General features: G+C 35.4%; 1 long non-coding RNA gene across 1 annotated transcript; it reads right to left on the reverse strand.

Annotated features, from left to right (window-relative positions):
- Positions 1 to 12,554: 12,554 nt before the first annotated feature.
- Positions 12,555 to 37,086, reverse strand: LOC128627297 (uncharacterized). The gene is made up of 3 exons (XR_008391467.1): positions 36,941 to 37,086; positions 33,326 to 33,372; positions 12,555 to 12,615 (listed from the first exon to the last, which is right to left on the reverse strand). It is a non-coding gene; the product is annotated as an uncharacterized LOC128627297 (long non-coding RNA).
- Between the last annotated feature and the right edge of the window lie 35,003 nt (positions 37,087 to 72,089).

Genomic DNA, 72,089 nt, shown 5'->3' on the forward strand with positions numbered 1-72,089 from the left:
GTGCAACTTACACATGCAGCGCCCTGAAGACTCAATGGTGGACAAAGTCAATGGGGTTTCAGCCTCAGAGAACTCGACATGAACACAGAAGAGAACAGCATCTTAAACCTTTGTTGTTTTGCCTGTTGTAATAGCTACAATTAAAGTAAAGAGGCGGGAAAGACCATGTCACTTTTCTTTCTCCTTTATTTTTTTATGACTAGGTCTAAACTACTTGCCAAATATCTTCAAAGAATGATTGAGGAGAATCTGAGTTTTCCTTAGCTACATTTAAATCCAAAGAGCCCTTCCTGTGTCAGTAACAAGTTTGATTTGTTCAAAATAGTGTTTCGGCTTGGGAGGCAAACTAAATGTTCTTAGAAGCTTGCTGCACTGGAAGTCCTTAAGTGTAAAAATCTATGGCAAAACTCTCAAGGTTACAGTTAAGGCAATGCACAGTCCTGGACTTTCAGGAAGAAGACAGTTCACAGAGGATTTTAAGATGAGCACATTGTGCCAACCAAAGCAGAAGTCCTCGGTATTGCTTTCCTCATAATCTCAAATAATTGTATACTTTTGAGTAAGCAACCTGTGAACTTGGGGGGAAAATGTATCAGTCATTGCTTCCATCACTCTTACTGTGACTGTATGAAATCTTCACAGGTATGAGGGTCTTCTGTCAAATTATTTTCCCACAAACTCTCTGAAACCACTTATTTCATTTTTAAAGGCAAAATAACAAGGAACTTATCACTTCATATTTATACTGTCACTTGCAGCTTCTTTGATAAAACCACCACAAAAGGAGAAAGTACTACCACAAATGTATCAGTGGTTTCAGAGGCATCTTGTAAGACTTAATGTTTCATGATATGAACTGATTTTTCTAGTTGGTCTTAACCCAAATACCATTTATCTACTTTAGTGCTAAGTACATTCTTACTAAGTGCCAGGCAAGAATAAGCACACCATCTCTGTTTAGCCTCACAGTGAGTATGAGGCAGGTATTATCATTACCTTCCTACAGATGAGAAAACAAAACCTTAGCAGGATGACCTCAGCTACGAGGATACATAGTTATCAAATGGGAGAACAAGGATTTGAGCCTAGAAAGTCCTGGGTCCACAGGTAACCAAACATGGTACCAACCACATATGAAAGTACTTACACAGGTCTGTCTGCATCCAAAAATGAAACATGTTGCCTACTGTATGTGTATACAGAAAAAAAAATCTCTCATAGAATCTTACATGTAGAAGTTCTTCTGAGAGTAGAAGTTTATTGCTACTTACACATCCCAATTAAATAAAAGTGGAATTTTAAACACAAAGTTACTTTAATTTTGCCTGATGTTCATCAATGAGAAGAACAGAGAAGGGAATTGAAAACCTCTGCATTCTAAACGCATGTGCACCAATAGCTACTTTCTGACCTTGGGCCTCAGTACCTGCGTGTGTAAAATGAGGTGGTGGGCAGGAAATCTGGTTGTAAAGCCTAAATATAAAATTTTAAATTAGGGTTATATTAATCTCATACAACTGTCTTTTAGTCCTATTTCTAAATAGCAGTAATTAATACTGTATGGGATTAAGTTGTATCCAGTCCATACATTTCATGAATGAGTGTATGAACCCATATGAAAGAGCAAGATTACTACACATATCAGAGATGGCTTCTATAAACAAGTAGACTCAAACTGGTAGACGTTGCCTCTATTACGAAGAGTGAGAAACGAAGAAACAACGTATGATTCCTTTTCTTTTAGCTTACTGATTTTTAGGTTTGTTTACTATGTGCCAAACAAAACTTAAAATTAAAGTACTAATTTAAAAAGTTATTGCTTTAAAGCAAAGGAAGAAAGGGGTCTCTGCAGGGAAGTGTGTCTCCCTTGAGTCCTCCTAATACTGATTAACACTAGTTTTTGAAATGTTAATTAGTTTTGAGCTTAACAGCTAGTCATTGTCTAAAAGGGCATGGAGTAAAACTTCTTCAAAGTTTGGGCTAAGGAGTATTTAACTCCTTAATGCCAAAGACTGGCCATTTACTCCATTGCTGGCCACTGAACCATGAGCATGCCAGGACTGATTAGCTGTGGTGATTAGCAGGCTGACATTGGAGCTAGAACCACTTGTCACTTGCTTGCATTGACAATACCTAGAGAAATGTTTAACTTCCATCAGCACAATGCATTTCATCTAGTGGTGTTATGGCATGCATATTTTTTAAACTTTCATAGACTATGAATAGGTTTAATGCAATGTATACAGTTTTTGAAATGAGGTCTAAAATTGCTATGGTATATTTCAGTGATATTTTTTTGTCATTTAACTGGTATAATTGTAGAAAATAGAGCTTTTCAATTCTTATATCTTAGACACCATATTTATTACTGTTCTTAAATCTATGCAGTCTAAATTTCACATACTCCTATACTCACATACTCAGTAGAGTAAAACACTCTTAAAAGAACATTACTAAAATGTCATGAAAGGGAATTCTTATGGGAAAATGTGGTTTTATAGAAAACAGATACTCTAAATAAGACAAGGAAATTGGAAAAGTAGTAAGTAGTAAGAAATATTTGCTTTACTCAGAAATGTTTATTAAGCAAAAATGTCCATATGTCTAAGTGATCGAATGTATGGTTCAGCATTATTTACTCTATTTTACTACCCAGGAACAAAAATTTAAGAAATTTGCCTAAAGCCTTTGAACTGACAGAGTTTGTATTTGAAAAATGCTCCTTCTACTACTATAATCATTATTTCATATGTTTTTATCATTACTTAAGCATACTAGGTCTGTCCAGAAAAAAGTCCAACCATTGTGAATATGGTTTTGTGTTCAATGAGAATGCTTTGTGTAATATCCATGTAACCTGGCAGCCAAGGAGAGTGGACTGGAATGCACATATGTGAATAATGATGACTTCACTGTTCTAGTCAGTGGGGGTGGTAGGTGCTGTTGAGTGAGAATATGTACTGTGTGGCTGTCGCATTCAAAATGACCGAGTGAGTAGAGCAACGAATCTGCCTCAAACTTTGCATTAAACGTCACTATCCCTCCATGGAAACTATTCAGATGACTCAGAAGGCTGCGGCTATGGGTAACTGGTGATAGGCAGCTTCATCACAACAATGCACCCACTCATGCATCACGTCCCATGCAGAGTTTTTTGGTGAAACATCAACTCACCCAGGTGACTCAGTCCCCCTGCAGCCCAGATTCAGCACCCTGAGCTTCTGCCTTTTCCCAAAACTAAAATCAACTTTGAAAGGGAAGAGACTTCAGACCATTGATGAAATTCAGAAAAATAGAACAGGGCAGCTGATGGGAATTGGGAGAACTGAGTGAGGTCCCAAGGTGCCTACTTTAAAAGGGACTGAGGCATCATTATCCTATGTACAAAGTTTCTTGTATCTTGTATCTTCTTCAGTAAATGTCTCCATTTATCATAATACATGGCTGGGTACTTTCTGGACAGAACTTGTACATTACTAGTTTCTTTTTTGTTGTGATTTCCTTTAAGATTTACATATAACAATTTGTTCAACCATATTTGAGACAAGAATCTATTATTGTACAAGCTGAAAACTTTAAATGAAATGCAGCATTCTGTTGTAGAATATTCTACTTAGGTATTTTAAGCATTAAACTAAGAAAAGCTAGTGAAATATTTAAAAATATAAATTATACTTATGCAATTATAGTATAAAACTGAAAGACAAATAAACTCAGGTGAAAAAATATTTGAGAAGTATCTTAATACTGGAAAGGTGCAGAGAATAATCTAAGAACACTAGTAGTAGGAAATAAAGGAAAGATCAGAGTAGATACATGATCATGTATGAAAATGATGTGGTAGAAAACCATCCTGTCAGTTCAGAATTTGCTGAAAGAGCCATGACTGGAAGAGAAAGAGGGAAACCAGAAATAGGGCTGTGAAAGGAAAGCAGTAGAGAAATGAAAAGGAAGGAATACATTTTAGAGATGTCATAAGAAAAAAATTCTCATATTTATTTTTAACAGATTTTAACATGAGCAGTCTTAAAATGCTTTTTTCTTTCTTACCAAATCACATGAAGTGACTCTTTAGTTGTTTTTTTAGATCCTTTCCATAAGCCTTTTTCTGCATTATTATTTCATTTTCTCTAGTTCTTCCAGTCTTTTGAATCTATTTGTGCTTCTTTTCTTTTGTAGATATTATGCTACATTGTTTGTTACTATCGAATTCTCTGCTTGCACTTCTGTCTACTTCCATTTATCTCAGCCTTCAATGATATCTGGATAGATCTGTTAATATTCAGTTTTTTATACATATTAATAATAAAGATGGTACAAAAACCAAACCAAGCATGAAACCATGTCCATAGAGCTCAGCAGCACAGATGGCAGCCAAAGATAAAAGAGACTTTCTGAAATTTGCTTAAACTCTGCTTCAGGAACCACTCCAAGCTGAAACGCTTAGAGAAAGAAAAATACAAAATAAGACTCCATAGAGCTACATGAAAGTGTTACTTCAGTTTCCACAATCTTGTCAATGAATTTACACAATACATTACTTACATATATGGTAAGCTGTTACTTGTCACAAGTCTGCTATTAATGCAGAAACTTTTCAGCTGAAGTTGGAATGGAAAAACCATTAGAATGACCAAGTTACCGAATTATATACTAAGCTATAACTTGCATACCACAGTAAATAAATAGCAATAGTCTTAAACACCTTTTAAAATTTACACCAAGCACATCCTTCTTTCACACCAATTAAATATATTAGACCATAGTTTGCTGAGTTTAAAATAATATAAAGAACAAGTAACAATATACTAGCAAATCTGTATAAAGTCATGGATGCACGTGTGTGTATACAAAAGAGACAGTAGTTATGTGCATAATTATTTAAATATTCCTTTGATTTTACAAAGTTCTATTTATAGAGTTCTCATGTTTAAATGTTTAAACTGATTATATTATCCTCAAAGGGACAATTTTCTGATTATCCTTTTATTTACCACTATGAGAACCAAATGTGTGTGTAGTGAGACGTCTTTGCTGTCAGTCAAAGCCTAGTCTGAGTACAGGCTCTGTCACTTATGATTATGTGACCTTGGGCAAGTTACTGTGCTTCTCTGATCACCATCTGTGACATAAAGATAATAGCATGGATTCTAAAAATGCAAATGAGGAAAAAGCTCCACATGCTGAGGTGTAAGGGGATTGTGCACTGTCTGCCTAGAATAAGGCTGCCCACTCTCTCCTAATACAGTGATTTTCATCATCCAGATAGTCACTAATCTGCTGTCCAACCTGCTTTTCTCAACACCTCCAAAGCAGATTAATATCAGAACACACTTTCATTCTCCAAATTCATGAAGCTTTGAAAAAAGCCTCATATGAATTAAGAAATACCAACATAGAATATACTATGTTTAGATTGAACACCAGACAGTGTCCCCTTATAGACAGATTTATGCAATTAACTTCATAAAAATAATATACTAATTTACAATGAAACTAATAGGTATAGATTCTAGGTAGAGGAGTCCAGGATATTCTTTCCCTGTCAGGTACTGGTACAGGTATAGGTAACAATGAAAGAAAACAATTAACTGGAAATTTCTTTGTAATATGGAACCAAAACAAAGGGGGGATTAAGCTGATCAAATATTTTAACATCATCATGTTTAGAAAGTATAATAATGTACCTCATCTCTCAATAGTAATGACTTTAATAATAATAGTAGCTAACACTATGGAACATTTATTATGTGTCAAGCATTATTATAAGCATTTTAGCTCATTTAATACTTATAAAAACCCTTGTAAAAAGTCTTAGTATTATTTCCATTTTGTAATTAAAAATTGCAACAGAGTGGTTAATTAACTTGGTTAGGTTCACAAAGCAAGGAACTGGTAGAGGAAGAATAAGCTTGCCAATGAAAACTAAATTCTCTGTGTCTGTTGGTTAGAATGAGTTTCCCTTCTGGAAAAGTGTTGAGTACTGGTCATTGCAAAATATTGCTCATAATTCTCCTTTTCCATATTCCCATTATATACTCCTTCAGGTTTTTTCAGAAAATGACATTTAAACTCATATCTGAGGCAAAAGAAAGCAACAATCACACAAATATTCCAGAAAAGCATTTTAGAGAGAAAGAATAATAAGTGCAAAGTACAAAAAAAAAAAAGAGCAAAGAAAAGAGATTCCATTTTAGGTGCATTAAACTATTTGACTGATTTGCAGCCAAATGTTGCAGAGTGAGAGACACTCTCTTCTTGGCATAGTTCTGCTTTAATTTCAGTGTTTTATTCTTGGGGAGATCATACTTATTTAATCTGGTTGCAGGTTCAGGGCAGTTTCATACATGAAAAAAAAGCAATGTGGAATAGTTTAAAATATATAGATGTTGGCATCAGATCCAGTTAAAATTTGGGTTCTACCACTTTCTAGCTCTATAAGTTTGGGTTTATTATCAATTTCTTCAAACATAAATTTTTCATTGTAAAATTGAGAAAATATCAACCTCAGAGAATCAGTGTGAAGATTAATTTAAATCTACATAAATCTAACAACAGATTTAACAACAGATACATATTTAGTATTCTCTATGGCACTGACCTAGAAACTCTGTGCGCACGTCATGGCATGCCCTGTGGTGTATACTGATCCCCCGAACTGTGCGAGGGCTGAAATCCCTTCTGCTCCTGCGTTTGTCTGGGTCCCCTGGCCAACCTCGGCCAAAAAATCCTAGGGAACTCGTCTGGGCCCTGAACGCTGTCCCAGGTGCCGTCAGGCACTCGCCCAGATACACTGCATGTAGGACGCTTAGTCCCCCAAACTGTGCACAGGCTGAAATCCCTTCCACTCCTCTTTGCCTGGGCCACTTGGCTAGCCCCAGCCAAAAAATCCCAGGGAGGGAGCTATCCAGGCACTGAATGTTGGCCCAGGCGCCACTGGGCACTCGCCACCGGGCACTATGCACCGGCGGAGATCCCTGCTGTTCCTCTTTGCTCCGTCCCAGAGACTACTGTACCGTTGCTGTCTCCCTACCATCTGATTCCTCCGTGACTGTGAAGGTTTCTGGTCCCTTATTTTCATATATGCTTGGCAACTGCTAGCTTGCTGGCTTCTCCTCCTCCGATCGGACAGGTTTCTCTCCCTTTTGTACTAGGAACTGGTATCTGCTCCATCCTACTCCATCGCCATCTTGAAAGCCCCTCTAAAGGTTTTATTTATTTTATTTTTAGAGGGGAAGAAAAGGAAAGAGAAAGGGAGGGAAACATTAATGTGACTTCTGCCAAGATGGAGGCATAGGTGGAGACACTGTGCTTTCTCACACAACCAAATTTAGAGACAATAAATATTAGCAACAGAAAACACAGCCAGAACACAGAAAAATTGAACTTTTCAGAAGTCCGATAACAACGAATTCTTCAGCCTGACTGGTAAGAGGGGCGAAACCAGCAGCTGGCGGAGCAGGGTTGCACAGGAAAACTCCGTCAGATGGACTCAGGTGCGCGGAACCCAGGCGCAGGGTTGGTCCTAGTGAGCGACACAGCCAGCGACCTCCGTGAAACAGCGAGGGAGCAGGGCTTCGGGTTGACTGTGGTCATGCATTTGTGCGCGGATAGACAAGCAAGGGAGTGGGCGATTAGACGGGACCCAGCAGGCCCCCAGCGGCAGCAGAGAGCGCAGCCATTTCCCCGCTCTGACCCCGCCTCCACATACAGCCTCATAACCCAGCGACTCAGAGTGGCCCGGCCATCCTGAACCACCTAAGGCTCTGCTCCTCACCCAGCAGAGAAACAGCAGAGGGGGCCGCCATTTCCCCACTCTGACCACGCCCCCACATACAGCGTCACAACCCAGCAACCTGGGAGTCCAAGGCTCCACTCCTCACACTTAACAGGCGCAAACGGACCAAAAATGGCTCAAGAAGATCTCAAAGCCCCAGAGCCTATAAATCTAAGCAATGAAGAAATAGCAAAACTCTCAGACGCACAGTTTAAAACACTGGTGACCAGGATCCTCACCGAACTGGATTATAGCCACAAATTAGAGAAACATATGAAGGTGAAACTAATTGAAATTAATGGAATTGCATGGGAAACCAATAGCGATGAAAAGGAAACTGGGACTCAAATCAATGGAGTGGACCAGAAGAAAGCAAATAATGGCCAAACAGAAAAGAGTGAAGAAGCAAGAATTCAAAAAAATGAGGAGAGTCTTAGGAACCTCCAGGACATCTTTAAATGCTCCAACATCCAAATTATAGGGGTACCAGAAGGGGGAAAGGAACAGCCACCAGTGGAAAACTTACTTGAACAAATAATAAAGGAGAATTTCCCCAATCTGGCAAAGGCAATAGACTTCCAGGAAATCCAGGAAATCCAGGAAGCTCAGAGAGTCCCAAAGAAGGGGGACCCAAGAAGAAACACACCAAGGCACATCATAATTATATTAGCCAAGATTAAAATGAAGGAGAGAATCTTAGAAGCAGCAAGAGATAAGGGGACAGTCACCTACAAAGGAGTTCCCATCAGACTGTCAGCAGATTTCTCAGAAGAGACCTTACAGGCAAGAAGGGGCTGGAAAGAGGTATTCCAAGTCATGAAATCCAAAGACCTACAACCAAGATTGCTCTATCCAGCAAAACTATCATTTAAAATGGAAGGACAGATAAAGTGCTTCTCAGATAAGATCAAATTCAAGGAGTTCATCATCACCAAGCCCTTATTACATGAAATGTTAAAGGGACTTATCTAAGAAAAAGAAGTTAAAAAAACATGAACAGTGAAAGGACAGCAAACTCACAGTTATTAATAACCACACCTAAAACAAAAGCAAACTAAAAGGACAACTAGATCAGGAGTGGAAACATAGAAATGAAGATCTCAAGGAGGGTTAGCAACAGGGGAGTGGGAGAAAGAGAAGGGGGAGAAGGTGCAGAAAATAAGTAGCATAGACAGTAGATAGAAAATAGATGTGGGGGCAAGAATAGTATGGGAAATATAGAATCTAAAGAACTTGAGACACATGGTCATAAACTAAAGGGGGTAATGGTGGGGACAGGGGGCTAGGGTGTAGGGGAATGAAGGGGGGGAATAGAACAACTGTAATGGCATAATCAATAAAAAAAAATTTTAAAAAAAGAAACATCAATGTTTTTCACATGACCCCTACAGGGGACTTGGCCCACAACCCAGGCATGTTCCCTCACTTGGAATAGAACCAGAACCCTTTAGTTTGCAGCCTGTGATTAATCCACTGACCTACACCAGCCAGGGTTATATTTTTTATTATAAATCACAATATCACATTCAGAAAAAAATAGAATCAAGCTAGAAACACATGCAAAAAGAAGAGAAGGAATTAAAAATGGTAATTTGTAAACAAACTTTGCTATTAAGATAATACTTGTGAAGCCAAAAAAGGATAAGATTAAAACATCACATAACAATATTATGTAAAATATGTGAATATTAAAATACTCTAATATTCCTATACTGCATCAACAAAGAATATGACTGATTTATTTTACCATTTTAAATTTAAATATGGATGTTACAATTTCTAGAGATAGCATTAAAATAGTAGAAATAAACACATAACTGTCCAAATATTAAGTAAAAATCTACATTTTGTAAAATTAACCAATCCAGTAGACTCCACAAAATAAACAAAAAACCCTAAATAATAATATACCATTTAGGGAAAAAAAACAAGGTGATAAAATATAAACAATTAAAATATAACTAGACTAAGTACTCCAGCAAAAAGGTAAAGTTTGGGTAAAAATCACCTACCACCCTTCCATATACTGATTTAAAAAGATGCACTTAAAACATAAATATATAGAAGATAGGAGTCAAGATGAATAAAAATTATATATACCAAGTAAATATGAACTTAAGGAGAGCTGGCAGAGCTATATTACTGTCAAGCCCAAACATACTTAGAAATAAAAAGCATTATGAGTTTACAATTGCCATTATGCTCTGTCAAATTTTTAACTAGAAAGGTACAATGTTTCTTACACTAGTATGAAACTAAAATGTAGATTCAAAATCCGAAGACTAACAATTCAAACAAGACTCATGGTAAAAAAATTATTAAATCCAACATGGTAGAAAGAGATACTAACTCACCTCTCACTAACAGGTCAAACAGATCTAAAAGTTAGGAACAATGCCATGGAGAGATTAATAAACCTAAACTAAAAACAATGCTGCTTGCAAAAAACAAGAGTTTAAGATACACTTTCCTGTTGACCCTTCCCCCATCTCCACCAGCTCCTCCACCAAGATACAGGGAAGATTTAGAAAACTTGATCATATATGAGGCCATAGCAATTCTAAAGACATTGAAAAGAAAATATCACAAAGACCGCATTCTCTGGCCAATACAAATTAGATTAGAAATTAGTGAGGATTAAAAAAAACACCTTACAATGTTAGAAACTAAACAAAAAACGAGTAACAAAGCAAAAAACTAGTAACAAAGAAGAAATTATAACAAAAATTATAAAATACTCAGAAGTGAAAGTAGTACATAAAATATGTCAAAAACAAGAAAGAAAAAAGTATTTGCTTAAATATTTATATTATAAATATTGAATGTGAAAACAAATTAGGCAAGAAGTTAGAAAAAGAAAAGCAATGAAAAGTAGGAAACTTAATAATAAAGACATTAACAAAAGAGAAATTCAATAATAAAGAGAATTAATAAAGTCAAAGCTACTTCTTTGAAAAGGATATTAAAATACAAAAACTTCTGGAATCAAGGAAAAAATAAGGACACAAATATACAGTGTTTAGGGTGAAAAAGGAAATGCAATTGCGGATGCCACAGAAATTAAAAGGTTAGAAGAATACCTTTAAAGCATTTATGTCAATATGTTTGAAAATGAGGTATGATGGACACATTCTTAGAAAATTAGGAATTACTAAATCTGACCCCCAGGAGAAATAGAAATTATGACTGCTATGATAACAGATTGTGTGATTTAAAACTTCCCCATTTCAGGAGATATGTGCTCTTAGGAGAAACCCCTCAGTAGACACAGAGAGCGAGGAAAGGAAGAGAAAAGGAAGTAAACGGCGAATATGGTCACAAGGAAAGTCTAACCTTCGCTTCATCCAGAGGAGAGACTTGAAAGCAGAGTCACACGGCAACATTTTGAAACAAGAAGGAGCGGCCTTTGTTCTCTAGGATTTATTGGCTAGCCCTGCCAGAGGGCGTCATTTCCAAGCTTTCTCCAGGTGAGATAAAGTGGCTGTGGTCTGTCAGGGCAATTGCTGCAGGCCACAGGTGTAAACCACTGAGTCCAGCACGCCAGCAGCAGGTGGTAACCCAGCCAGTAGAGGGGATATGAGCAGGGAACAAACAATATGTTGGGAGTTTTGCACCACTCGAAGACTTTTCGGAGCACACATGTGCAGATGTGTTCTGCTATCTATTCTCACTGAGGAGCATTAGCTCAAATAATTAGAATGCAATAAGCATGCTGTTTTGTTAATGAAGGGTATGCACAGCATTCATGATGATACAGGAGATGTAGCACAGATTTCTTCAATTGTAAACCACCATAAATACTTGTTAGTTCTGCTAGGATTAAACTCAGTGCTTCAAGAAAGAAAGTTGTGGAAAGAATTCTACCCTGACTTGATCTCAAGGCCTCTCTTTTTCAGAGAAGGGTCTTCACTACCCTTCCTGGCACTTTGCCTATTTGACGTCTTCTCAAGCTTACACAGCACACAGACAAGCATTCCCTACGATTTGTGGAGAAAAATAACTGGGCATCTCAGATTATCCGTGTAAATAGGGACTCTCAAATTTGATCCATTATCATTCCAAGCCAGGGCCTGGACTGGAAGTTCTCAACCACCACGCTCTTCAGCTATGGTTCTGAATTAAATGGTGTGCCTAATTCTCCCTGTTGTGATCTGTTTCTCCAAAGTAAAGTTATTAGGAACAGCCAGGGGGCTCCATTTAAGCACATGGTGACTTGGAAAATGTATCTGTTTCCGTACTGGTTTTCATGAATATTTGAACAAAAAGCAGGCAACAGTAAAGGAATCTATCCTAAGATCGGGCTTAATGTCCAACTTTACATTGCCAGTCTCCAGGTGGCATTTTGGCATAAAACTCAATTTTCTCTTAGAATAATTTGCAATGGGATTATGGGCTAAATGTTCTCAAAGTGTCTAAACTATAATTCTTTATGAGATTGCACTTTGGCATTTAACTACAGCATATGCAAGCCTAACTTACAGGCTCATTCTTTACTTTTGTCCAAATTCTCTACACAATGCCAGCCAACTTTTAATGAAAAGCATTGCTTCATGACATAATTTACTTGCTGTGTGTATTTTTTTTCTTGAGGGATTTTTGCTTTACATTAAATTAAACTGAAATTTTGCTAAAACTTCTGCCATCTATTAAAATCCCTTTTGGAAACCTCCAATCTTCCAAACACCCAATTCTATGCAAAGATAAAACAGGAATAAATCTAAATTGTTTTGTGCCATACTATAATAACTGTGTAGTCAACATAAAATTACCTTCTGTCGTATGAAGCTTGTATTTCAAAGTCCATTGTATTTGTGCCTTTTGTGGTGAACCACACAATACTGAAACAAAGCACAAGACAAGGAGAAAAAGAAAAGAATTGTTGGAAAGAAAAAAAAACAATTAGAGAAAATAAGTGGAGGAAAAGAGAAAATTAAGGTTACTAGAAACTGCACTATCTCTTTATAATGTGGCTATAATACTACATTGGTCAGCAACTATCATGTAAAAGGTAATGTGTAAGAGTTTTATATGCTTTTCAGAACTATAAAGGGAGTGTGAGTGGATTTTAAACATTTTGATTAGCACCACAAAGATTTTAATGCTTTATTTAAACAGTTTGCTATGGGGCAAACACATTTGGTAGACAAGTAAAATGAAAGCATGGGCATCAGTTTCTCTGTTTTCTATTAAGTAATGTTGCGAAGTAAGCAGAAGTTGGATTCAGATATCAGATAATTATCTCCACACTGTGTGTCACAGTAAATAATTTTAATTGGTTTAACTTCAGGGACCATTACTGGCCTAATTAGAAACATGAAAAGGCTACAAGTATTAGGAAATATCCTGAAGGAATGAGAACATTAGCAATTCTGTCAAGCCATTTTAAAAATAAGTACACAGTAGCAACCACATTTCAGTGGAAGGCAGGGTACTTGAAAGGTGCTTTTAGGAAAACAGTGCCTGTGAGTTTGTAATAAGAGATCTGTAATAGGAAGCATAGAAATTGGGTACAGGCTGACATGTATGCTATTTCTGTGTTGAAAACATACTAATCTTGTTCTGATTGCTGTTTTTAAAAGATGCAGGTTAACATTTTCAGAGTAAAGGGATAATAACTGAGGGTGGGTAACTCCTTATTGAGACCATGTTGACTTACTGACAGGGATAAGGCTCTTTGAGTCAAATAGCTTTACCCAAACGCCGTCAGCATGCAGGGCAGTTGCACAGACTGAAGGACAGCCCTGCAGGTTTACAAGATCTTCTCCACTGTGGTGTCCCAGGATTCATAAGAAACAAATGGGTATTATTTTTGAAGCACATGTATATTTTATAGATACTGAAATGTGTGTGACATAGTTCATATGTAGAAAATGGCTTTATTCTGAATGAAAAATGAGATACTGTGTCATTTAGGTCCAAGAGTATGCTAAAAAAACCCTCCACACTTTCAAACGAAGTAAGATGTTTGTTTCGTAAGAGATAACTAAAATGCCATGTATGCGTAAATATGCACACATTATCAAGAAGTTCTAATCAAAGCTATTTAGCACAGTTTTGTTCTTTTTAATTTATAATCTAGATTTTAGCTTTCCATCTTCTGAAATTGCTGATGCTAACATTTGACCAAGTTCAGAATATGAAGATTTTTAAATCCAAGCTTAAATTTATAAATATCAACCATGATTTCAGGTATTTTTGTTTAGTTATTTGTTTTCTGTACAAGAATAGGCATGGTAAAGAAAGGCATGGTAAACTATGTGTCACTTTAACAAAGCATAGATTACTATAGAATAATTAATTTTATAATTTTGTACATTTGATAGTTGGGCCCACCATCGAATACAACATTATTAATAGAAGTGAATATCTTACTTCACCAAAATTTATCAAACAAAAATATGTGCACATGTAAGAACCCACATCCCAGATTCTGACTATACATGTACTCAGGGACCCACGCCACACAGAGACACATTGATTCACACACACACAAAACCCCATTTCTACAGTTTGTGCTTTTACACTGAATGGCCTAAAATGATGCCACCAATTACCATAATTATTCCTTTAATATTTGTGTGTTTTGAAATGTTTGCAAATTTTCATTTGACTCAATTTATTAGAATCAAATTTTCTTTCTTTTTAAAAAGATTTTATTTATTTATTTTTAAATAGAGAGGAAGGGAAGGAGAAAAAGAAGAAGAGAAACATCAGTGTGTGGTTGCCTCTTGTGTGCCCCCTATGGGGGACCTGGCCTGCAACCCAGGCATGTGCCATGACTGGGAATTGAACCTTTGGTTTACAGGCCTATGCTCAATCCCCATAGCTATACCAGCTAGGGCTAGAATCAAATTTTCTTTAACAAGATTATAACAAATTATCTTTGTCTTCACAGAAGACTATATAATGTATGCAAACAAGATGGGGATAATTCATGTGAAATAGTTTTTAGCTACAAAACAGATTAATTGCTTGTAGGTTTTTATGGGAAACACACACACAATTGTTGATCATTATAAAATAATACACACTCTCTGCCCACCACGCACGTGTGCCACATTTCAAATATCTTCCAAATGGAGAAGAGGGCAGGAGGATGAGGGTAAGAATAAAAATGTGGCTGCTGATAGAAATATACATGCTCATATACACACACAAACATACATACATATGCTCATATATTTCAGCTTTGCCCATATGTTCCAAAAATAGCAGCCTGGAAAATTTGTATCCACACATCCTGCTCTCAGAGGAAAGATACACATAAAGACAAATTTTCCTGGTGCCCAAGTGACTCAGGAAGAGAAAATATTTCAAGACATTGTATTCTTTTAGGCCATTGAACTTTACAAAACAATCTTAACATACATATTTACTTCTCCAAATACCAGATTTATCCCTTAAAGTTTGAGATTACCTCCTCTGGTATCTTTTTCCACAAAATATGCTACGTGACCCTACATTCAGGAACCCAGGGAAAGAAATAGTGGTGCAGATTGTAGTATGGGCTTCAGTTTAAGAACTTTTCCTCTAAAATACTGAGAGGATTTTGGGGTAAAGTCAACAATACCTATCATATGTCTCACCTATTCTCTGATCATTTCTCTTTTTGTATATAAGGGCTAATTTTTATTATTAAAAAATGTTAGTGATTCTCCAGACTATGTGCTTGAACTCAGAAAATATGAATTATGAGGTGGAGTAAGGGTGGCTTTAGCTCTGACACACCTTGTATAGACCCATGGCCTTATACTTTACTACCTACGCCATTACAAAATGCCAGGTTTTTAATCTGTCAGTGAAGGTAACAATTGAGTTGCAGGAAAAAGAGTGAGGTGAATATAGAAAAAGCACCTTGCTTATAGCAGTCTAAAGAAAATATTAATATTAATACTATTATTCTGTGTTACTCCTTTAAGATCTGTTTTAATAATTTAGACATTACACTAAATGGTTGTAAAATCCTTACTTGTGGAGCACAGGTCAAACCATTAGATTTCTTCACTTGTCCAGGTAACCAGGTTTTCCTATAAAACATCAAATCTGTGACAGGAACCCCACACAATGATTCCTTCTCTTTGGTCATTGCCGCTCGCACTCAGGAGATCCTGCGATTATGTTCATACAATGCCATCTCAACTCCCATTTTCATCCCTTTCAACCCCATGTATAAGAGGTCTGTCTGGAACAAGTTCAGCCATTGTTAATATAAGGAGAATGGTTGTGCAACATTGATGTAACCTGGTAGCCAAGGAGAGCAGACTAGAATGCGCATGAGTGAATAATGAGGACTTCACTGTTTTAGTCTGTGGGGCGGTATAAGCTATTGAATGAGCATGTGTACAGTGTGACTGTTGCATTCAAAATGACTGAGTAGAGCAATGAATTTGCATCAAATTTTGTGTTAAACTTGAACTTTCCTCTGCGGAAACTATTCAGATGATTCAGAAGGCCTTTGGGAATGAGTGCAATGCAAATGAAAGTGAGGCATAAATGCTTCAAAGATGGTCAAGAATCTGTTGAAAGTGATCCACATTTTGAAAGACCTGCAATAAGCAGAACACCTGGGAATATTGAACGTGTACCAGCTGCAATCAACAAAGATGGGCAACAACTGTGTGAGAGCTAGAAACTGATCTTGGGATTCCAAAACTACTATGTCTAAGACTTTGATACAGGATCTTGACATGAAAGTCGTGGTAAAATTTACTCCACAGCTTCTGCTATCAGAGCAGAAGGAACATCACACTATAGTTGCTAATGACTGGATTCAAACCACTACCAATAAACCAGATTTCCTCAAGTAACTCATAACTTTGAAGGGGACTGAGGTGTCCATGTCTTATACATAATGTTTCATGATCTTGTATCTTCCCCAATAAGTGTCTCTATTTTTCATATTACATGGCTGGTTACCTTCTGGACAAGCCTCATGTGTCCCCCAGGTACAGGTCTGGGAGTGAGCACGAGGTCCAAGAGTAAGAAACCAGAGTTTCTTTCCCAAACTCCCAACACCTGGACACAATTAATTCGCCCATATATGGGAATATCTCATGAAGAAATATGATAGGCCCTGGCTGGTGTAGCTCAGTGGATGGAGCACAGGTCTGTGAAGCAAAGGGTTACACGTTCGATTCCCAGTCAGGGCACATGCCTGGGTTGCAGGCCAGGTTCCCAGTAGGGGACACATGAGAGGCAACCACACACTGATGTTTCTCTCCCACTCTTTCTCCTTCCCTTCCCCTCTCTCTAAAAATAAATAAATAAATAAATAAATAAATAAATAAAATATTTTTAAAACCCCTGGGATTTAAAAAAATATGATAGGACCCAGAGAGAGAGAGAGAGGGGAAAAAAAGCAATCTGTTCCTTTCAAAAGCTGTTAGTGACTAAATTTGCCATTACATCAAGTGGGACAAGCACTTGATGGGGGGAGAAGGTACAGAAAATAAGTAGCATAGACAGTAGGTAGAAAATAGATGGGGGGGCAAGAATAGTAGGGGAAATATAGAATCTAAAGAACTTGAGACACGTGGTCATAAACTAAAGGGGGGAATGGTGGGGGAGGGGCGTGCAGGGTGGAGGGGAGTGAAGGAGGGGAAATGGGATAACTGTAATGGCATAATCGATAAATATATTAAAAAAAGAAAAAAGAAAGTAAAGGGATGGAAAGAAAAATATCATGTAAATGAACATGAAAAAGGAACTGGGGTAGCAATACTTATATCTGACAAAATAGACTTCAAAACAAGAAGTCTAACATAAAAAAAAAGGGGGGACAAGCAAAAGAAGCCCACCTGCAAATGAGGGAATAAATGGTCAGAGAGAAGCAAAAATAGACAGAGAGAGTCCTGGCTTGGGTTGCCTTAACCTTCCAGTGAACTATGTCCCCACGCTTGTCTCTTCATTATAAGCTTTAAACACCACCCCACACTCCCCCTTTTGGGTTTGTTTGGTTCTTGCAAACAAGAAAAAGTCTACTTATATAATTCCATATTACACTTTAGTGTTAATGAAATCTACAAAAGGAAATTAACTTAAAAGTAACTTTGTAGTTCTAGAAGTAATTTCTACTACCTCCCCTCATAGTAGTTTGTTTTGTACTTTGTAGCCAAGTACCTACTGAAAGAGAATTCTTAAGATAAAACAACAGGCCAACTAGATTTTACTGTAATGTGGAGTTATACACCGGCCCCTTCCATCACTTGAGATCTGAAAACTCAGGGATCCTGGCAGGCCCTATAGATTTACATTGCTAATCATCTGTTAAATCTTTGGAGCAGAGGTTAACAGTAGTGAAGTTTACTGCATGAAGCAATGAAGCTTAATTAAAGATTGTACTTGGATAAATATAAATAGTGTGAAGTGGGAGTCTACTAAGTCTTGTGCTTCCATTATCCCCTGGTACAAAATAAAGGCAAGAAGCAATGAGTGTGCTACCCCTTAGAAGCTTGCTTCTTATAAATTCTTTTATTCATAGACATTTTTCTCTAGACTCTCCTAATTTTTTTTAATTCATAATTATTTATTCCACATCTTACAACTAGCCTCTAAGATCCTGATTAAGTTTCCTTTACAAACACATTCCTGGTGTGCTGATTCTCAGACTTGATTGAGGATCATGGGTCACCTGGGAAACTTGTTGAAAGTGTAGAAATCGGGGCCCTACAGTTGCCCATTACCTTTCAATATTTTGAAGGTTCACAACAGACTCTACAAATTTTTAATAAGCACCTAGGTAATGTTGATACAGCAAGTCCAGGAACAACACTGCAAAAATATTTATTTTTTTCTATTTTGCTCATCAGACTTTTAAACTTGGAGAACCTAACATAATATGGTAAACACGAACATTTTAACATTAATTTACTCAAATTACAACTGATCATACTTAAGATTTTAACTATCAAAAAAGAAATTAGGTTAGATGGCATTTTCATCCACACTACATATATTTTTATAAGATACCAATTCATAAACGGAACAAAAATAATCATAAAAGCATGCTTGAAAAAAATAAATTTGAAATTATTGTATTGCAGATAATTATATAAAGGCAATACTTATCAATGTCACTTTCAACTGAGTTCATCACATATTATTTTAATTTTTAAACTAAGATATTTGAATTTGGTCCAAAATTTGAAAGAAAATTGCTAGGTCCATTGTAGGAAGTAGAGAATACTGATGCTACTATTATCATAATTGTGATAAGAATTAACAATTGTATTTGTGTGTACAATTAATGAAATACCAAATAAAATAGTGCTTGCCTTTCTTTATTAATGGATAACTCCTATTCCTAAAGAAATTCATTTCAATCATTTTTGTTAGAGTCTATGTTATTATAATGAATTGAAATGTATTTATCTGGGATATACACAATAAAATACCTTCAATCATGTGATTAAACCTTTAATGGGATTTAATATGAAAGTCATTGGGGTGCATGCACCTGCATTATGTTCTCTAAGGAGAAATATAATTCTAATTGAAGACATTTATATTGTCTTTTGTATAGTAACCTTGTTTTTAGAACTTCATGGATACTCAGCAAACTAAGTATAAGTGCATTAAGTTATTTAATGATTTATAAATATAATGTATGAAAGAATCTTTCTATGTAGGTCAACATTAAAATAAAAGTGACAAAATTTGTTACTTCTTTTTTCTTTCAACAACTGCAACTTCCAAATTGTGGCATGACAAAAAATTGCTTTCCTTGTGGCCATGGTAAAATGGACTTAGTTTTTAAAATTAAACAACTAATTCATGATCACAATCGAATAAATCTAATGTGGAAAGCACCCACTTTTCCTTACACCCTAATATCCACATGTATGTTAATTCATGTAATCCATTCCCTATCACCACATGTTAGGGCACGTCTTGTTTCTGGGCAGTATGAACAGTGTTATAGTGAACATCCTTAGACATCCATTTTGGCAAAATTTACTTGATTATTTCCATATTTTAAAGGTAAAATTAAGTATATCATAAAAACTTTTTTATATTTTTATTTTTTAAAGATTTTATTTATTTATTTTTAGAGAGAGGGAAAGCAAGGGAGAAAGGGCGGGAAACATCAGTGTGTGGTTGCCTCTCACACACACTCTGCTGCGGACCTGAACTACAACCCAGGCATATGCCCTGACTGGGAATTGAACTGGCAATCTTTTGGCTTGCAGGCTGGCACTCAATCCACTGAGCTACACCAGCCTGAGCAATATATTATAAAAAATGTTTATTTAACAGTAAATATAATTGATTCTCATTCTCTAGGAAATGTTTTCAATGAGACCATTGTGTTCCTTCAAAAATTTTTACATCTGTCTTACCTCTTTGCTAAAGTTCTGGGTTCTTTTGTTTGTTTGTTTAAACGACTGATATTTTCTTTTGAAATTGAACTTCATTTTGCCAAGTTTCAGAAACATGGGTGGAGCACTTGAGGATACTGTTTTGTTTATAAATTGGTTTGATTGGATTGTACACAGCACTAAAATTTGTCAGATGGTAAATACAGAAGAGACTGGGAAATATGAAGTCCATATCATCCTGGAATTTGTTCTCGAATAAGTACCCTAATAAACTGAGAGTTACTGCATTATACATGAATTATCATTCTTTGGATGATTATAATTTATGAAAATATGAACAATACTAAAATGGTCTTGAATGCTTTTTGTCTTTGAAGTTTCGGAGTCCCTTTGTGACTTGGTTTAAGTGTCTGTGGATATTAAAAATCATTCCTTCATTTAGGTAGCATTTATTTTAGATCCAACATGTGCTTGAAGCTTTGGGGGATCCAAAGTAGTAAAAAATGCACCATATACACTGAGGAAAATGCAAATAATCACACAGAACACATATATAGTGTCTTATCAATGGAACAGGCCATAAATGTCTCAGAATTAAGAGGAACTAGGTCTGATGTGGCCTGGAAAAGTCATAGAGGGTTATGGAAGGTGTGTAGCCTTTACTGCATATTTCAAAATGTATGAGAATAGGTTATTGAGTGAGGATAGTAAGGAGAAAAGGCATAAAAAGGTATTGTAGAAATGAGCAAGGCATACTTGCAGGACAGTAAGTGGATGGACTAACTGAAAGAAAGCAAATGGGAAATGAATAATGAAGAGTACACTTGAAAAGAGAGCCAAACTATGAAGGGACCAAGTACAGGGTTAAATGCTTTCATTTTACACTCCATGACTTCAAAGATTTCGACTATGGGAGTGAGTTATGACGTTTCAGATAGACGGATCTGACATGCTAAAAGATAGTTTACAATATGGAAGAAAATAAAAGTAGAAGAATTATTTAGACTGCTATTTTTATAATACAGATGGGAGATCACAGGGATCAAAAGTATATTATGGCATTGATAAAAGAAAGTATGGCTACAAGGAGAAGAAAGGTTGTTGATGACATACTGGATTAACAGAGAGAAAGAAAAAAGGTAAAAGAGGTTACAGGAATGATTTACTTGAGAAACTATGAAAATAAAGATTTAACCTTACCAGAAGTGGAGAATACAGAACTGGGGTGAGATGAATTAGCCTTTGACTTGTTGAACCTGAGGTGATAATGTGAGTGTGCAGTGAGAGACCAGACACTGCCCCTGCGCAGAGGAGATCATGTCAATTCTTTGTGAGTCATCATTATAAAAGCAGCTGTAAGACTAAACAAACTCATCAAGAGAAAAAGGAAGAAAACTTGTAAGATTAAACTTGAATCTTGGAGAAATGCATGGGTGGTAAAAGGGAAGAAGGAGCATTGAGTATGCCAATTTTGGCAATTTCTGTCAGGTGGCCCAAAAGCATCTAGGAGATTTTTTTTCCTGTAAGATAAGGTGAGTGAATAGTCACTAGCAAAAATAATTGTCAGAGTTGTATATTAGCTGAAGTTAACTTTGATTGCTTTTATTTCTGATACAAATTTCTTCTACCTTCCAGGAGCCTAATTGATATATACTAGTCCGACTACCCAAATCATTTCTTCAGAATTTCACTAAGTTTTGAGTTTTCCTCATCCTTCAAACTCTATAATTTTACTCTTTTTTTTCTTTCCTTATTCCAGGAAAAAAAAGTTGAAGAGGGAAACAATCTGGTTATCAAATTAAAGTTTAAAAACATTAGAGAAAAATGGTAATTTACAACTGTAATAGAATAAACAATGATAAAATAAAAAATGAAAGAAACACACTGAACATATACATATAAAAATAAAACAAGTCATCGCAAGCAGGTATGGGGCTACTTTCACTATTGTAGGTGGATCCATAATCTGTGAATTCTGTGTGGATCTCTCTTTGAGTTGTAAGTCTCTTCTCCAAAACCGTTACTTATTCAGGCAAAACACTGCCAACACCAGGATAGTTAAGTATCTAATATGCCATCTGTTGTGGATTTGTTACACAGTAATACTTAGTTCAGTCATTTTAAAGTGGACTGTGGAAAGTTCTTGAGTTTTTTTTTTTTTTTTAACTAATTTGGGGACAGGAACAAAGAAAGTAAATGGCAGATAAGAGTTGAGTAAAAGATTAGCCAGTAAAGATTAAGGACACCATGTCAGGCTAGGAGAGGTTAAGAAGCCCAATATTACTAGTCACAGTACTCCAGTGGGTGGCAGAGTGTGAAAAGACTGAATGAGTTGTGCTAATGGAGAGAGGTTGTATGAACAGAGTTCTTCAAGTAAGAAGTGCTGGTCACTGCATATCATGAATGGAGGAGTGTCTGGCAAAAAAGTTGAAGATGGGTAGATTTGGAATTTAAATTCCTGTTTTGAGGCAAATAAATGGAGGATGCAGTTATGCTGTTGAAAAAATATTAAGTAAGAAAAAAGGAGTTAATGGAAAGTGGTGAACAATGAGATGTAGTTGATAGATGGGCAGTTTGAATACATGTGGAAATCGCTGAGGATGTTTGGATTACATAGAATAAAAATAAGACGTGAGTGATATATTTTCTAGAGTTATTTCTTAAGGAGAACATTCAGTGTATAAGACAGAATGATATTTTTAATGTCTATTTCCCAAATTTTATTTTAAATATTCTATGATTGTTAAGATATATGCCTTTAAATATGTTGGAAAATACTGGGTTGACAAAGAAAGCCAAGTTTTTTTTACTGTACTTTCTGCATTTTAAATTAAAATTATGAAAATCCAAGAAGAAAAGGTTATATTATGCATTTTGATTAGCAGAAATAATAACTCCCTTGCCCTCCCCACCCAACCCTGGTCTAAAGACCTTTGAAAAACTGGAAAATGTTGTTTTTGTTGCCCTGGAGAAGTTGACTGCGCCTTTTGCAAGAGAATAGAATTAAACTTCAATGTCTTGGGCCACAGGGAGTTTGACACTGAATCAAGGGATGACATATACATAGGAAAAGGTAGCACGACAAAGGCAGTGTTGGACTAGTGGCATGATGTGTCGCCACCTGGGGAAGAAGAAAGACGTGTGCCTTCCACGTCTTCCCTGTGTGGCAAGAGGGACTGAGTTACACAGAGGCTGAGGCAGGTGACACTGGAAGTGCAGAGGGTGAACATCAGACGTGGACCTTCCCCCGTGGAAGTAAAGGAAGACTGAGAATAAGCTGCACAGGAATCAACATGCAGGACCGAAAATTATTTCATTGAGAGTATGATTGTTTGGATTATACATAAATGAGAAAACTGCAGCAAATAGAAAACTGTAGGAAGTTAACTTCTGGTTATAGAATTAAACAAACTTCCAGATATGACTATTTCTAAATCATCACAAGACCCTGCTGGGAAGAGAACTCAGGAACAGGGTGGCGACATGTTCAGCCACTACTACCATGGATGGACACACATCTCCATCTAACTATGTTGAATAAATGTTTTTCACTTTCATAATTAATTATTTAAATTAAAATGCTAATAAATAATTTTAGTATTTGATTTGTCTACCTGACTCTCCATTTAAAAAGAAGAAAAAAACAAATAAACATTAACTTGTTTTTCACTGCTTCATGTTGTCTCTATAAAATAATTTCCATTTTCATGCAACACTTTTCTAAATGCTCTAGATGTGTGAATTGGGGTTTATATCTGGGGCTATCTCCAAGTTTCTTTATCTGTCCTACACAGCAGGTTTCTTATCTGACAGCCTTGTAATTATGAAAGAAACTGCATATTAATGATTCAGTGCTTACATAAACAACTGGCCTTGGAGAAATCTAATGAAACAACTTTGTAGGATTTGATTTTGCCTAATTAAATGTAAATAAAGTTAAATGTTATATATGCCAGGATTTTTGCAGAACCTTATGCATTTTTTTATGTACACAAAGCATTATGAATGCAGAGTTTTTAACAGTTACCTAATTCAGCTATTAAGATAATGTGGGTTGACATCAGATATGCCCTATGGATGTGAGGTACCAGCACACATGTGCACACTAAGTGTTTATGTATGCAAGGTACACTTCTCAATTGCTGGGGTTTTTTTAATGCTTCTCCTTTGAAGTTGGCAGCTTGTACATTTTTATCTGAAGGTTTGAATCTGCAACATGCTTTGAAGGAACAAATGGCCTCCATGTGGTCTTTGGCTTTCCCTTGCCTGTCTCTATTACCCTGAATCAGTATGAAATTCATTCTGACATAGTTTTTTTTTTCTTAAATATATGCACCTGATCCTTTCAATTGATTCTATGCTAACACATGCCTCCATTTAGGGTTGTGTACAATGATTGGCTTTTAAAACAACAGTGTAATGTTATTTAGAAAAAAATAATTAAACTTGCATATTAGAATAAGATGGTAATTCCATTTTGTGGGGATGGGAGGATAGAAAGATTATTACACTTTTGCATGTTAATTTTGAAAAAAATATATAAACAAAAACGCCTGGTTTCCAAGGTGGTATTCAGCAAGTAGACTTAAAAAGTATTTGGTCAGCTGTGGTGGGGGTGAGGGGTGGTGGGAAAAATGGAGACAACTGTACTTGAACAACAATAAAAAAGAGAGAAAGAAGTATTTGGCCAAAAAAATAGGCTAATGACATCTCTTAGAGATAAGTGGTTTAAGCCATTCTTCAACTCTACTCAATGGGACTTTTTTCCCGGCAGCTGCATGTATTGAAGACATCATTACATAAATGCAGTAAGCCATAAATAAAATAGAAGGAATGTTTTGTGCAAAATAATAATAAATCATACACTTTGCTTTTCATATTACTGAAGTCCCTAAGCAACACATTCACCTTGGTCTTTATGGTCCTATATTGATTTTACCTAAAAAATGAGTCAGTGAAAAATTTAGTCAAGTTAACTAATAAAATCTATTGGCCTTTATTGGGCAACACTTTATTTGTCAAGTGACTGAGTAAAAGAAAAAGAGAAGGAGACAGAGAGGGAGGGATGGAGGGAGAGACAGAGAGAGCAAGAGAGGACAGAAAAAGGAGTAAGAATTGAAAATTAAGTAAAGACAAACTATCTCTAATGATGTAGAGCTTCCTTCACCCAACATTCTGTCCCTGAGAACCTATGTGGTGTAATAAACTTCCCAGGTTTGATCAACCTCATAACTGGCCTAGATATGTACCACGCTTTCTCTATTTTAATAGGTAAGTTATTATTTTTTGTACCAAGGGTCGTTTTCTCCATCAGCAAAGTAGAAACAGCAATATTTGTGATTGAACTTTTGAGTAATTAGGATAATATACATAAGGCAACTGGCATATACATAGTATATACCCTGGGTAGAGTTATTCACTCTGATTGCAAACATCTCCTGGAGCCCACTATTATTATTTTACTATTGCCATTAGACAACTATCAGGACAGATTGTAATACCACTATATTGTCTAATTCCACAAAGACAAGTCATAACTATAGGCCTATAGTCTAGAAAATTAATTATTTTTAGAAAACTTTTAAACTAGGAATCAAAAAATTTTTTAAATGGACTAATACTTTTAAATGAAAAAGCTCATCTTTAAGTATGTTACCCACATAATATACAATGGACATTCTTCGATTTAACAACAATCTGTACATGTTTGTTCTTTTTTGAGTGCTTAGTCTCTGTGAAACACTGTTCTAAGTAACAAAATACAAGCAGTGAACAAAATGGTGAAGTCTGTACTCTCATGGAATTTGCCACTTTGTAGGAGAAACAAAAATAAACAAATGGAGAGATGGTGATCAAGCTCTGAAGAAAGTAATTGTAGTAATAGAATATAGGAAGTGATGGGTAGTTGCGGTGACTGTTTTAGATAGGACGATCAGAGATGACTTCTCAGTGGAGGTGATATTTCTTCTGAAATCTAGATAATGCAATAATAAGCAATGAGCAGATACAGCAGGAGAGTGAGAAAAACAAACACGAAGTGTAAGGCCGTAATAAACTTGATAGCTTGAGAAACAGAGAATAACTCAGCATGGCTGAAGCACATCGAATGAGGACTAGTGTGGAGAGGGATGAGGACTATTTTAAATGGTATGTTTTTTAATTAAAAATTTTTAATTAATAATTGTCGGTATATATAAATACAATTGATTTGGTATGTTATTTCATATTATTCAATCTTGGCAAACTCACTTATTAGTTCTTATAGCTTCTTTTCCTAATTTTCATCGAATGTTCTACTTAGATGCTCCTGTCATCTAAAAATAAAGACAATTTTACTTCTTTTCCAATTTGGATGCCTTATATTTTTCTTGCCTAAACTTACATTATAAAACCCCAGTCTATACTGAGTAGAAATGATGAGCCTGGGTTTCCATGTCTTCTTTTTCTCAGGGGAAAACATAAAACACTATGTTTTGTAAATGCCCTTCATCAAGTTGAAAAAATTCCCTCTGAGTTCTAGTTTGCTTGGTTTTTCTTGTAAACGGGTATTGAATTTTGTCAAGTGCTTTTCCTTCATTTATTGTGATGATATTGTGAATTTTACCTTGTTTGATGCTGGATATTTAGTATTCCTATAAATATCTTTGCTTTTTAAAAATGAGATAAGTTACTTGGAAACATTTTGATTCTTTTAGGTCTTTTATTCTGATTTTTAAAGGGAGATATGGGACAGTCTGAAACTAAGTATTTCCACCGTTGAGGCAAGACCTTCCTAAGACCTCTCTACCTAGTGTGCCATGATTTACAAGTTTTCCTTGCTAGGTAGTGAAAACATATCAATCTGGATGCTTTGTGAGGCTTGGCTCTGTTGCCTTGAATCCTCCCAGATAACTCTTTCTCTGGCCTTGGGTGGTTTCTTCACATGCAGGTCTGACCAAGGCTTCAGCTTCACCACTTCCTGCAGGTCCCTGGGACTCTCTCCATGCAGGTCTCAGACCTCCCTTCCCTGGTACTCGGCCCTGGGACACCTACCTACCTCCATCTCCCCACACTTTCAATTCCGTTTCCTCAGTGCAGGAGGTTTGCTGGTTTCCCCTGTGTTTTCTCCCCCTGTTCCACAACCTGAAATATCTTAAAAATAGTGAACTCTAGCAATAACAGAGCTTATCTAATTGATTTCCCTTATCTCAGGAATCACTGTACTTTGTTCCTTAATTTCCATTTTCCTGAAAACATGTTGTTTGTTTGTTTGTTTGTTTGGTTGGTTATTGTTTTTTATTTTGTTTTGTTATTTGATCCTGAAGGATAAACTTGGTCCCCGTTTTTCATCTTGGCCAGAAGTAGAAGTCATTTGTTTTGTTTTGTTTTTGTCATTGGAATAAAAGCGAGACTATCAGATGAGTATAAGAAGGGGTGGAGGAATTTAAATTGTAACAGAAGAAGCAAAGGCATGAAATAATTCTGACAGAGTTTACTTCTGAAAATATATAAAGATTGCTATGCATTAATAGCTCCAAAGTGAGGGGTCTTATAAAAGCATTAAAATAAGTGTGCAAAATTAAAACATTTAATTTCTCATCTTAAACCTGTCTTCATTTTTAATCTGTAGTCCAGTACTAGGCCTTGAATGTGTAATTCTACTTGCAGTTTAAATGAAGGAAGATATAATGACTTCAGTTCATTGAAAAGGAAATGCTTTCTGATGTCAATACTTAAAGGAAAGGAAAAAGTAGAGTGGGCTGATAGTAACTAATGCTTCATAATAAAAATATAATCTTAGCAATTGGGTTACTAATGTAACGGAAATGTCAAATGAATAATTGGATGCCTTTAACTGCTCTGCTGATTGAAGTAAACTCATGTGCATTGTTTTCTACAGAGGTGATTTGCCTTTCTACAAGCCAGGCTTAATTCCGTAAAAAGCATGTTAGCTCTAGCTGTTGCACATAAGGTTAGTTTTAACCTTTTTCCCCCCCCCAAAGATGTATCTCTTTCTTTACATTTTTACATCTTTTGATAAATCTATTGTGTGATTTCCTTTGGAATGCTTGTTTTTATTTTTTCCAGATACCAAATCCGTAACATAGCACACTGTTAGCTTTTGATTTACATCTTCCTAGCTTTATGTCATTTGTAGTATTTGTAGACTATGCTTTCACTTTGTGTTATTTAGTTTACACTGCTGTTTCAAGTGAAAACAAGTTGATGCTTTTGAATCATGGATGGATTTAATATAAAAACCTGAAAAGGTGTTTGGATTTAGAAGTGTAGCATTTGGTATTTTTTCTTAATAATTTTCACTATATGTAGTTATTATTCACTAATTTTATATAGACACGGATACCTTTATATTTTCCCAAATTTCCCAAATTATTGAATCACTTCATTGGAAATAGTTTTAAACACCTATCAGGTGCACAGCCTGGGACCATAGCAGTGACGGAAGCAGCGACAACTAATACACGACCCCTGCCTTCAGGAGCAACTCATTTTTGCCATTAAAGCAACATTTCTATGAATTAAATAAGAGAAAGAATACAAAAGAATCCAAAAAGCATCTAAGTGCTAGAGTATCCCCATAGCTTACATAATTTTTAGATATTCAGAAGAGAAAGATGAAATCGTGAGATGGACAAGTGGAGCTTTGTTATAGAGAAAACTACTGAGAGAAATGGTGGAATGTGAACATTATTTTGAGCAGTCATAAAGGTGATGGAAGACAACATAGAGAGAGCATCCTAGACACCAAATGGGAGAGACTCCCAGTTGCATAGTGCGGGAGTGGAAGGTAGGGACATTTACCTAGAGGAGAGAGTTTGCACTGGGAAAAGGTGAGAGTAAAGGGGAATTTTAGTAAGATTGTCAAAGGCCTTAAATTCAGGCCTAATACAAATTTCAGTATATATTAAGGGCCTAATTAGCCTGCCAAAGCCTTTTCAACTCTTACTTGGTTAAAAAAAATAAAACACTTAGCCTTCAAAGTAAAGCAAGTCTAATTTATGCTGTTCACGGGCAGCTAAAAGTTTCAGTTTGGTCAGTATTGCCAATTTCTAAGTGTCAGTCTAAGTCCTTCAAGTTCACCCTGTGATATTTACTTCCCTAATTTCTACAAAGTACCCATTAAATATATTCATAGGAACTTTGATTTACTCTTAGAACTAGATGAACCTCAAAGGAAGAGTATTCCTTTCTTTCCAAATGTTCATATCTATTTAAAGCTTTATCTGACCATTTTGCTTATTTTTTAAATGTTCCTTGGGCCTTATTATCCTTACGTTGTGAAATGATCTAAGAGTTATAAATGACCCTGAAGAAGAACAAAGCAACCCAGCCGTTGGGAAGAAAGCTCAGAGTATGCCATAATTTTCTGCTCCGAAGAGATAAACTGATCAATGATATGCTACAGTGATTTTACCAGAAAGCTTGTTTATTATTTTGGCTTTAACACATTAAAACTAGCAATGGTTCAATAAGAAAGGGTCATGTTAAGAATTTTTTTTGCCAACTATAAAGTTCCTTGTTGGTTTCATAAATAGTTTCCCCCCAGGAAATCTCTTCACAAAAGAGAGATTTCTGAACCCTAGAGAGCATGCTTTCATTTGAAAAAGTATGAAGAAGCCACAACACAGTGAATGAAACATCAAGAAAATGTAAACATCTTTATGGTGATGGAATTCCCTAAATACAGTGCAAGGCTCTTCTGATACAAAACAGCTGTTTTTCATGTGTATCTACAACCAGACACAAGGAGAAATGCTGTTCAGACACCTTAAGTCATTTCAAATCAGCTTAAAGCATCTTTGGTGCCCTTAAATATTAATGAAAGTCAACAAGCAGTGAAGTCTTTGCCCTACAGGGACTGTCACTGGTCAGCTCCTTGCTGTTTGTTTCTGAGTTAATCAAATTACTATATCATTGGTGCATTTGTACCCTCCACCATTAATGTTGAGTGTCTTTGAGAAAAGAGGATGTTCATGGCGTAATGGCACATTAATCCTGTGGAAGGTGGGGGAGGGGGACTCCTTTACCCAGATTGCCCTTGTGTGTGAGGTGGAAGCGGAGAAGATCAGTGGCAGGAATCAACCTTTCAGAAGGCAGTCTGAAAGCCACTTCTCTTCACATTATCCTACCCAGATAGGAAATACACGTGCAAAGAAGAAAAAGAAGCTATGAAAGAAAGAGTTTAATGACATTAACTTCTTAATTTTTCTCTGATATAAGATGTAGACATCAGTATCATTCTAAATGTGCATGGCAGTCATTTCAGAGAAATCACTCTTGTGGTGGAACTAATTGTTATCAAAATGAAAACTATGTTCTGAATGATACCGATACTTATTTGTACTTGGCAAAACATACCTTTCTTTCCAGCATCAAAATGGTTAAAATGAAGAAGCCAGGTTATTACACATTTCAATTCCAGAGTCAAATATAAAAATTTCTATTATAGGGACAATTAATTACATCTCAAAATGGCAAATGTGCATCCTTGTCAGGTAGAGTGTACTCTGATGGCCTTTCCTCAAACACTGAATGTGGAGATTTGATCTCTTCTAATGGTGCTGAGAAAAGGGTAATTACGCTATGGTCAAAGCTAATTTGCTTTCTGCCAGATGAACTGTTGTATTTTATTGTACGCTGACATTTTAAAGTAATTACGGCACTGTTGACCTTAGACAATTCCAGTTGTATCGCTGTCTACAGCTGCAGCGCTCAGTCTACCTTTGGCTGGCAGACAGTGGCTGTAACGAGGTAATGACACGGACAAAGAGCACCATATGGGGCTCCTTTGAGATACACAAAGCCCAGTGAAAGGAAACAAGAAAATTTTAACATCATCATTACAGTCACACATCTTTACAGCTATAAAGGATCCTGTCCATACATGCCTGTGCACGTGCACATACACAGACACACAAATAATCTAAACACTTTGCCTGCTTACATCTTAGGTGTGTGCATGCATGTGTATGAGCATGTGTGAGTGCATGCATGCATGTGTGTGCCTGGGTTTCTTTTGTAAATGGCAGCATGCATCCAGAAGAAAAAGAGATCAGGTAGAACTGAAGGTGATGGACTGGTCTTCCACCGGCACGGGTTCAAAGGCTAAAGACTATTGATTGAGATAAAAGCCCAGGTTCTTATCTAACGTTAAGGACACTCCTTGTTGTCAGAATGCTGCGCACATAATTAGGTAGAAAGAGGAGCACTTGAGCCAGAAAATCACTATAACCTGAGCTTCATTAAACTTAGATATTAGTTCATTTAAAGGAAGAAATTGTTATTCATTAATATATTTTAATGAACTCTCTGGCTGTGTTTCCTATGGTAAGAATTAAAAACGTGTTCAGAGCTCAGCCTGGTTAATGTATCCCCGCTAAGACAGCAAACTAGATTAATATCCCTTGAAAAGAAAAATATTTCATTCTCTTCAATAAAAGTGTACAGGGTACTGAGTTATGGAATTATTGTCATGGAGAAGTGGGAGAAAACTGAGCTTTACCATCATGTTAAATATTTTTTTCTGTTTATTGGGGTATGTAAAAATGGACTGGAAATGTGAGCTTGCTTGCACAGAGTTGTGGGTGTTGCTTATGTCATAGTTTATGGCTTACTCATGTTACAATTACACAGAGCAAAGGCAAATCAATTTATTTCCTTTTGAATTACATTGATATCATTCAGTGATTTTTTTCCTAGTAATTATTGGAAGAGTGCATGTTTCATTATCTTACTGAGAAAAAAATTAATTTATAAATTACGATACAGAGATGGGAGGCTTCTGCTCTGGTATCCTCGATTAGTTTTAACTCTGAGGTTTATTTTTCCCCTAAAATAGATTTGTTCGCCTTTTCCCAGCCTTTTCCCCTTTCATTAGTATTTGGAAATTTCTATGCCAGTGGAGGTTTATTTTTAATGCAGAGTTTATTTGACAGTTACTATAGAAATCCCACTCAAAATTGGAATTAATGGGATTAATATATCTATTAAAATCATTTCTGAGATATTTTCAGTGGCATGTGACTGAAAATTTACCTTGTTTGTAACCTCAGTAAGAAAGAATTTCTGGATTAGAAGCAGTCTCTTTAATTTGAATTTTTGTTTTACCTCTAAAACTCAGAAAAACTAATTGACCTATACGCTTTTCATTGTGAGGAGCTCAGGAACATATTAACACTATTTCTAAAAAAACTTTGTGACTATCAAATTGCACATGAAATTCCTGATACTTTTAGAATGACTTAACAGTTCTGACACTGTTTTTTTTTGACATAAGAATATTCACTAAAAATTATGTATTAAACAGAATATGTGACCAGTACATTCTAGAACTGGAGGAATAACAATATACAAGCAATCCAAGTTTATGAAGTAGTACACTAAAAAACTTAAAATTACAACCATTTTGCTCTTCGCTGATTCAGGCCTGCACCCAATACTAGGAAGCACAGCTGGAAATATGAACAACCTCTTTGTATTCTAATATTATTATTGTTGTTAGAAACAATACCTCACGCCTAAAAGCTAATTGTTTAATCTCTAGATGTCCTTGATTAAAAACCTTGAATATATTTATTAATAAGTTTTATACTGTGGAAATTTACTATTTAATGCTTTTAGAAACTTTTAGAAAATACTTATTTCTTCAAGAGGATACATAGTAATGTGAAATCAGTGTTTGTCTAATTGTGTTTATTCTCCAAGTCCCAGGAATTTGAAAAAGATTAAGAAGAAAAAGAAGACTTTCCAAAAACTGCATTTAAAAAAAAAGTATGATTATTTCTGAAAGAGGAATGGAGTAAGGGAGATACATGAGTCTAGTGTAGTCCCAGAATGAGGAAACCAGTTCTGATAGATTGAGAGTGAGTGGCAGAAAGAGAGAGAGTGACAAGAAGTAAGAAATCACTTCCTTGAATTAATAGGGGACGATGGAGCTGGAGGAGCAGAGAAGCAGATAGACGGGAGTTGGAAGGACAGATAAAGAGACAGCTACATTCAGAAGGGGGATGTAAAAGACCATTGCATAACAAAGAAGGTTCATTGCATGCAAACTTGGACATTAATGATGGTATCTGTGACTAGACCCTATAAAACTCCCAATTACTTTGAAGCTGACGAAATACTAAGAAAACTGAGTAAATAAAAGAAACAAAGCAAACACAAAATAGGACAAAAGACATAATGGCTCCGAGTTCTAATCCTTACTCTTGAGTTTTTTACTGTTACTTACCCCAGTCTCCCAACATGACATGCCAACAGCAATTCCTCCATTCTGTTCTGTGAAATAGGACAAGGAAGATAGACCTGAAAATACTGTAATAGCCACAATACTGAGGCTTTAATCCGATATCTCAGTAATTCTGCATGTTATTTGAACAATGAGAATTTTTTTTTGTACCACTAAAAGGTGACAGAGAAGTACTTCTTCCCTGTGCAGTGAAGATTGCAAAACACACCAGAATTTCAAGGTAAATGACAGCTTGCAGGCAGGTTAAAATTTTAAAGCAAGCACTTAAAGGTCTTTGGGAAAGTTTTAGAGATGTGTTGGAAACAAAATAATTCTCTCATCTCTACTTAAAATAAGCTAGTTTTCCATGCGAAGCTATTTTGAGCCATAAAAAAGACAGTAACTCTAATCAAGTATATAGATTCATTAAGGACCATACTAGATCGAGGTCAAATATGTGACCCTCCAATCTGGGTGCACTTAGCTGAGGCAATACTATCTCATCATTACTATCTTGAATTTATTGTCCATGAAATAGGCTGTTGCCTGCTTTTCTATCAAAACAAATATAAAGACTAATCCAGCACGTAAAAATGTAAGTCAGACTATTGATGCTGTTTAGCTGGACTGGATATACCGCAGACCAAGAGAAGTCTGCATAACATTTAAAAAAATATCTTCCATAAAATAATGCATTTTCTTTCCTAAAGATTCACTGCATATAGTGACTTTCATTACTTTCAGGAAATGGAAACCAATCTTTGTATATCTGCCTTTCTTTAAATGTCATTCGTGCAGGAAAGTTTTAAGCCATGTCAGTATTTTGCCAGAACAAAACAGAGGCATGGAAAACAAAGGCACAGGGCTCTGAGGAAAATGTAAGAGACTGAACACCGACAATATTAGGGAGAATGAGTGCAGAGTTAAGAAAGAAAGATTTGTAGAAAATTTCAGCAAACCTCAAAAAGAAAAAACATTAATTTTCACATATTTATATATTGTTTTTAATTTTATAAAACTTTAAGATGAACAATCCTGTTATCAATAAGAGTTCTTCTGACAACTAATGGCTAGAAATTACTTTGGCACTGGTATAATTAAAATACTAAGTTTACATGTTAGTTTAGCATTTTCACAATTAATGTTCTCACTGGGCATGTATATAAAGATAAAAAGTAACCTAAGATTTTTACATCATTAATTAAGTTATATTAAATCTTCAATTACTCTATATTTCTTTTATTTTTTGAAGTTTGGCCTTCAATAAAAACTTTCTCCCTTTTACATCACAAGGTAAATATTTCTTGCTATAATTGAGACAATCTGCAATTTGCATTGTGCCAGAAAACTGCTCTTGTGCTGGTTGCTATTAGATAATGTATTTTACATAGATTAGCCTAAATTAAGACTCAGGAGGAAAATCTCTCTTCCATTTCATTTTTTTTTCCTTTTTCTGAATGATGAGTGACTGTCAGTGTGTGGATGCCTCTTTTCAGGGAACGTGTGAAGCTGTCACCCTGCCATGTCTGCAGGACAATCCAGATGTTACCCAATATGAAATCCAGGTCTGAGCATCAGGATGATTGTCAAATGAGAGCAACTTAATTATACGCCCACGTCTCCGTAACATGACAATTTGGGGGAGAGTTGAAGGAGGCCAATGTCTCCCAATTATTTCAAACTAATCTTTTTGCTCTGCTAAGTTTGTGTTATCTTCTTCTAGGTTAGTATTAAAATATTTAAAAATCTATTTTGGAAGGGGATGCCCTATACCTTCCTTATGATCAGATTTTATTAGTACTTATAAAAAAATCATTCTTATGTTTTAGAGGTTTTCTCTAATCACAGCTATCGAGGACAAGGAATCTGGATCTGAGGACAGTGTGCGTGCCACACTGGCATCAGAGCCTGTTTACGCAGGTAATGGCTGGCTCAGGATACCTCTGAACTGTCACGTACCAATTGAATTAATGAGGCCATACAGGTCTAAGGTCCCCCAAAAGGCCTCTCTAGATTAGGGTCTATTAAACCTGCCACAAGCTGCTTAATGCTATAAAAGTGACAACAGAGGCTTTTTTGGTTTAACATTTTGTTTTCTTTTTTCCATTTTTTAATATTTAGAATGTTAAAAAAATTTTTTTCATTCTTCAGCAAACACCCTTTTAACTTAGAAAAAATTCCTATAGATTCATTAGACATGCAAACATTTTTTAAAGAACACCAACACTCAAAAATATATATATATACATATATCAAAACTGCAATTTGGATTGAAGAGTAAGTTTAAGAAACTGCATCTTAGTTGATAAATGAGACAGTTAATATAATCTTTTTTTAAGATTATTAAATGTAGCTACATTCATTTCAGCAAAATAAAATATTAAAAATTACAAAAAAACAGCCTATATTATCAGGGATAAAAAGAAAGCATTAACTCTGTTTAGGCATACATAATCCAATATTTAGCTGAGGGAGTAAAATATCAGGGTGTATTCATATGAAAATCACAAACATCAACAAATAAGGAAATGATAATTAGCATTCTCTAAGGATCATATTTAATATCATTCTCCAACAATAATTTTATTGTCACAATATTGGCTTCATATTTTGTGCATCCTTCATTTGCTTCCTATATTACTTTAAAACTCTCCAATGACTATAGTCTTTGGTGGACTGTGAATGTTATTGCATTAGTGGACTTTTGTTTTTGCTCAGAAAATTTTGAGTGCAAAATTAACTTAACATCTTCAAATCTATAAGGTGCTTAGCCTTTAATTTGCTGTACATTAACATGAAATGGTCAAAATATGAAGCGATTTTTAGAGTGATTATTATGATTGTAATAAGGCCTGACATTTGCACCACTTCAAACACACAACCACCAACAGTTCCATTACAACAAAAGAGCTTCCAGCATAACACATTTTAATAGTCAGAAGAGTTGTGAATTCACAGCTTTGCACAGCAGGTGAGGCTGCACATCTTTGCACCCTAAACACATTTACTCATCTAATCTGACAGATTAGACAACGGCACAAAACCCCCACCCCCAGTGTCTAAACAAAGACTTCATTTCAGAAGGGACAAAGCTTCATGTAGACTGTTTTGCCACTAATAACTTTTCCAAGCAGAAAACAATGTATATTTTATTAATGAAAAACAAATTGCGGCAGGGAAGATGAATGCCTTAGCTTTTCTGACATTTTAAGTAATTTGCTTTCCCTTCCCTTTTGTGCCTTTAATATTTACCTTCATATCAATCTTTATGCAATTTTTTTAATTAGCTATGGTGCTGGCAGCGAAAAATAGAAAGCATCACAATCCAGAACCTTAAAACCATGTCAGAAGGGGGAAACCTGCCATTTTTGTGAGTAAACTATATTGGAAAGCATCACCTTAGTTAGGGCCAGAGGTAAGTTGGACTTTGGGGCACCCACATTTGTGACAAAGCACATGAAAAAAGGTTTCAGGTAAGAAAAAGCAACCTGGGTTTCTATTTACCTTCAGCGCAGCCGGACATTAAGAAGTGGGAATGGAGATGCGCACATTTACCTTAAGGGAAGGGCCTGGGCGCTCATGGGCTCTGGAGGCGCATTGGGAGGCAGCAGCACTTACCATGAACCGGAAAAGGGAAGTAATAGCACTGGCGGGCTGTAGGTCAGTCACAGATGTCGACCTGAGAGAGCCATAAATCTCTCGTACAACTTCAGCCAGTGACTTACAGAACTCCCTTCTAGCGTTTCCCTATAATTTAAAGATTATGTAAGGTATATAGTGTGTTTGATGAAAATATTAATTTAGAGATAAATCCTGTAAGTGCTCAGAAGCAGCAGCTTCTGCTGTAGTTACACTTCAAACAGCACAGGCTGCTAGTTTTGTCAACAGTAGGAGGTCATGAAAGGCTGCCAAAAAAAACAAACCTTTTTCAGTAAAATGCTTTCAGTTCTAAGTAGTTACAGACTATCTCCTGTACTCTTTTATTACTGATATTTAAACTTTGATATATTGTCTTTTGCTGACAATTCCTTGAGTCAGAAATCTTAATCATAAAATGAAGTGTGGCACACATACCAGAAAGCCAATTAATCACAGCAAACTCTTTCTGCCAAGTTCAAATAATTGTGGGTTGGTTTTTTTTTTCTGGTGGGGGGAGAGGAGAGGGCAGGAAGGAATGGTAAAAGTTATAGTGTAACTTCTTTCTCTTTTATTTATTTGTTGTTTTCTGAGAGACAAATAACATATGTTGGTAAGAAAAATCTTGAGCCTTTAAGAAAAACGAAACACATTTTCCACAGAAGGAATACTTACTTTCATTAATGCTAATAAGGCACAACATAGCTTTCATTTATCAATGTGGTATAACTGATCCTAAAATAAAAGTATTCAACATGGGTTTCTTTATGTGATTGGATAAAAATATTAAAATATAAGGTAAGATGTACAGTAGATATTCAAATTTGTCATATATTTAATAATCTGCATTGCAAATTAATGCACTGGATAATACTGCCCAGCTAAGGAATATGAAAGTCGATATAACTGATATCTAAAACCACTTCTCACTTGAAAGGCAAATACTATGCTGTAAAACTGGTTATTGTGATTTTCAGTTGTATTTTCTAACTAAGATGTCTCTTTTGAAACTAGATACCCATTAATGATGGTCTGTCTGGGGGTGGAAAGTAAAACACACAGGGACTTGTTATAAGCATCAAATTCTATTAAATGGGTACACAGACGCTGCCAAGTACATATTAAAGTTCATTGTTGCGATTCATAAAATGATTTTGTTTGATTTTTTAAAAAGTTTACCCCATTATTATTCAAGTCCTAAAGGTATATAAGAACCAATACAAACAGAAAATAATAACAACTGGGAATTTCACATATTTTTAATGATCTGCTAAAATTACAAGATGTAATTAACATTGCAGGGGGCCTGGAGAGCAGAGACATGAACAGAATGAGAATTTAAATCTGACCATTAGAAGTGATGATGCGAAACTCACAGGTATATCTCTTGGTTGCTCCTTATTTTCTCAGAGTATGGTTCAAGTGTTTTAATGCCTACCCTGGCATCTTGACTGGTTTTAAAAGTAACCTGTGCATGGAGAACTCTGACACTTTTGGTGCAGGCATTATCAGCACAGTGATATCTGTAAGCTATGCATGGCCACCTTTATTGTTTTACTGTTTTAAAAGCTATGTTCCACTTGGAAATTGCATTAAGAATATAAATTTCAGATTCAAAATTATGATTCTATACAATGGAAGCAGAATGTGTGCTCTGTAGCACAAGATCCCTTTCATTTAATATTAAGCATTCATCCTCTCACATTTTTCTATTTTTGAAAACTTTGAAATGAATAGACACACACCATAGGATTCTAGAGCCTGTAGAATCCCAGGGCCCATGGCGGACTGAAGCCTGGCAGTCTCTTATACAGACACTGCCAGCAGAATATTTGAAGTTGACGCAGCTTAGGAAGAGACTGACCTTCACAGCAAAGCCAGGCTTTCTAAAAAAAAAAATTAAAGCCATTTTTACCCCTAATCACAGACATGCATTAAAGATCTTAAAACATGGCTGTGATCGAGCAATTTTTTTCTGGCATACCTTTTAAGTAAAGACTAGTGTCTGCACAATTTATAAAGAAGGCCTGATGTTCTTATATACCCCATATAGTCTCATTTTGAAAGCAATCAGCTATATGATCTTCCTGAGTCCCAGCCTGTTCCCTCTTTAATACAGCTAAAATGGATGGAAAAGCACAGAGATTGTTTTGAATTGATGTGAAATGTGTCTTGTCCCAGCTATCCTATGACATGGCTGAGATTGGCCATCATGCATTCAAGTCAATTCCTTCATATTAGTCTATGTAGAATATAAGTCCAGACTCTTTCTTTCTTCTTTTTATAATCATCAATGCTTACCTCTAACCACACACACAGGGGAGAAAAGGTATTAAAAGGCATCAGGAAAACAGAGACAATTTTCCTGATTATCAGTTGCCTCTCAGTGAACCAGTTTAAAGTTTTCACTCAAGTTCTAGCTGTGAATTCTCTCAGTCTAGAACTTTATGGTACAAAGGAAACAGGATGCTTTTCTATTTGGGTAGTGTGAGATAAAGATTTTTAACACCACTTGTATAACACTAAAGATGTTCATTTTAAGAATTGATACTAAATTTATAATTGCTTGCCATTAAGAAATAGTATAATAATACGGTACAATATGAAATTTATAAAAGAGGATCAAGGGAAATGTAAATTATGTAAATAGGCTGTTCTCTTCAGAGATATTTTTCTACTTAGCTATGATACTAGTAATCTCTACTGAAAGGATTTAGTAATTGCAAAATATTAAAGATGATTTACATTCTATGAGCACTTGTCACCCTGTATGTCACTATAGTCACCATAACTTGACTAGGGAAATATTGGGCCATGAAGGGAGAATAAAAGAGAGAACTATAGTGTGAGAGTCTGGGGACATAGCTGGTATAGCCAGACAACAAGGATGTTTACTTGTCTATTGATGCTCATGAATAAGGACCGATAACTACTATTGTCATCTTATGATGTAAGTCAGCATTTTGTCATACAGTAAATAATAGATTATCATCTAAAGTTCAGACATTACATTATTTGTGGAGGTTAGAGAGTGAAGATATAGTCCTTATCTTCCAGATAAGTTTGACAGGAATATTCACAGCAGTTCCTGCATTCCCATTAAAACATTTGTGATCAACCACAGTCATGGTCTGTGATCCCAATGAGGCCCACAGGGCTTTCTGGTCAGCCCTATCACCATTCTTCACAGCAACTATTTCAGACTCTGATCCATCTATCTAAAACACTAACACTAACCCTAATCCCTCACTCCCAGGAAATAACCTTTCTTCCCACGCAGCAGAGAAAATAGAAACCAGAGAGAATCAACTCCTTCATCTCTCTGACAACTGAGTTCTTTCTCCTCTCTCTTACCACTTCCATCACTCTACCCAAATAGTTGCCACCAGGGTTGCACATGGATGGGTTTCAGTTACTCTCTTTTTTGACCTCAACATAAGCTAACACTAGAAAGGATTTCATTGGTCTTGAAAAGTATTCTCACCTCTGCCTCCTCCTTACCCTGTTGGCTTGTCTGAATAATATACTTTTCATAAAAGATTTTGTTTATTCCTTCTCTGGAAAATTTACTTGGTTGTTTTCCTTAGTCTCTTAAATACAGATTTTTAAAGTGGGCCTATCTTTAAAATATATGGTATACCAAAAATGGAGAAAATTTTGTTCATTAGCTGCTAAGGAGATGAAGATGTCATCTCGTCTCATGTTTTTTCCCCTATGCTTCAATTTCTTTTGTAGTCAACCACAATATTCAGTTAGTAATCATTGTGTAACAAGGGTGTTAAACTCATTTTCACCAGAGGTTGGGAGCACATTAGCTTCATGGGGCCGAATGCAATTTTAACTCCTTAACAGTTAAGGAATAGTTACACTTATACAATCCTAAAATTATTTTGGCCCTTTGAAGGCAACCGTGAGGCTGATGTGGCCCCTGGTGAAAATGAGTTTGACATCCCTGTTGTATAAGAAGTACCACAGTAGGTACTAAGGAAAGTTACCCATGCCTTTTCCCCTATCTACAGGATTAACTATTTTATGTCCCTTATATGATGCTCACACTAAGTTTCTGCAATCATTACTAGCATGTATGAGTTGATGTGTTGTGCACTGCATTGACTTTTGATTTTATACGATTCCAGGACGGAGTCTGTACCCTCTCCATAAAATGATTCATAAACCCTCCTAAGTCTTATGACATGGATACATCCACACTCATCAGTACCAAGGTTACTACTTCAAATATTTGTGTAAACTCTAGAAACTACTGACTCCCAAGATTTCTATAAAAAACTGCAAGATAACTTAATGCCATTTGTCAAGTTAATTTCACCTGTAAAAGTAGCTTAGCCTAAAAAATATACTGAGTATGTTAAGTGATGACACTTTTCATATGCTTGACCCTTCTCCTTATGGTCAAATACCAAAGATACTACTTCAGTGTTTCATGTTGGAGCCATATGGCAGGGGCAGCTGGATCTGAGCATGAAATTCTGTAGCATAGAAACTCTCATACATGTTTTAATGAAAATGTTTGCAAGGCCCCTGCTGGGAATTTCTGTTTGTTAGAGCGTTTTTCTGACACCAAGGTTTCAGGTTCAATCCCTGGTCAGGGCACATACAAGAAGCAACCAATGAATTCATGAATAAGTGGAACAACAAATCAATGTTCTCCCTCTCTCTCTCTCTCCAAAATCAATAAAAAAGTTTAAAAAAAATTTAAACATAATGCTTGCATAATGCATTATGAGGTGTCCTACATCGTCATTGGTTTTTTACTTTGCTCATAAAAACAGGAATTTCTTTAAAAAATAAAACAAAACAAAAATTCACAACTGCTTTATTCTTTAAATATTAGGATGAGGAAATACAGATTCTGAATAATTTACAAACTACATGCCCAGGGCACATGTGGCACACCAAAAGTTGCAAAATTAACTAGGTTTAAGGGTATATTCTGGGGACTTTCTTAATATAATCATCAACAGAGTTATTTATGCTGTTTTCTGACAGCAAAAGATTGAACTATCAATGTTGGTGGAAAAAGCATATGTTGAAGAGATAATGGAAATTATGGCTGGTTCCTTAGCAGAACTGATGTTCCCATGAATTCATTTTTTAAAGAAACACAAGGGTAGAGCTATCTTTCCATTTCCATACTAAAAGATAAAAATTAAGAATTAAAAATAAATTTGGAATTTTATCTTCTGAAAATTTTTAGAAATGGTACATTTACCTACTTGTTCATAGCCTTTACTAGTTAATGAAGGAAAGACTTGTAATCACATGCCATGATAATAGAAAGAAAGGATGACTCGACTAAAATACCTCTATTCAATCATTGTACCATTTTAGAGCCAATACCTACATTCTATTCTGTTTACCTATACTACAAGGGCCAGAAAGCAGAGATAGAGGTGTGGAAGTATAGGACAATGGATAAATAAGAACGTAACCTGCTGGAATGAAGGGATAGATGTGAGAAAATGTGTTTTACTGCCTCTAGTGACATTGGACAGAGAAATTAGAACGTCCAACATCTTCATTATTATCTTTTGCCTCAAATAAGCTCTTGTCAAAATCATCACAGGATAAAGGGACAAAATAAAGAGGATACAGGATGATAGTAAAGAAAGTGGGACAGAGTCCTACCAGAATTCCTGTTATCAGTATCACAAATCTTGCTGCTTTGCTTTCTTTGAAGATCTCTACTGCACTAAAAGACTGCCAGAATCCCTGATAACTACTAGGTTAATCATTTAAACTATCTTTTATAAATCATTTAAGAGGTATCCCTTCCTTTCTCACTAATTCATCACAGTGAGCACAAACAAAACATGCCATTACATGGGAAGGGGACCTAATAAACTTAACAACTAGAGAAAGTCCTTACAGAATAGGCAGTTTTCATTGATCGTGTGAGTTAGAAGTATAGATGTGAAAGAAAAAAAAAAAGGGATGTGAATGAGAACTTTGTAATAGCATCAAGATTTCAGATGTAGTCAGATATTAAACAAGTTCCATCATGAACAGAGACATCTATTAAAAAGATATTGTGAGGCACAATTAGGCAAATAAACATCACTAGAAATAACTTAGCAATTTGTGGATTTACATTATAAAATGTTAGAAACAATCCAATGTGAACTCACAATTTAAAAAAGGAAATGGAGGGGAGGAATAGGACAACTAATGTCATAATCAATAATACATATTAAAAAAAGAAAGAAAGAAAAATAAATAAATAAAGGATGAAAGAAAGAAAGAAATGGAGCCCAAGGGAAAGAAGTCTTCTAATAAGGCAATGATAGGATTGAGAATACTTGCTACACCTACCCTAAAGCCCAGGCCACAATATCACAATATTTATTTCTAAACCACACTAGGTATTGTCTGGATTGGTTCAAAATAACCTTTGTTAGAAATGTGTACTTAACTGTGATGTACCTTATATACTGTACCAATTAATCACTTCATGTTAATATTTATTTTTCATTTCTTCTACCTCTTAATGAGTTATTGTCCTAAGTTGAATACTTTCAGAAATTTGTTTCTTATAGGCATAAACCTCCTAAATCTTACCAAGCATCTTTTGAAAGAGCAGCAATAACTAGTAATAAACTACGCAGTATATATATAGAGTAGTTTTATGCTAGTAAAATGGAGTTTTAAGAGTTTAGAAAAAATTAGGTCCTATTTTCAAAATATTTTATGTATAGAGCAAATGTAGTATAAACAATGTAGAAAAATATGAGGGCATCTCATTTTCAGAAGTACAACATAATAATATTGACAATATTTATTTAGTCTTCAAAAATAACAACAACAACAAAAGAGGCAAAGAGACAGGAAACTGGCTCATCACAGGAAAAGTCTATCAGTGGAAACTGTCCAGAGGGTACGCAAACATTAGATTTACTAGACAGAGATGGTAAATAGGCCATTTTAAATATGCTCAAAGGCCTAAAGGAAATAACACCTAGAATTAACAAAAGTATGAGAATGACATCTCAGCAATCAGAAAATATAAATAGAATATGTTTTCTTTCTAGAGTTAAAAAGCATAATAAGTGATTTTAAAAATTGCTAGATGGGCTCAAATACTAGATTCATGCCACCAGAAGGAAGAAACAGTAAATTTGAACATAAGTCAGTTAAAAGTATGCAGTTTGAGGAAAAGAAAGAAAATATTTTTTAAATGAACTGAGTTTAAAAACAGATCTGTGGGACACCATCAAGCATAACAATGAAAAAAATAAGTCTCACTAAAGAAGGAAAAAAGAAAGGGGATAAACAGAATATTTGAAAAAATAATGGCTGAAAGCCTTCCAAATTTGATGAGAAACATTAATGTACACATCCAAAAAACTTAACAAACTCTAAGTAGAATAAATTTAAAGAGATTCATTTCTGGATACAACATAAGCAAACTGATAAAAAACAAAAACAAAAAGAGAATCTTGAAAGCAGCAGTGACATCACATACAAGAGATTCTCAGTAAAATTAAAAGCCGATTTCTTGTCAGAAACCATGGAGACCAAAAGGCGGTTTTACTGGAATATCATATCAAAGTACCAAAAGGAAAAAGGTCCATCAAAAATTCCGTATGTAGCAAAATTCTCCTTCAAAAATGAAAGAGAAGTTTAGACATTCCCAAATAAACTAATAGTAAGTTTGCTGCTAATATACCTATGCTAGAAAAGAATTCTTTAGGCTGAAATGAAAGAGCAATACCAAATAACTTGAATCCACATGCAGAAATACAACAATTTAAAAAAGGCAAAGGAGACAACACAAGTAAATGTAAAAGACAAAATTTGGGGTCAGCCAAAATGTTGTTTTTTGGTTTTTGTTTTTTACCATAAGATGGCTCTTATAATGCTTAGTTGTGTTTAACTTCATTCAAAACAATTTTGTTAGACTGTATTGTGACAGCTGTCATGTCAGCTTAAAAAAGAAAAAATATTATCAAAGTTATTGAATTTCTGTGCAGATATTTAATATTGAAGATGGAAGAAAATACAAAATATTTCCAGCATATTATGCTTTATTGTTTCAAGAAAGGTAAAAATGCAACTGAAATGCCAGAAAAAAGATTTGTGCAGTGTATGGAGAAGGTTCTGTGACTGGTCAAATGTGTCAAAATGGTTTGAGAAGTTTTGTGCTAGAGATTTCTTGCTGGACGATACTCCACAGTCAGGCAGACCAGTTGAAATTGATAGCAATCAAATCAAGACATTAGTTGAGAACAATATTATACCATGTGGTGGATAGCCAACATAATTAAAATATCCAAACCAATAAAGTTATTGGTAAAAGTAAAAATGTATCTTTTACTTTATGGAAAAGTGCTAAGTCTACTTGGTTTGTATTGTTGTTAAAGTTATCCAATTTCTTATTCATCTATTGTCTATATTTTCTATCCATCATTGAACTTGAATGTATTGAAAAAAAACATATAATTTGACCAACCCAATAATGTTTTTGTTTATAAATTATTTTTTCTGTTTCATTTAAAAGAAAACGTCAAACAAATAATTATACACCTGTGTTCTTGGGCGTAAACTATATTAAGATTTAATTTGTGACAAAAACAGTTTAATGGTGGCAGAGAATAGAACCATATAGGAGGAAATTTTTGTATACTACTAAAATTAAGTTAGTATTAATCTGAACATAATTACTGTTAAGTATAATTATTAATTATTAAGTTCAGATTAATTAAAGTTTTTTAATTTTTAAAAATTCACAGGTAACATTGTACCTGTGAAAGACTGTAAGATTTCCCTCTAAGATATTAACCAGACAAATATATCTACTTCTATCAATTCTAATCAACACTGTACAGGATTTCTACCCAGGCCATTTAAGCAAGAAAAAGAAATAAAAGGCATCCAGATTAGAAAGAAATAAGTAAAATTATTAATTTATAGATGCCATAATTGTATACATAAAAAACACTAAAAAATATATGCACACAATCAAAGCTGATAAGTGAGTTCAGCAAAGTTACAGGATACAAAATTAACATACAAAAATTCAATTGGAGGAGGAAGATGGCGATGGGGTAGGAGGGAGCAGATTCGAAGTCCCCCTACACACGGGAGAAAAACCTTGCTGATCTACGGAGGAACAGAGCTAAGGAGACTGCTACAGGACAATAAGGTCCTAGGGACCAGCATGGGGACCACGGTGGCTGTAGTCCCAGGCCCCATGACCTGCTGGGTCTTCCACAGAGACTTTGGGAGAGAGCCTGGTCAACTGCTCCCCCGTCCCTGGCCAAACAAAGTTTAAGCAGCACCGGGAGAGACCTGGTCGCTTGAAGGCTCAAAGACAGAAGTAAGGACAAAGAGGCAAGCACACAGAGGCTGTGAGCACCCACGGAGTCTGTGATCACAGGCTTGGGAGAATTGAGAGTCAGTAGGGCAGTGATGGGCACTGATCCCAATAGTCACCCATCTGGCTGGAGAACTGGGCGGTACTGAGCAGCAGGCTTGAGTAGGAGAAATTTCTCAAAAAGAAAAACTGGGGAATTTTCCTGCAACAGCCACTGGGCCTACTTACTCCCCGCCCATCCAGGCAGTGATCCTGAGGTTGCTCAGAAGGCAGCAGAGAAGGCCCTGAGCACCCCCATAGCACTGGAAAGGGTTTGTGCTGGAACCCGCAGGACCAAGGCAGCCTGGCCAAGCGTGTGAGTCCACACCCCAGCCCACAGTGGTAACCTTGGGGAAAGAGAGCTGTGAGGAAGACCTGGATCCCACACCCAAGGTGCTGGGGAGAGGTGCCAGACTACCTCTAGGGAGAATGTGCTCAAGATTGGCTGAGTGAACATCAGGAAGGGAGAAAAGCCATACCAATTTCCCCTCAGCCTGCTGCAGCCAACAAGATCAGAAACACCACTTTGACCAGTTGGAAACCAACAAGAGGTGTTTTAGTTTTGTTCTTTTTAAGCAATCTTTTATTTTTTAAAATTTTTATTATTGTTTTATCTTTCAATACCATTTTCCTCTTTTTTCTTCTTTCTTGTTTTATTCCTTCCTTCTTTCTTTCCAATTCTATCTCTTCTAAGAAGAGATATCCCTTCTCCTGCTTAAAAAAAATATCTACAAGTGAGACATAAAAACCTGGAACCATGAAAAGACCAGAGTTGAACCTAAAGAGGGGGTATCCTGACAGTTGAGACATGGAGACAAATTTCACTTTGCTATTATAGAGAACCTGTAAGATACTACATATTTATATTATTATTTTTTATTATTCTTACATTTTTTTATTTTAATAATGTTTTTGTATTCCCCTTCTTTCTGTATAGTCATTTTTGCTTGGTTGGTTATATTGAATCATTTGAAAGGTTTACTCTGATCTCCCTTTCATAATGTAATGCTAATTTACTGTCCTTCATGTTACTTGTGTTTCTTTAGCACACTACTCAAGGTACTATACGCCCTGTTCTTGTTGTCCAGATCACATAGATTCTGTCATATGATTGTTGCCCTAATATTATTGTAAATAATAGCTGTTCCATACAATTGTGAATACTTCACAACACCCCTCCCAGACCTTAGTCCACTTCACAGTTTCCTGAACTCTGTTACTGTAGTGGTTAACTCTATTCTCTCACACACTACACCTATTTACTATCCTTTATTCTCACCTTACCTCAGAATCTGACCTCTCACAACCTCACTGCTTTCTAGATCCAATTCACAATCCTTCCCTCCCCAACAAGAGTCTTATCTTCTTTCCATCCTTTCTAAAAAGTGGCTAGTTGGGTGGAAGATAACGGTTAACACTATACATAACCAAAAAATTTCCCATTTCTTTTTTACCGGCTGCTACCATAAATAGCATAGAATACTCTCTTGCTGCCTTAAGCCATTTTGCCTCCCCAGCACCAACCGATCACAAAAAAGAGTAGGTGGAAGTGGTGAACACCAGGATATTCACTGGCAGGGGAAACTGAACAACAAAGGAACCACCAACAGATAACAACAGAAGAAGGTGAATGAGGGAGTGGAAACCTCACAAACCTCAATCCAGGACCTATCTGAAAATACAACTAAATAGTGGAGAAACTACCTGGTACAAACAACTGAACAAGAGCAAAAGAGAATCCTTAAAACCTTGTACACAGAAGAACCAGATTCAACACAACCTGCTCTCATCAGCACAACAAAATAGAAGAGGTGGTGGACAGAGAGAACCTCAGTCAACCAGCTGATGGGTAGGATCCTCCAAAGAAAGACCGAACTACAATCAAAATCCAAAGACAAACACAGCCAACTTAAACAACAACCCAAGTTCAGTGAGCTCAGGAGATCAAGGAGACTACACCACTGAATCTCACAGGTATTCCACCACAGAAGTTCACACCATACACCCAGGGAGCCAGAACAGATCAATTTAAGAAGCTGGAGCAAACAAGAAGAGCCTTACAAAAAGTGGGAAGACCAAGAAACAAACCCCAAAGGAAAGGAAAGGAAAGGAAAGGAGGAAGCCTCAGAAAGAATGCTAAATGAAATAGAGGCAATTCAACTATCAGATATTGAGTTCAAAGCAGTGGTTATCAGGAAGCTCAGGAGCTCACAATGAGCTACCAAAAACTACAGGAAAATTACAATGAACTCACTGAAAACTATTTCAACATGAAAAAGGAAATAGAAACTATCAATAAGGGCCAAGAGGAAATGAAGAATACAATGGCTGAACTGAAAACACAGTAGAAGGGATCAAAATCAGGCTAGATGAAGCAGGAGATTGGATCAGTGAGTAAGAGGACAAAGTAGAAAAAAAACTCCCAGAAAGAGCAAGAAAAGGAAAAGAGGCTCAGGAAGAATGAATATGGATTAAGAAAAATGCAAGACAATATGAAGCATAATAATATCCATATAATAGGGATACCAGAAGGAAAAGAAGAAAAACAAGAGATAGAAAACCTATTTGAAAAAATAATGATGGAAAACTTCAATAATTCAATGAGAGAAAAAGTCACATAAATCCAGGAAACACAGAGAGTCCCAATGAGGAGGAACCCAAAAAGGCCCACCTCAAGACACATCATCATTAAAATGGCAAAATTCCAAGACAAAGAGAGAATCTTAAAGGCAGCAAGGGAGACAAAGGAAGTAACATACAAGGGAGCCCCAATAAGGTTAGCAGATGACTTCTCAATGGAAACACTCCAAGCAAGAAGAGAATAGCAAGAAATATTCCAAGTAATGAGAACCAGAGGCCTGCAACCAAGACTACTTTACCAACCAAGGCTCTCAAAAAGACAGAAGGCCAAGTAAGAAGCTTCAAAGAGAAAAGAAGTCTAAAAGAACACACTGCCACCAAACCAGGTCCGCAAGAGATACTAAAGGGACTGCTCTAAGAAAAGGAAGAAAAAGAGAGAGACAGAGAGGAACATAGGTACAAAAATGGCAATAAATAAGTACCTATCAATAACCTTAAATGTAAATGCATTAAATGCTCCAATCGAAAGACATAGAATAGCTGAATGGATAAGAAATCATAACCCACACATATGTTGCCTACAAGAGACCCACCTCAGGACAAAAGACCATCACAGACTGAAAGCGAAGGGCTGGAAACAAATTTTCCAAACAAATGGACAGGAAAAAAAGCCAGGGTAACAATACTCATGTCAGAAAAAATAGACTTCAAAAATAGACCCATAGAGAGAGAGCCAGAAGATCACTTCATAATACTCAAGGGAAGAATCCACCAAGAAGACATAAACAATGTAAATATATATGCACCCAACATAGGAGCACCCAAATGTATAAAGAAAATCGTAGAGGACTTCAAGAAAGATATTGACAGCAACACAATTATAGTAGGGGATTTTAACACCCCACTGTCAAAAATGGACAGATCTTCCAAACAAAATATCAACAAAGATATTGAGGAATTGAACAACATCCTAGATGAAATGGACTTAACTGATATATAAATAGAACCCTTCATCCCAAAGAAGCTTAATACACATTTTCTTCAAATGCACATGGAACAGTCTCACAGATAGACCACGTGATAGGACACAAAATAAGCCTCAACAAATCCAAGAAAATTGAAATTATACCAAGCATTTTCTCCAACCACAAGGGACTTAAATGGGAAACAAACCTCAAAGAAAAAAAAAACCCAAACACTCAAAATCATGGAGATTAAATAGCATGGTATGAAACAATGAATGGGTCAATAATGAAATTAAGGGAGAAATAAAAAATTTCTAGAAACAAACAAAAATGAACTCACAACAACCCAAAACTATGGGACACAGTGAAGGCAGTCCTGAGAGGAAAGTTCATAGCAATACAGGCCTACCTAAAAAAGACAGAAACATTTCAAACAAACAACCTAACCCTACACCTACAAGAACATGAGGAACAAGAACAAAGACAGCCCAGAGCAAGTAGAAGGAAAGAAATAACCAAGATCAGAGCAGAATTAAATGACACAGAAACTAAAAGCACAATTCTAAGGATCAATGAATCCAGGAGCTGGTTCTTTGAAAAGATAAACAAAATTGACAAGCCTTTAAGCAGGCTCATCAAGAAAAAAAGAAAAAGAGAGGACCCAAATAAACACAATCAGAAATGAAAAAGAAGAGTTTACAATTGACACCACAGAAACACAAAGGGTTATAAGAAATTACTATGAAGAACTGTATAAGAAATTTGAAAACCTACGTCAAATGGACACATTTTTAGAAAAATATATTTTTTGAAAACTCACTGAACAGTGAAGAAGTGGAAAGCCTGAACAGACCAACAACAGCAGATGAAATTGAAGCAGTAATCAAAAAACTCTCATCACACAAAAGCCCTGGACCAGATGGTTTCACAGGAGAATTCTACAAAGCATTTAAGGAAGAGCTAACTCTTATCCTTCACAGATTATTCCAAAAAATCCAAAATGATGGAAGACTCCCAAACTCTTTTTATGAAGCCAAAATCATCCTTATCCCAAAACCAGATAAAGACACAACAAAGAAAGAAAACTTCAGGCCAATATCACTGATGTACATAGATGCTAAAATCCTCAACAAAATATTGGCAAACTGCATCCAACAATACATTAAAAAGATCATATACCATGACCAAGTGCAATTCATTACAGGGATGCAAGGATGGTTCAATGTTTGCAAATCAGTAAATGTAATACATCACATAAGCAAAAGCAAGGACAAAAAGCACATGACCATATCAATAGATGTAGAAAAAGCATTTCATAAGGTACGACACCCATTTATGGTAAAATCACTCAGCAAAGTGGGAATAGAGGGAGCATTCCTCAATATAATAAAGGCCATATATGAGAGACCTACAGTCAACATCATACTGAATGGGCAAAAATTCAAAGATCAGGAAAAGACAAGGTTGTCCACTTTTACCACTTCTATTCGATATAGTATTGGAAGTTTTAGCCACAGCAATCAGACAAGAAAAGAAAATGAAAGGCATTCAAATCGGAAAGGAGGAAACAAAACTGTCACTGTTTGCAGATGACATGATAGTGTACATAAAAAATCCTATAGACTCAGCCAAAAAACTGCTCGACCTAATAAATAAATTTGGCAAAAAAGCAGGATACAAATTAATATCGAGAAATCAGAGGCATTTTTTATACCAACAATGAAACAGCAGAAGCAGAAATCAAGAAAAAAATGTTATTCAATATAGTAAAAAAATAAAATAAAATACCTAGGAATAAACCTAACCAAGGAGGTAAAAGACCTGTGTGCAGAAAACTATAAAACACTGAAGAAAGAAATCAAGGAAGACACAAAAAAATGGAAATATATACCATGTTCATGGATCGGAAGAACTAACATCATCAAAATGTCCATAGTACCCAAAGTAATTTACAGATTCAGTGCAATACCTATTAAAATACCAATGACATATTTCACAGACATAGAACAAACACTTCAAAAATGTATATAAAACCATAAATGACCCTGAATAGCTGCTGAAATTTTGCAAAAGAAGAGCAAAGTAGGAGGGATCACAATACCTGATACCAAACTGGTATCAGATATTTGATTATAAGGCCGCTGTAATCAAAACAGCCTGGTACTGGCATAAAAACAGGCACATGGACCAGTGGAACACAACAAAGAGCCCAGAAATAAACCCAAGTCTCTCTGGTCAATTAATATTTGACAAAGGGGGAAGCAACATAAAATGAAGTAAAGATAGCCTCTTCAACAAATGGTATTGGTATAACTGGACAGCTACGTGCAAAAAAATGAAACTTGAGCACCAACTTACACCATACACCAAAATAAATTCAAAGTGGATAAAAGATTCAAACATAAGCTGTGACACCATTAAAGTCCTAGAGGAGAACATAGGCAGGAAAATCTCAGATATTTCACACAGCAACATTTTTACTGATATGTCCCCTAGAGCAAGGAATATAAAGGAAAAAATAAACAAATGGGATCTCATCAAAATAAAAAGCTTCTGCACAGCTACAGAAAACAGTATTAAAATAAAAAGAGAACCAAACATATGGGAAAATACATTTGCCAATGATACCGCAAACAAGGTTTAATCTCCATAATATATAAAGAACTCACATAACTCCACTGTAAGAAGACAAGCAGCCCAATTAAAAAATGGGCAAAGGACTTGAACAGACACTTCTCCAAGGAAGGATCCAGAGACACATGAAAAGATATCAATATTGCTAGCTATCAGAGGATCCAGAGACACATGAGGATCCACATATGTGTCTGGATCCAGAGACAATATTGCTAGCTATCAGAGAGATGCAAATTAAAACCTCAGTGAGATACTACTTTACACCAGTCAGAATTGCCATCATAAACAAAGCAACAAACAACAAGTGTTGGAGAGGTGGTGGGGAAAAGAGGACCCTAATCCATTGTTGATGGGATTACAGACTGTTACAACCACTGGGGAAAACAGTATGGAATTTTCTAAGAAAACTAAAAATAGATTTGCTTTTTGACACGGCAATTCAACTGCTAGGATTATATCCTAAGAATCCTAAAACACCAATCCAAAAGAACCTATGCACCCCAGTGTTCATAGCAGCACAATTTACAATAGCCAAGTGCTGGAAGCAACCTAAGTGCCCGTCAGTAAATGAATGGATCCAAAAACTATGGTACATTTACACAATGTAATTCTATGGAGCAGAAAGAAAGAAGGAGCTCCTACCCTTCGCAACAGCATGGATGGAACTGGAAAGCATTACGCTGAGTGAAATAAGCCAGGTAGTGAAAGACAAATACCATATGATCTCACCTTTAACAGGAACCTAAACAACAAAACAATCAAGCAAGCAAAATATAACCAAAGACACTCAAATAGAGAACAGGTGGACAATGACCAGAGGGGAGAGGGGATGAAATTTCAGGGGAAAAGGGGAAGGATTTACAGGAACAAGTATAAAGGACACAAAGACAACGACTAAGGGGGGGTAGAAATGGGAGGGAGGTGGGGAGCACTGGAGGCGTGGGTTGGGATGGGAGTAAAAGGCAGAAAACTGTACTTGAACAACAATTAAAATAAATTTTTAAAAATCCAGTTGTATTTCTATACATTAGCCATGAATCATCAAAAAATAAAACTAAGTAAACAGTTGCATATTCAACAGCATCAAAAGGAATAACATGTATAGAAAAAATTACCCAAGGAAGTATAAGATTTGTACACTAAAAACTACAAAACATATTTACATAAATTCAAGAAGATTTAAAAAACAGAAAAATACATTTTATTAATGAATTAGAGAACAATATCATTAGATGGCAATACTCCTCAAATGGATACATAGTTTTACAGCAATCTTTATCAAAATACCAGTGCTTTTTTTGTTGTCATTGCAGAAAAAGACAAGATAATCCTAAAATTTATAATGAAATAAAAGGGACTCTGGATAGCAAAATAGTATTAAAAAAGTAAAAATAAGGTTGAAGAACTCATTTCCCTATTTTAGAAGTGACTAAAAATCTCCAGTAACAGATACAATGTGGCACTGACATAAGGCTAGACATGTAGATCAAGGAAACTAAATCGGGAGTTGAGAAATAAACAAAGGTACTTAGAAAATTCAATAGGAGTATAAACTATTTTTAACAAATCATTTTGGAAAAAGTGGATGTCCAGATTTATTTTTTTGAACATCTGGACATCCAGATTCAAAAACATGAATCTGGGCCCCTCACACATTATATAAAAGTTACCTCAGAAAAGTCACAAATATAAATGTAAAGAGCTAATATTATAAAAATTTCAGAGGGACTCATATGTGTAAATCCATATGACCTTGAATTTGTCAAAGGCTTCTTAGCTATAACAAAAGCAAGAGCATAAATTAAAAAAACATAAATTGGAGTTTATCTAAATATTAAAAGGGCGTGCTTTAGAGGACACTACCAATAAAATGAAGATAGCCAGGGAACTGGTGAAAATATCTGCAGATCATATATCTGATAAGGGTCTAGTATCTAGAATATAAAAATAACTTTTACAGCAACAAAATAAGAAATAACTTAATTACAACATGTGCAAAGGACTTGAAATGACATGGCTCCAATGAAGATATGCACATGCCCAATAAACACATCACTAGCTGCTTAACATTATTCATTGTTGGGAAAATGAAAATCAAAACCACAGTGTGATACCACTTCACATTTATAAGGATGTCTATTCAATAGAACAGAGAAAGAAAATAGCAAGAGTTGGTGAAGATTTAGAGAAGTTGGAACCACATACATTGTGGATGGGAATATAAAGTGGTGCAGTTATAGAAAACAGTTTGGCAATTCCTCAAAAAGTTAAATATAGGTGTACCATATGTCAGAGCTAGTGCACCTCTAGAAATTGCAACCAGGAAAACATGTTCACTCAAGAACTTGTATGTAAATGTTTGTAGCAGGATTGTTCATAAGACCCAAAAAGTGGAAACAACCCAAATGACCATCAAAGGTGGTATATCCATTTAATGGAATATTATTTATCAATAAAAATTAAGTAGTAATACAGATGTATTACTTTGTATTTGTAATACAAATAAACCTTAAAATTATACTCTTGAAAGAAGAGTGAAAAGAAGCCAGTCACAGAAGAATACCTGTTATTTGGTTCTAGTCATGTGAAGTGACCAGAATAGGCAAATTCACAGTGACAGAAAGTAGATTACTGTTTCCACAGGGGTAAGAGGAGCGGGAATTAAAAATTACTATTAACACACAGAGTATATCTTTTAGGGGTGGTGGCATATTCTGAAATTTGTGTTGATGGTGTTACAACATTGCAAATATACTAAAAATTACTGAATTTTATATTAACACAGTAAGTTCCAAGTTATATGGTTTTTAATCTTAATAAAGACTGAAGAAGAAAAAAGAATCATGACACCTCCAGCAAAGTGAATTTCCAAATGACTCCAAAAACTAAAACATTTTTCTTAACCACATGGAGCATAAGGGAGAAACAAAATTCATTTATTTAAGCCACTGAAATGTGAGGTTATGGTGTTAGCAGAGCATGAAACTAGCCTACCTGAAACATGCAGCCAATGAATAGATAGTTCTGTATTTGCCTACAAACTAAGTTACAAAACCCATGCTCCCTGAACATTTCTAGACAAAGTTCAATCATCCTACATTTACCACATTACAGATTTCTATAGCTAGTAAATCTTGGTTTGGTATAAATCTCTATATGTCACTGAACATATGTAACTACTTGAATGTGCATGAAACTTAACGAGGATCTGAAAACAGAAGTATCTGAAAAATAAATCTATCCATAAATAATTGTTAAATATTTCCAAACATTTTGTTTTTTTCTATGATTTTACTGTATCATATTAGAGAACAAAAGAGAAAATATTACATGTTAGATAATTATGTTCTTAAATGTAGAAACATTTCCTTGTGCTGTTTTGAAAATTAAACCTCTTTTTAAAATATATTAATATATAATATTTAGGGGACCGGTTTGTCTTGGCCTGGCAAATGTGACTCAGCTCTGTATGGAAAACCTACAGATGCGAAGTGGTGGGCAGGAGCCAGACCTTCAAAGCGAGTTTTCCTATTGGAATCAGGCCTAGAAAATGCATATAGATTGTTATGGCTTGCTCTTGCTAAAACTCCTTCACCCCGGTCTAAAACAACAAATGTGTATTGTCTATCTTCAAGGTAACTTCCAAAGCCTGTATGAGCTCTCCCAAGGACAGAGCTAATAAGCTCATCATCATTCCCCTTTGCATATTATTTTTATTTCCTCGATTGTACCTAAAATGTAGACAATAATATTCTATGTGATAGATAATAAATCTTTCTATGATGTAATACCCCAGGAAAACAATAAAAGCCTGTCTAGGCAAGGGTCGGGGTGCTCCCCTCTTGAGGGAGTGGCCGAGACACCATAGGCACTCTCCCCTTGAGAGAGTAGTCGTGCCTGTTCCCTTTTTCCACACAGGGTTGTTGTCACCTGTGAATTGATTCTCATCGTAAACCACAACAGGCAGACTCTGCTGGTCAGGGTCTGCAACAATAATATCACTATGCCACATTCAAAGTGAATAAAAATCAATCCAAATTGAAATTGCACAAGGGTGGCAGACTATATTGTATATGTGTCTTCCAAATAGGACTTTTAGAAATCACTGTATGATAGCTAAGTACATCATTTTTTTCTGTTTTCAAAAGTCTTTACTTGTTAAGCAAAATTCTATTATCACATTTTTCATTGAAAATTTTCTGGTAATTATCATAAATGTAACTGTGTATATTAATTTTATGAGGTTAACATGTGGATCATTCCACATTTTAATTTTCCTCTTAAAGCTTGCAGGAATGCCCCTTGGAGTACATGTAGGTAGACAGGAATTTCTATACCTAGAGAAATTATATTCCAGAAAAACTAATTTATGCCCCAGATTTTGAATGTTTTGAAATATGTCTGTCAGTATCACAAATTTCATTCCCATCAAATAGTGGGATTTTCTATAACATTCATTACTACCCTAAATAAATATTATAGTCATGATCATGTGTTTGGCAAAGCAACTGTAGTGGGATATTTACATACATATAAATGTGTAAATAAATCAGTTTGCATCATGCTTTTGCTTAAATACTCCATTGTGCTTGGACTAATATTCATGGAACTCACAATGGTCTACCGGAGCCTGCATGATCTGGTCACTGACTGCACTTCCAGTTTCAACTCCTCCAGAACCATGAGGTTGTCCAAGACTCAGGGCCTTCCTCTTGTCTAGTCTATTCTTACCTCCACTCCAAATTTCACATGACTGGCTCTTTCTCATCATTCTGGCCTCAGGTCAAATATCACTTCTTCAGCCCTGACTGGTGTGACTCAGTGAGTGGGGCATTGTCCCACAAAACAAGAATCACCAGTTCAATTCCTAGTCAGGGCACATGCCTGGATTGTGGGCCAGGTACCTGGTTAAGGGTACGTGAAAGGGAGCCAATCAATGTATCTTTTGCACATCTATGTTTCTCTCCCTCGCTTCCCCTCTCTCTAAAAATAAATAAATACAATCTTTTTTTAATTTCACTTCTTGAGAGAAATTTCCATAGCTACCCTAGCAAAAATAGTCCCATCACTCTAAATAACATTATCTTGCTTTATGATCTTTTTTGCATTTATAAATTTCCTAGTTTATTTATTAGTTTAATAGTTTATTGTGGATATTATGTCTCTAAAATGAGAGTTCCATGACAGAAAACTATGTATAGTGCTGAGGGGAGTATTAATTGTGGAATGAGTGAAATACATGATTAATGCCTTGGATAGCTCTGACATGACAAATTACAAATAATTAATGCTCTCCACCCCCCTACCCAATGCTTATTCATCTACACACAAAACTTTACTCAAGTTTTAACAACTTATTCATCAGATAATTCCAGACATTCTAAGAGCCAAAGAGTTTCTGCAATCAGTCATTTTTAAATATATTAATAATCATTCATTTGGACCAATTAGTAGGGTACAAATAGTTACAGAAGCCTGATTTGTGGGTCACAGGTTGCTGCATGAAATTTGCTCATTTCTTCAACCTGTGTGAACATTCTCTGCTCATCTAAGGACAGAATTTGGTCATGTGTGGATAGTTGACTACAGCAAACATATGGGGGAAATGGCTGAGAATGCACAAATATTGAAACCATATGTTATTTCATGGGAAACTATGCTGATTAAAAAACAAAACAAAAACTGAGAATCCAGCTAAAAACATACAGCTCAGAGCTTTTGCTTTCAGTTTAACTAGCATTCAATTTATTAGATTAAAGATTTCTTCTTAGACTGAACTCAATTTTTACATCTCAGACCAGCTACTTAGTAAAAATATTTCTTTGGCTACAGAATATTACAGAATTCAAACACCTTACAAATTTGACAAATTATTTAAAAGTATTCTAAATTATGATATCTGGAATTTTATTTTAAATGTCAGAAAGACTTCATAGCTCTTATATATGCTTCTCATATATATAAAAATATTTTCATTATTTTTCTCAGATAACATCACAGCATCTTTATAGAGTATGGAATCAAATTTTGGTTGCACCAGGAGTGATGCTGATTATCAGTGGGAGACCGAAGAATAGATTTATACAAATTTTCTTTGAATTTTCAGATCAACCTCTCACTTACTGATCTGCATCAAAACTAAGGTGTCATCAGTTGCAAGATATAACACTAAGAAATGAAAATGCTGTCAATTTAACTATGATGCAATGTTCTCTTATACAAAATTCAATATATCTTCTAATTCCAAAGAGTTTAAATATACACAGTCTGTCCATAAAGTATCTAGCTATGTGCTATGAAAAAGAGACATCTATTGAAGAATATACAAGAAACATTGTACACAGGGCAATGCCACCTCAGTACTCTTCAAAGTAGGCATCTTGGAACCTAGCACATTTCTCATATCACCTCTTCTACTGTCCAAAACACTCTGCAAAATCCTTTGGTGGAATCTCCATCAGCTGCCCCAACTATTGTCTTAAATCTTATCAATGGTCTGAAATCTCTTCCCTTTTTAAGGGGATTTTAATTTTGGGAGAAGCCAGAGGTTGCAGGGTGCCAAATCTGGGCTGTGGGGTGGCTGAGTCACCTGGGTGATTTCACTAAAGTTTCAAAGTTTGATTTCAAAGTTTCACTAAAAAACTTTGCAGGAGACATGATGCATGAGTGGGTATGTTGTGGTGATGAAGTAGCCAAACACCAGTTGCCCATAGCAGTGGCTGTTTTCACAGTATTTCATTTCTCAACCAAGGAAGAACATTGAGGTAGTACTCCTTATTAATTATTTAGCCTGGAGGGGCATACTCTTGATGGACAATACCTTCCCAATCAAAAACCACATTTATTCTGGTCTTGATCTTGTTGCAACTTTGCCACACCATCTTTGGGTGTGGAGAACCAAGCAACTTTCATTGGGACAACTGGGTCTTCGTTTCTGGATCATAGTTGTAGACCTATGATTCATATCCATTTATGACCATCTTCAGGAAATCTGGTTCATCGATAGTGGTTTGAACCAAGTCATTAGCAACTCAGCACAATGTTCCTCCTGCTCTAGTAGCAGAAGTTGTGGAACAAATTTTGCCTCAACACGTTTCATGCTGAAACCCTGCATCAAAATCTCAGACATAGTAGATTTTTGGAATCCCCAGATCAGCTTCTAGTTCTTGCACTGTCAGTCATTGATCTTTGTTGAGTCTGGCCTGCATATATTCAACATTCTCAGGTGTTCTGCTTGTTGCAGGTCTTCCAGAATGTGGATCACTTTCAACAGATTCTTGACCATCTTTGAAGCATTTGTTTCACACTTTTACTCTTTGCACTGCACTCATTGTATTGTTTCTGAAAGCCTTCTGAATTATCTGAATATTTTCCACAGAGGAATGTTCAAGCTTAATGCAAAATTTGATGCAGATTCATTGCTCTACTTGCTTAGTCATTTTGAATGTGATGGTCACACAGTATACATACTCTCTCACTAGAGTCTCCTGCCCCCACTGAAAAGTACAGTGAAGTCATCAATGTTCACACATGCAAATTCCAGTCCCCTCTCCTTGGCTGCCCAGTTATATCGATGTCAACCAAATCATTCTTGTTATATTAACAATGGTTGGACATTGTTTTAATCAATGACACATTCTAGTCATATCACCTGGAATTTTGTCTTAATGTTCTAATATAAAGTATCAGATCCAAGGCACTATAAAATTTTAAGACATTTATTTTTGGTAAACTGATAATTCTTTCTCATTTTGTTGCCTATTTCCTTACCAAAGGAGCTCAATACCCCATTCTCACCCTTCCTGATCACATGTATGTCCCTGCCAGCAAGGAGTGCTTTCAGAGCTTTGCTTTGCTGTTAGGGCCAATATTCCAGACTTATCCTTGCCAATTTCCTTCCTCCTCATCACTATTAGATAGTGACAGAAATGATTATTTTGAGCTAGGGAATTTAATATTCAAAGATAACTATATGCTATCGTTTTAACGATATTCACATTTTAACAGTGAACTAATTCACAAATTTTAGCTGAAATAAATGAGTCACATACAGTAGATTTTTAAGTATAATCTCAGGCTATATTTTGAGATATAAGAACAATTAACCCTCACAAATTATATCCTCATTTCAATTCCCATGTAGAGGCAGGCAATGTCCTGTGCAGAAAGACCATGATTTTGAGATTCATTGAGAACTGGTTTAAATACCCCAGCATGTAATCTGAAAGTTGCTCAGTATCACTTAATCCAATTTTTCTCATTGATGAAGTGAAAATAATAATACATAAATTTTATAAATTTTATAAGTATAACAAGATTAACATAAATTGCATAGAATATTTTCTAGCATATAATTGTACCCTGATAATCAATATGATATGTGTGTATGTGCATGTGTGTATAATGTATATATAATGTGTATATACATATATATATATACAGATGCACTATATATATACATATATACATATATATTTATATATACTCTGTTTTTAAAATCTCTATCAAATTATCAAATTCGGCCTAAGTAACATTAAATACTCAAGCTCTACTAACCTATCATAATGCACTGTCTGCTATTCCTGAGGATTTTTTTTCTAATTTTGTATTTAGATATTTTTGTATAGAAATAAGAATCATGTACCTTAAGATTTAGGCAGTTATATCAATGATATTTCACATCATGGCAATCATTTGAAATTCTTTTATTTTTTCTCACTCGAATTAAATTAATGCTCTATATTACAAACAGTTTTGAAGATTTATTTGGTCATGGTGCTTTCTATATTTTTTCATTTATTATGATTAAAAGCTCTATTGCTTTGATAATAGCACATTCCTACAACAAGACTGACAGACCTTTTACATGTATCTACTGACTTATGTTTCTCTGATTTACCTTTCCCAAATTGGCAATATTTCTTTTCTTCTTAATTCTTCATATTTTCTGTTTAATTTTGTCTCATTAGAACCTCCTTTGTACCTTTTAGTCATCTCTTTTTAAACTCTGAAGGGTTTCTTTTCTCTTGTTTCAATCAGACAGTAAAGTCAATACACATATCTAACCTTGTTTTTTTTAGTTAGAAATCAAAACATATTACTGATTAAAATATTAATTTGTGTCTATGCCTTTATTTACCTGTACCTTTGCTGACTCCTTAAAAGGCATAAATAAATTCTGTTTCAGTATATTTAAATTTTCTCAAACCCAAAGTTTTTCAAGCAAGTACAAACTCTGGATATTTTTAAAGAGGCAGAAGGTCAATTAGAGCAAAATTCTGTTGCCTGGAAATCCTGCTACCTACTGAGCAGGTTACTACACACTGAGACACAGAGGACAATCACTAAAAATGAGGGAGGTTGATCAGAAATCACAATCAGAGGTCTCCTGAGAGAGTTGGATGCTCACTCATTGTTTTTGGAGTTGTAGAGAATCAGAAAAAAAGGATAGGACAGAGGTTTAGAACAAGGCTTGATGGCAAAATTTGGCATAAATAGAAATGATATAAAGTTTAGTATGATTAAAGATACCAACAAAAGTGTGACTATGAACATAGTGTATTGTAGATATATGTGTATAGATCTACAATTTTACAGTTCTACTTTCCTAAAGTACAACTGTCACTTTAAGCCCAAAACTGGTAAGAGTAAACTGACTAACTAAAAAAGAAAAAAAAAAACTGGTACATTTTTATATGTTTCTTAATCTATATAAATAAATAAACTTTTGTTTCCTTTTCATGTAAAATAATATTTTTTCAGTTATTGGATATTTAAAACATTTTTGGAGAGAAGAGTCAGTCAGAGCCTATTAAATAACATAAAAGTCTATTGGGAAGACAGAATATAAAGATAAGATATAACTCCCTATTAATATCAATTTTAAGTTATATTTAACATGTTGAAATTTATATATCATCAGTATATCAAAATGAATATAGACAACAAGAAGATAGTGATATATATAACCAGAGCTGTAAGAATAAGAAACCAAGTAGGTTATGTAGTTGGAGGAGGCACAGGCGTGAGTACAGTCAGGAGACTATATGAAGTTTCCACAGGTAAGAGGCTATGAAAGGAGCAACAGAAAATATAAGAATTTTAAGAATTACTCTCATTTGAGGGCAAATATGTAGAGAAAAAGATAATTAAATTATTCAGAGAAGAACCAAGAATATAATCTTGGTAGAAAAAAAAATCAAGCTTTGTTGAGTAACACTAAAAAAAAAGCAAGAAAAATAAACATGAAGAAAAGGTAATGGTCAGTGGTCTCATAGTCAACTGTAAAGTCCATGATAATGAGCTTTGAAAAAATATAAATAGGTTTGTGACTGGGGAACTTGGAAACTTCAATTTCAGTGTAATGGTTGAAGTGAGATAATATCCTTAGGAAGTAGAAGAATGAAGGAAAATAAGAAATAAGGTGGAGCAAGGTTGGATGGAAAAGTGAAATCATTTTGAAAATACAAAATCCTGAACTGTCTAGGCAATGGTAAATGGCCAGTGAACAGAGAGGACTTCAACATTTTAAAAGGAAGTAGGTAATTGATAGAAGAGAATGGAGAAAATTATGGCCTTGACAGTCAGTTTAAATGCTAATGGAGAGTATGTAGGAGCAATTGCTGACAGGAACTCGGGATAGATTGGTTTTAACTATCACCCCTAGGCACATGAGTCCCAAATGCTGTTTCTCAACTTAACCTCTCTCCTGAACTCCAGTTTGGTGGGTGGACTTGTCACTCAGGGACACAAGTGCAGCAACCATGCTTTCATCCAACGTATCCTGCTATTAGTAGTCTACAGACACCTATCTATTTCTGTCGGTCAATTTGTTTCGATGAGCTTCACCACACCCTTGCTTCTCTTTTTCCACTTGCCTTCTAAAAATACACTACTTGATTCATTGACAGTATCGCTACATGTGATTTAAAACCTAGAACCTAGAAAGGAAAAATGTTGAATGGATGAATGAACAAATCAGTCAATGGATGCATGGATGGATGAATGGATAACTAAGTTTATTGATCATATTATGTTAGGTACTATTCTATTTTCTTTGCATTCAGGAGTGTCAAGGCAAATCCTTATTTCTACTTTACCTTAGATCCAGAAAAAAAAACACAATTGCATACCCATTTGTGAAAAGTGCAAAGATAAATACAACCATGAGAATGGCTGAAATGAGAATACCGAGAATGGTGGACTATAGAAGGTGTTTTAGATTGGCTGATCAGGAAAGCCCTCTGTGAAGAGTTGTCATTTGAGCAGAACACAAAATAAAGTGTGAAAATAAGTCATGCTGATATTTGGAGAAAGTTTTCTAGGTACAGAGGAGAGCAAGCTCAATAGTCCAATGCTTAGAATAGTCTTAGCTCATTTGTAAGTGGTGAAAAAGCCTCCTTAGTTGAGCAAAAGGACGAAAGAGGTAAAAGAGAAAACAGAGATTGAGAGTCTAAATCATGGAACACTTTCTTATGCAAGGTTGCTAGATTTAACAAAGACACTGAATTCCAAGTAAAAATTAAATGTCAGATAAACAATGGGTATTCTAATATATGTATGTCCCAAATATTGCACAGGACATACATAATTAAAAAAATATTTGTTGTTAATTTGAAATTCATGTTAACTTCAATACCTGTATTTTATCTGGAAACTCTATTACAAGGACACCTTTGAATTTTACTCCAAGTGACAAGGAAAGGGATAGAGGGATTTGAGCATGTAAGTGGAATAATTTGTTATATGCAAAAAATTATGAAGTGGTAAGGACAAAAGCATGTAAATTGACTAGAGTGGTATTGATATAGTCAAGGCAGAGAAGATGGTATCTTGCTAGACTGGTAGTGGGAAGGCAAATCATTAGCAGTAAAAGTGTCATTAGATTTTTTTAATGGAAAAGAAAGGAGTTAAAATGAGTCCAATGTTTGTTGACTAAAATAGTAAAACAGAGATGCTATTCCTGAAATGGGGAAGCAGGAAAAAATGCAAACAGAAAGCCAAAGTTAGGGTTTATTTTAATGGCTTTATTGGTGTATTACTTTTCATATCAATAATTTCACCAATTAAGGGTATATCATTTATTAGTTATAGTAAATTTAGCTGTGCAACCATAAATATAATTTAATTTTGGAATTTTTATAACTCCCCCAAATATCCTTGTTCCCATTTGCAGTAACTCCTCATATTCATCTTAAGGCCCTAGCAAATACTAAACTACTTTCTGTCTTGGTAGATTTACCTATTCCAAGAATGGTACCTATTCGTGGTAAATTTACCTAATCTTGCTAGATCTACCCATTCTAGGTAAATAGATTTACCTATTTTAGATACAATCACATAATTTGTAGGTTTTCAAAATCTATTTCTTTCACTTAGCATTATATTTTGATGTTCATTCATGTTGTATTTCATTGTATGGATATATTATCAGTTTTGGGGGGTGAGCTATTATAAATAATGCCAGCTTTGATCATCAACTTAAAAAAATCTTTGTAAGAACACACACTTTTATTCCTCATGGGTAGACCCCTTGGAAGTTAATTGTTGGATTGTATGATAAAATTACATCAAAATTTTAATTTTGAACTAACGTCTAAGTAGAGATATAAACTGGAGAGAGGTAAATATAAAGTTGTAATTATATATATATATATTAGAAAGAGGAAGGTAGAGAGAGAAAGAGAAACATCAACATGAGATATCAGTTTGCCCCCACAAATGCCCTGGCTGGGGATCCAAGTATGTGCCCTCAGCAGGAATCAAACTGGTGACTTTTACGTGCACAGGACCACACTCCAAACAACTGAACCACACCAGCCAGGGCTAAATTTGGCATCTAACATTATAAACATGATTTCAGACTGATTGGACTGTGTAAGTTCACATAACTAGTATAGGTAGAAAAGAAACCAGTCTCAGAATTAATTCCTAGGGCATAACAATTTAAAAATTAGAAAAATGAGGAGGATTCATGAAAAGAGAATAAAATGGAGAAAACAGAGAAAAAAATCAAAGCAGATGCTTTTTGTATCTTGTGTGTCTATCTTTTTGGCCAATTTCTAGGCTTAACTGAAACTGTTGTAAGATATTTCCAGTCTATGCTAACAACCTCCCAAATTTTTCTGCTTAACTGCCTGAAGGTTTTTTCCAAAAAAAAAAAAAAAAACCCACCTCACTCAGCCCTTGTGGTGGAGTATGGAATGACGGACCCCACAGGCAATTCTCAGTAATGAGAAGATGGAATTTAGGATTACATGCCCCAGTCTTCATCCTTTGGTGAGATCATTCTAGTTGCAGAATAACAAAAAGGCTGGCTGGCATTGACTCAAGAGAAAATATGGAAGAAAAAGAAGAAAATTGAGATGCATATAGAATCTATTTCCAGTTTTGCTGCAAGGCAGAAAAGGGAAGAGTGGTTGGGGTAAGGGGAGATAATCAGAGAGAGAGCTCAAGGGATGAATTGTTTTAAAGATGGAGAAAGTTACATTTTATTGGAGTAATGAAAAGAAACACAAAAGATTCTAGAAACAGAAGAAGAATTACTGGAATGAATAAAGTCTTTAAATTAGAAGGGATATGATTTAGGGACAAGTGCAGAGGGTTTACCTTAGAAGCTGTAAATAGGGGAAGGCAGAGCCTTCGGATGTACAGAGTGGGGCAAAAGTAGGTTTACAGTTATTAATTTGGAAAATAATATAACAATCAATAGATAATAATACAAAAGTAGAGTGTGTTTTGCATACACACAACTATAAACCTACTTTTGCCCCACTATGTAAATATGAGTACATTTAATAGCAGGGACATGTGTTTGAGCCATACCTTGATGAATAAATTTACTCTTGAACATCCAAAAACAAACAGTTCACCTTCTTCTTGAACCCACCAATAATATTAAATATTCATATTTTAAAACAATACATTCCATTTCAGAGAATCCTAGAGTATTACAATTTCTTCTCCATGATGCTGAGCCAATAGGTATAGAGTAAAACTCCAATGTCCTGGGTACATGTTTGCTTCAAAACAAGAAGCTGCCAGTTGCAACCGGCAAGGAAGATAGTACAAATATCCTGATTCATTAAAGCCTAGACTATCAGGAAGTATGCATACAGGAAAACATCAATGCATGCACATAGGAAGTATACCTGCAGTGAAAAAGATAGTTTTAGCAGCTACCAGTACTATTAGACAAATTTAACTAAAAGTAAATTTATTTAGAATTCTCATCTCACTCATTCTTTTTGATTTGTGTACCGAAAGAAATGCCTTGATACACAATCCAATGAGAAAGGAATCTCAGGCAAAATTGCATAGTATATAAAGCCTTGATATAGAGATTGAAGAACTTGTGGTTTTAGTTTTATTTCTGCCATTAAGCTATATAAGAATTCTTGCCAACTCTTCAGAAAATACTAACTTATCTTAACATTAAATGAATATCTGCTATGGTCAGGTGGTGGTAGGTGCTAGAGATAAAAATTAGTTAAACACTCTGTGTCCATGAAATACACAAACAATTGCAACAGAGTGTTATTTAAAAACCATAAGAAAAAGTGCATGGCAAAAAAACAGTACATGGTGACTATATCCAGAAGTCAGTTAGGTCGTGGTAGAGCAGGAGTCCCGTGGAAGGGGTTTTTAAATATGAAGATGTTGATAAAGGAGGAACATTTCAGACAAGGAGCAAAAGTTACTTTACTTCACTTACACTTTTGCGTCCATGCAGGTGGGCTGCATAAGGCTTTTCAAACTCTATTCATGGAGTCCTTTGCAGGCGATAGCACCTGAAAAGCCAGGGAGGAGAAAATCAATATGAGGAATAAAGGTTCTTAGCCTTTCACTTCAACTTCAAGTAGAGATACCTTTGAAACAATATAGAAAGAAATTCTATTAATTTAAAATACATATGTATATTTTTTGAAAAAAATATCACTGGATTAGATAATCTCTGAGATCCCTTAGATAAGGGGCTTTCTATGAAAAAATTTCTAAATGCTATTGTATTCATTGGTACTATTTTGTTAATTGTCAGGAGAGAAAATGTCTGGGGACTGCAACAGAGCTGTCAGTTTTGATGGGTAACAGTGAGAGAGAGAAGTGGTTGTCCACGAAGGGGCAAAAGCAATAAACAAAGAAACTAGATGAGGATACAAGAATCTGCTGTAACACAGCGATGAAAAGGAAGTAAAAATATATCACAGAAAAACTCTACTTAAGACCGGATTTTGTCTCTGAAACGTCAATTAGAATATTCAACTAAAACAAAAATTTATAGTTATAAAATAGGCATACAAATAGGATATATTTATGTGCCTATTTTATATAAGCAACCATGATGTACACAATCCTAACAGGAGAGAATGAAATATTTAAATCTGTGGCCCATGCCCTCTAAAAGTAGTCCAGATAAAAGATAAGGGAAATAATTGCTAGACGCAGTTTACAAAACCTACACAGAACATAGTGATGAGGTTATTTCTAGAATTTGTTTTATTTATTATTTACTCCAATTTGGAAATCCAAAGCTGCTAAATGAACACTTCATACTCCCCTACACAGATATTAAACTTCACTATAAATTGGTTTTCCATGGGGTCATAAATTGGTTTTTATGTACTTTTTAAAATCATCTATAATAGAGCTCACTCTGTCTAAATTCAGCTGGCACTACTGTATTTTGCAGCTAGGCTAACTTTGTGACTTTGAAAAGTGTTCTTCACATTGCATTTTAGATGACATCAATTTCACTGTGCTCCAGAGGTGACTGAGAATCATATTTTGTTGGTTAAAAATATTACAGTAAACAATTGTCCTCCATGCAATTTTAAAATAAGAATCAATCAAGTCTTGTGTGGTGATGTGCAAATTTTCAGTCAGTTTTAACTGGTTTGGCCCCTTCGAAGGTTAAGGTAGTTTAATGGTTGAAAGCACAGTGCTCAGTGAAGCTAGCTGCAAGAGTCAAAGGGTAGAGGATTAGGATTTCATTGCCTTTTAGCTATCGCCATGTCTGTTTTCTGTCCAAGTTGCCGCTTGCTGCCGCTTAACCCATGCTTTTAAGGACAAGAGGGGTTGAGGACTTGCGGGCCTCTGGCTTCATTTTAACAAGGCTTTGCTAGCACTTTCGTACATAATTTGTCATAAATGTCAGAGGTCACTGGATGTTTGAAACCTACAGCCAGCGCATGGTCATTATGACAGCAGTTATGTTTTAAAGGCAAAGAATGTTTTGTCGTATTTACTTTAGTGTGTTAGTGTTATACCTCAGAGTATATCGGAGAAGAGTCTAGTTTAAATCAAATTATCCTTGTGGCTGACTGATTAAGAAGCAGTAACAAAAGAGGAACTAGTTTTCAAGAGATATTCTATTTGATTATTCTGATAAAAAATATTTTGTCTCTTTATGCTTAAGCACTGATTATGGATTTCCTGAGTCTCCTTTCTGAGAAGAATTAATGAAAACAAAATTAAGTAAAAACATAAATTATTAACTAGTAATGTGAACTTCTATATCTAGCCAGATCTTTAAAATTGTATAAAATGATAAGAACTATAAATAAGTATTTATACTATATAGTTGCATATTATCTAACAAAAGTATCAGATAAAACAAAAAATTAGATTATGTTCAACTATATCTCAAATTTTTGTTTGTTTAAATTTTAATAATTTGTTCACTATTTTGCTCTGTTTTAACTTATGTGAATTTATACTAAATGATTTTGACAGGTCCTAAAATGAAGAAGCAAGACTCAAATTCTACCATATTTCCATTAGACAACTCCAGCAGAATTAGTGAGATAAGTAGTTGTGTTAAATAAAGAGGTCCACCACTTCTCAACACCTTCTTGTTCTTAAAATCATGAGTTTAGCCACAAAACATCTTGGAAATAAGTCAGAGAGGTATTTTTATTAAAATTCATGATCATGCTCTGGCTGGTGTGGCTCAGTTGGTTGGGCATTGCCCTGAAGATAGAAAACTTCAGGGTTCAATTCCCGGTCAGGGCACATGCCTAGGTTGCTGGTTTGGTCCTGTTGGGGCATATATGAAAGGAAACTAATCAGTGTTTGCCTCTCACATCAGTGTTTCCTCACTCTCCTTCTCCTTCCCTTCTTCTCTCTCTAAAAGCAAGGGAAAAAATGTCCTCAGGTGAGGATTTAAAAAATCATGACCATGAAGACAGAAGCATACTTGAGACTGGTCAAGAGAGACTCTACTGCTGCCCTCATGGAAATCTACTGCTGAATGCCTGAACATTTGGAGCATACAGAGAATGTGAACGATGATCTCCTAATACATGATGTATTATTAATATGGTCAATAAATGATATAGACCTGGCGGAAGATGCTGTTGGTAGCTGTGAGGCCTCCATCTATTCAAGTATCTGTGGGAATACCAACTCTATTAAAACTTCCTGAGAAGATAAAATTTCTCACTAATTTGCTGATAATTGTATCCTACACGTGATAAGAGGGACAACAATAATTGTTACTCTGAGATTCATGTTGATCTACAAGGAAAAATTCTTTAATGACCTGAATGTAGCAGAAACCTGAGAGAAATTAAGATGTTGCTTAGCTGCATTAACTGGGTTAGTGCATAAGATTTGATTCTTTGCTGAAAACGTCTAAAGGTCAGCTCTCTAGGGTTAGTATAGCAATATCACAAATTAGTGCACATTCGAGTCTCCTCTGAGCTTTTCATTCAGAATGAAATAGGTTAAGAGCATGGATACAGAATCTGACTTTGCCACTTCTCCTTGTTTAATCTTTGGCAAATCACTGCATCTCTCTGCCTTCATCCCTATAGCTTTAAACAAATTTCTAATCACTATAAACTACTTTAATGGAACTTACTAATTGTAAGTATAGATTATAATTTGTAACAACTTTTCAAAAGTAACAGTAGCTTACCTTAAAGTAGTGCTTTTTATGTCCAGGCACTGTTCTTAACCCTTTACTTCCTAAGTAAGGTATAGATTATAAAAGGCAGCATTAAACATTATCTGAGGCAATGTGGTTATAAGATTCCTAATCATAAGCACTCTTCAGAGATGAGGAAGCTGAGATCTCAACCTCACATGAGTGTTATAACACAGATATAAGTTAGTATATATAAAGTGTGAAGAAAAATTCCTGGCACATAATAAATACAATATATATTGCTGGTCATTATTAGCACTACTGCTTTTCTGATGTGCCCCTATTTAGCATAGTCAAAGATAGCTGCTAGAGTTCCGATCATATTATCCTTATTAAAGCAGAAGATCGCATCGTCTGCCTTCGAGGATACTTCCTATACATGCATAATCTCTATTTACATGCAACTGGCCAAAATTTAGGCCCATGAACATCCCTTCCCAAAAGAAGTGTTGATAAATACGGTCTTTATTCAGTATCCGTATAAAATGTGTGGTGTTTACTACTTAGGACATAAAGGGAAACTTACATATTAGGAGGACACGACTAACCATTGTAGTCATATGTCATCTAGGCATTCAAAAGTGTAAAAGGAGGTCTATGAGATTCTTACAGAGGCATATACCAAGAAGAGGAAGTCAAAGATAAAAGTTTTAAAGATAATACTGAAAACAGAAAAGTCCACTTTAGCTCTGCTTGGTATAAAAAAATAAACAAAAAGGGAAATTCACTTGATTTGGGGGAGACGAAGGTAAAACAGAGGATCATCCATTTCTTAGTCTTCATCTTCAATGCCCACTGTGAAGATTCTTCACACTGAGATGTTACACAAGTCATGAGACAGTTACCCTGACTGCTGTATCTTTTCTGCACTGTGCTTTGCACATACTACTTCTACTATCTGGAATATCTTTCTGCTCTTCTTCACTCATGAAACTGCTACTTGACCTTCAAGAATTAGTTCAATCAGCAATCCTAGAAAGCCCAAAGAGAGCAGGAGAGCTTTAAGAAGACATATCTGTGAAATACGGGGTGGGATATGGCCAACTAAGAGTAGCCAGATGGATTGGTCTCTAAATTTTAGTTCCAGATGCTAGCTCTCCTCCTAAGCAAGGAGGCCAGGAAGCTATTAGCTCATGATTAAATGCCCAAATAAAGACAAACAGGGAAATAAAGTCACTTATCAAATCCGATGATATGAAAATAGTGCTTAACTAGAAGAGCAATTTTATTTAATATGATCTTTAATAATGAAGCTAATACAAGCCATAGTAATTTTCACAAATGCCTTTGGTTGTCTTAAAAATGTCTTTGATTATCTTAAGTTTTTTTCCTAATTGCCAGCATTGGTTTCTTCAGCTATAAATGAACTTTCAGGAAAAATTATGACAATTAAGTAAGATGCACTCAGTTTTGTTTTTGGCACAAAGTATTTGCTTGAAACTATTTAGATGGGTTCAATACCATGCTGAAGATAGAGTTGTGAATAATCAGGTGTCCCAGTTCTCAAAGAGAAATGGTTTTATGTCCACTTGGATAACTTGCACACCCATAGTTGAAATCGCTGTGTTTCCTTTCACTCCACTCCCCACCCTGGCTGTCCTTCTGACTTCTCCATCCCTGCCAGTATCTTCAACTTTTCTAGGTTACCCAGGTTCA

Source organism: Artibeus jamaicensis, unplaced genomic scaffold, assembly GCF_021234435.1.
Source record: "Artibeus jamaicensis isolate MK-2021 breed Jamaican fruit bat unplaced genomic scaffold, CSHL_Jam_final contig_373, whole genome shotgun sequence".
NCBI lineage: Eukaryota > Metazoa > Chordata > Mammalia > Chiroptera > Phyllostomidae > Artibeus > Artibeus jamaicensis.